The following is a 71,698-nucleotide window of genomic DNA, read 5'->3' as shown; positions in this document are numbered from 1 at the left end:
ACTGAGGGGATTTGGCCTCCCTCCAAGACTGATGGTGATGCACTCCTACAGCATCTAAATTGCTCTGGTGATTTGAAGGTGACAATCAGAGCGCACCTCCCACTTGGGACACTGTATTTTCAATATGAGAAGAGGGGATAGTAGCCAATTTCCAGTAGGTTGCACTCCCCCAATGAGACTGGAACTCCCACCATCTGATCAGCAGAACTAGTGCTGGAACCACTGAGTGGTGGAGCCATATGCTGCTGATGCACTAGTTTAACAAGCAGGAGAGGTGCTGACCTACAGTGCACATCCTGGAGGCTAAGTGATCCATTATTTTTTTTCCTGCAGGATAATTGTGATTCTCTGGAGGAAGAAGAACTCTCATTGGATGCCTTTGGGTGTCTGCCCTATCTCTGAGGAACAGAAATGTGTCCTTTGAATTTTAATATTGAAAGAAGAAGAGAGAGATGGGAACGGACAAAGTGAGAGAGAATGAAAGAGTGACATGAAACTATATCTGGAGTTTTTGAGGGAACATTTTTGGTTGTGAGTTTTGGCTTCCTCACCCACTGGCTCTAGACAAGGGAAGAAAAGTGGTAGGGGAAAGAAAAGAAACACTTGGAAGAATGTACCAAGGTATTCACATGACAGAGACATACACAGGAATCCATTCTGGAGACAGATAAGGCTCAGACTGACAGAAGCAAGAGCCAGAACCACACAAAACACAGCCACACCTGACAAAAGACACACACACAAGGAGGAAGAGGAGACATGCAAGAGGTACCAAGGAAGAGGCTCATACCCACAAAACTCAAACATAATAGGAGACACACAAGACTCACAAATGCAAGAGTTGGGGTTTTTCCCTTTTTGGCAATGAATGCTACTGGGAAGGTGCTTTTACTGGTATGGCTTGTTGCTGTCAAGAGTGAGTGTTAAGCCGCACTGGTGTGGACCATGATTCTGCTGGTATACCTGAATCCACACTAGGGGTTGTACTGGAAATTGGAACAAAAGCTGCTCTCTCTGTCCATCCATATTCATACACACCAGTTTCTCTCTTTGTCTTTCTCCATACACCTAACCCCAGACACACCCGTCCTTTTCTGTGTACTTCCATTTGTGCCCATCCCATTGTGGGAGTCTCTGAAAACTGGCAAATGCTACAGGAACTTGGAAGGTTGTTATTGTCATGAGCATTCTCGACAGGTATGATGGATGGAGCTGCCAAGCTGGGAATGAGGCCATCAGCTGTTATTACCATGCAAATTGGGAGTTTACAAGCTTCTGAACTAGCTAATGTCCTAGTTTTGTGTCACAGGGCATGTTGATCTCTCTTCTAATTCTTCAGTTTCATCATTTTAAATTTGTCAACTCAGCTTCTGGTTGGAAATTGGAAACCTGCGCAGTGATGCTGGGAGTCAGGACTCCTGGCTTATATTCCTGACTCTCATAGGGGAGGGGGTGTCATGTTTTGAGAAAGGAGAACTGGGAGTCAGCACTTCTGGGTTCTTTCTCTATTGCTACAGCTGCCTTGGCACTGAGGTCTAAGCTTGAAGGTTCCCTCCAGAGTACTGGTGTCCAGCACTAAGCACATGGGCTGGATCCAGCTGAGATCAGAGTGAAGGGGTGAAATTGTTGTGGAGCAGTTCAGTGGGTTCAATACAGGTTTGGTAATTGAGGTGTTGTGAGTTCAAATCATGCTAGGACTTTGAGTATTGCTTCCTTTCACACTGTCTTCAACTCAATGAACTGCAGTCAAATTGGAGACATCTGCCCATGGCTAGGTATGTTTTATTGCCCAAATGGGGTCAGATTCAGTTCTCAGGCACCATTGACATAGTCCTCTTGAGCCGAGCTCCCTTACTTGAAGTCCATGGGTGATTTGGAGGTGGAAGAAAGGTGATATTGGAGCAAAGTTCCTTGAAATCTGTCAGTCTCAGGGGGCTTGTAGATCCGCAAGAAACCCGACCAGCTACCAACTGCAGTCCAGTTGCAGAATGCTCCTGTCAAGGCTGATTCCCCACTCTGGCACTTGGAGTGCAGAAGGTGGGGCCCACAACGATTCTAAAAATTAATACTGGCCACTCCAGGCTGGGATTAAATTCTCAAGGTTACAGCTTTTCTCGGACCTTGGATGGGTAGATGCTGCCACCAGCCAAGTGCAAAAAACCCCTTGGGACCCAGGAAGACAGACTTGGGAATTCCTCCCTGTGGGGTATTCTCAAGCCCTTTCACCCCTCTACCCCCCACAGGGAAGAGCTGAGAAAGAAAACAAAGGAAATCAGCTGTTGCTACCAGCTAATTAAACAACATGTGCACAAATCTCTTAGGACAAAAAAACCAAATCCCGTTCTTAAAAAAGGTAAGTTTTATTAAAAACAAAAAGAAAGAAAATACATTTGGGACTTAGGCTATTGCTAGATTTAAAAAGAGCCAATATAATAATTAAGCATCAAGAATGGTTTTCTTGAGGTCCAGCTTAATGGTTACAAGCAAAACAGAAGCATTTGGGGTTAGCACAGAGAAATACACAAGCCAATATGAAATAAACAAAAATAAACCTAATTGCATCTTTCTAGACATTTCCTGATCTACTTACATATTTGGGGTGTCTAATTAAGTAGGTTATAATCTAATAATTTTTCATACCTGGTTTAAAGCTTCTTATAGCATTGCTGCTTTGTGTCTCCTCTCTCTGGAGAACAACTACAGACAGACAAAGGGAAAGGGGTTTTTTCCCCCCAATTTTAAAAAGTTCTAACCCTTCCATCGGCTCTTTTGGGCTTTTTTAACCCTTTACAGGTAAAACAAGTAGAGAACAACTACTAACAGGGATTTTGTAGCTAACTGGCTGGCTGGGTGTCCACAAAAGGGAGCTAACCCCCTCCCTTCATTTATCACAGCTCCCTATAGCCACACTGGGGCCAGCAGTGATTACGAGGTTAGACCACCTCTGAGCCCCTCCCTGCAGCACAGTACCCCTGTGTGTGGGACTGGGACCCTGGTGTCAGCAGTACCCACAATGGAGAATCCTGAGTGTGTCCTGGAGGTTTCTGATTTATTCGCTGGTGCTTAATGGCCATGAAAGAAGGAAGGAAATAAAGGAAGGAAGATCCTTCATTCATATGTTCCTAGAGTTTAAAGCCAGAAAGCACCATTAGATCATAGAAATGAGGGACTGGAAGGGCACTCGAGAGGTCATCAATAAATTAGAAACCTCTGATGAGGATTCTACAACCTCCCTTGGAAGGCTATTCCAGAGCTGAACTACTCTAACAACTAACCCAGGGGTAGGCAACCTATGGCATAGGTGCCGAAGGCGGCACACAAGCTGATTTTCAGTAGCACTCTCACTGCCTGGGTCCTGGCCACCAGTCCAGGGGCCCCTGCATTTTAGTTTAATTTTAAATTAAGCTTCTTAAGCATTTTAAAAACCTTATTTACTTTACATACAACAATAGTTTAGTTTTACAATATAGACTTATAGAAAGAGACCGTCTAAAAACATTAAAATGTATTACTGGCACATGAAACATTAAATTAGAATGAATAAATGAAGACTCGGCACACCACTTCTGAAAGGTTGCCGACCCCTGATCTAACCTAAATCTCCCTTGCTTCATATTTAGCCCATTACTTCTTGTCTTGCCTTCATTGCATGTGGATAAGTACTGAGCACTGTCCTCCTTATAACAGCTGAAGGCTGTTATCAGGTCCCTCTCACCATTGTCTTTTATTTCTCCAGACTAAACAAGTCCAGTTTTTTAAATCGTTCCTTATAGGTCAGACTTTCTACACCTTTTATCATTTGTGTTGCTTCCCTGTGGACACTTCCTCATTTGTCCACATCTTTCCTAAGGTGTGGCACCCGGAATGGACATAGGACTCCAGCTGAGGCTTCACCAGTGCTGAGTAGAGCAGGACAATTCCTTCCTGTGTTTTATATACAATGCTCCTGTTAATACATCCCTGATGATATTACCCTTTATCACAGCTGCACCATGTTGTTGACTCATAGTTAGAATAGGAAAGATTAGATTTTTATTGGTAAATGTCAATTTTACCATACACATACAAATCAATAATTTTTATTCAATCGATAATAATAAAAAGTACAGACAGAACATGTTGCTTGGGTACCCAGAGCTGAGAGCCGCTGTTACCCCTTTATCTCATCAAGATTCAGGTGTGCTGGAGACCAGAGTGCATGTCAGCTCCCTGCCCCACCAAGCTGTCTTCCTAATCAGCAAACCCCTCAAGGCTCTCCAACCCTGAAGCTTGGCCAGCAGGTAATAATTGGTAATAAATAGCTCCTCAGAGATATTTCACTGCAGTGCACAGCTCCTACCACTCTACATTGGGAGAAGACATTAGGTTCACTGTTCTTTTCCACAGTCAGTATGATACAGTTTATGAATTTAACTGGGATAAATACACTCTTCCTTTCAAACACTGCACTGAGTTGGTTTATAGGAAAAATAAAACATGTTTATTAACCAAAGGACATAGGTTAAGTACACCAAGTAAAAGGATTAAAGGTAGAAAGGGTTACAAACAAAGAAAAGTACCTATACACTTTCGAAGGGTGAAGACATAACTTAATAAACTAAAAGCCTCTTGTTCCAAGAAGTGTTTCTCTCCAAGTCTTTTTTTCAGCCGTGGTTGACCAGACTGTCTGGCCAGGGTCCTCGGCAGAAGCACAAAGTGCTTGTTTCAATCAGTGAAGGATAAATTAGGTGTTCTCTTCCTCTTACTGCATAGTTTAGTCACACTTTGAAAAGCATCCTTCCAAAAGTTCATTCACCCTGCCCCCAGAATCTGGAAAGTTTCCTGTGGGTGCACACTCCATCCCCCTTGGACACTGTCAAATTGTCTTTTTCCCCAGTTGCTCTTCCGGTAGCTTTGTATATTTTGCATGTCAATGTGATTTTATTTTTCTTTGGTCAAACCTTACTTAATTTACATTGGAGACACATTTAAGCAGGCTGAACCACATTCCAATGACCAGAACAGGTGTGGCTTTTGAGAAATAGATTTTAAGAACATATTTGCATCACATATGTAAAGTCCTTTGTGGGTTTACCATACATAAATCATGCAGGAATATTAATAACTGGTGAATTGTTAGTTTTCCAGTAATATCATACATGCTACTTTTGGGGTAAATATCATGACAACAGTGTGCAGGGTGCATTGAGTGTGTAATTCTTGACAAGAGTTGCTGACACAGCATAGAGAACCACCTGTTGACCTTTGTGTCACAAGAGAAAGGTAAAATCAGAAAATGCCACCTTTGAACATATTAGAGTGTGATTTAAGAAGGATGTTCACTTTGTACATTTGACATGTTATATTGACAATCTGCATTTAAATGGTTTTAAAGATTTAACTTTTAGAATCTCTATGCCTATTATCATTAATTATTGTCTGAAACCCCAAAAAATTTCCCACAACTGTGAAAATTTAAAATTTAAATTCCCACAACTGTGGATAAAAGTGGAAAACACATGAAGAACTCAGAATTGTACTGAAAAAACTTATTAATGAAAATAAATGTTAAAAATAAACTTCTTGATAAAACAAATAAAAATCAAATTCTGCCAAGTCTACTCATATTCAATTCACGATCCATTCCAGCAGTGCTACCACCCAGCCAGTTCTTCCCGCTTTCATACCTGTGCATTTGATTTTTCCTTCCTAAGTGCACTTGTCTCTATTGAATTTCATTTTGTTGATTTCAGACTAGTTGTCTAATTTGTCAAGGCTGTTTTGAATTCTAATCCTGCCCTCCAAAGAGCTTGCAACCCTCCCCAGTGTGGTGTCACCCATACATTTTCTAAGTGTATGGTCCTCTCCATAATCCAGGTCACTAATGAAAATATTTAATAGTACCAGACTTACAACTGACCCCTGTGGGACTCCACTACATAGATGGTTCACAGCGAACTAGACCAGAGGACATCACCCAGTGATTTTGCATTATGCAGATAGCTTCTGGCTAAGCCTGAACATAGCTTGTAGAAAGATTTTGAGTCTTTATCTAAAGACTTCAGGTGAATGAGAATCCACCAGGTCCCTGGGGAAGTTGTTAAAATGGCTAATTCCCTTCATAGAATCATAAAATATTAGGGCTGGAAGAGACCTCAGAAAGTCATCTAATCCAAACCCCTGCTCAAAGCAGGACCAACACAAACTAAATCATCCCAGCCAGGGCTTTATCAAGCCAGGTCTTAAAAACCTCTAAGGATGGAGATTCCACCACCTCCCTAGGTAACCCATTCCAGTGCTTCACCACCCTCCTAGTGAAATAGTGTTTCCTAATATCCAGCCTATACCTCCCCCACTGCAACTTGAGACCATTGCTTCTTGTTCTGTCATCTGCCACCACTGAGAACAGCCTAGCTCCATCCTCTTTGGACCGCCCCCCTTCAGGTAGTTGAAGGCTGCTATCAAATCCCCGCTCACTTTTCTCTTCTGCAGACTAAATAACCCCAGTTCCCTCAGTCTCTCCTCGTAAGTCATGTGCCCCAGCCCTCTAATCATTTCCGTTGCCCTCTGCTGGACTCTTTCCAATGTGTCCACATCCCTTTTGTAGTGGAGGGTCCAAAACTGGACACAATACTCCAGGTGTGGCCTCACCAATGCTGAATAGAGGGGAATGATCATTTCCCTCGATCTGCTGGCAATGCCCCTTCCCAGTTAAAAAAATGTTCCTTCTCTGTGTAGTAGAAAGAGAGTGCCTGCAACATGAAGCCTTGTATGAGAGGCCCGGTGTGAGGCCTGAGGCCTAAACTGAAGTAGTGGTCAAGCCTTGATAATATAAAGCAAAGTTAGCAAGAATCACACTGTGAGCAGAAGCCAGGCCCTGTCATAAAACAAAAATACACTCTGATGTTTTATACCTTGAGGGAACACCCTGTACCCCCATGCTCATACTTATAATATGATTGTGTGGTATCCAATGAAAAGTTTGTCATGTTGGGTGTCTTCAGAAGGCTCATGATGCAATGAGCATTATTGTTACAGTAATGTTATAGGTTATAATTTCATGTATATAGTTATGAAGCAGAAAATGTGTCCTCATGGCTTAAAAGAGGCCCAGGCAAAACTCTCCAAGAGCAGAGAGGCAGTTCACACCTCATCAGGATATGTATGGGACAAATCCAGCCCAGCCTCACAGGAACAAAGGACACTGGCCTAGGCAGCAACAAAGGATCTGTTGGACTCTTGACTGAGTCACCCTCCTTCCTTTGGTCAGTTTGGGACTGCAATGAGCTAATGCTCACCTGACTCTGAAGCGGGGGGAGGGGCAAAGCCAAGAGGGAAGAAAGGACATGATAAAAGGGAGAGACGTTTGCCATGTTCTTCCTCTCTCTCTTCCACCTCCATCTACAGACATCACCACCAAGCAACTGAAGTACTGATCAAAAGGGAGAGCATGGCTGAAGGGCAGCCAGCCAGCCTGTGGTGAGAAGCATCTACGTTTTTAAGGACACTGAAAGTGTTAAGATCAGCTTAGAGTGTGTTTTGCTTTTATTTCATTTGACCAAATCCAACTTCTTGTGCTCTGATTTATAATCACTTAAAATCTATCATTGTAGTTAATAAATTTGTTTGTTTATTCTACCTGAAGCAGTGCGTTTGGTTTGGAGTGTGTCAGAGATTCCCCAAGCCTGGTACATGTCAATTTCTTTGTTAAATTGACAAACTCATATAAGTTTGCAGCGTCCAGCGGGCATAACTGGACACTGCAAGACGGAGGTTCCTAGTGTTGTGTCTGGGACCAGAGATATTGGCTTGTGTCATTCGGTTGCACAATCCAAGGAGCAGCTGACATGCCAGAGGCTGTGCGTGAACAGCTCAGGAGTTGGGGTTCTCACAGCATAGCAGGGTAAGGCTGCTCCCAGAGTCGAGGATTGGCGTGACCTAGCAGATTACCAATCCAGATAAGACCAGGGGAATGTCACATAAACACATTGCTGAAAAATGCTAGGCACAGAACACTCACACAAACACATTCCCCAAAGATGATATAGGGACACATTGACCCCCTCTTAACAATAAGGTCCAGATTTCAGCGTGACAGATAGAGATGTTTTGATAGAACCAACATGTACAAGGTAAAGGGTGGTAACTAACCAAGTCAGAGGAGCAATATGTAATTTAATCATATTGGTGTTTAAAGAGGAATCTCAGAGGGAGTGTCTTTGGCTGGCCTAGGGGGGAACAGACAGTCCTGGCATTTGCTGACCTGGTCCATTGTAATGGGCATGCATGTGTTAGTGTAGCCTGTGAAGAGCTAAAAAGGATCTTTCAAAACAAGTTGACTGGACAACAAAATGGCAGATGAAATTCAATGTTGATAAATGCAAAGTAATGCACATTGGAAAACATAATCCCAACTATACATATAAAATGATGGGGTTTAAATTAGCTGTTACCACTCAACAAAGTGATCTTGGAGTGATTGTGGATAGTTCTCTGAAAACATCCACTCAATGTGCAGGAGCAGTCAAAAAATCAAACAGAATGTTGGGAATCATTAAGAAAGGGATAGATAATAAGACATAAAATATCATATTGCCTCTCTATAAATACATGGTACACCCACATCTTGAATAGTGCATCCATCTAAAAAAAGACATATTGGAATTGGAAAAGTTTCAGAAAAGGGCCACCAAAATTATTAGGGGTATGGAACGGCTTCCATATGAGGAACAATTAATAAGATTGGAACTTTTCATCTTGGACAAGAGATGACTAAGGGGGGATATGATAGAGGTCTACAAAATCATGACTGGTGAGGAGAAAGTAAATAAGGATGTTTTATTTACTCCTTCTCATAATATAGGAACTAGGAGGTCACCAAATGATATTAATAGGCAGCAGGTTTAAAACAAACAAAAGGAAGTATTTTTTCACACAACATAGAGTCAACCTGTGGAACTCCTTGACGGAGGATGTTGTGAAGGCCAAGACTATAACAAAGTTCAAAAAAGAATTAAATAAATTCATGGAGGATAGGTCCATCAATGGCTATTAGCCAGGATGGGAAGGGATGGTGTCCCTAGCCTCTGTTTTCCCAGAAGCTGGGAATAGACGCTAGGGGGTGGATTACCTGATGATTGCCTGTTCTGTTCATTCCCTCTGGGGCACCTGGCATTGTCCACTGTTGGAAGACAGGATACTGGGCTAGAAGGACCTTTGGTCTGACCCAGTATGGCCGTTCTTATGTTCTTATGTTTTGAAAACCTCCAATGAAGGAGCTTCCACAACCTCCCTACGCAGTCTGTTCCATTGTCCTACCGTTTTTACCATAAGGAAGTTTTCCCTGATATTTAATCTAAATCTGGTTTGCTGTAGTTTGAACCCACTGCCTCTTGTCCTGCCCACCATATCCACTTGTAGGTTGTTCCAGGGGTGAATACCATGCCTTTCCCTGTTAAATTCCAAGTAGAAAGAATGCACTTTTTTTTATCTAGCTTTGGTTCTCAGCCATTGGATCTCGCTTTGCCTTTGCCAGAGTAAAGAGCCCACTGCTATTAGAATCTCCTCCCCATGTAGGTATCTACAGACCCTGATCAAGTCCCTTCCCAACCCTCTTTTTGTTAAGACAAGTGAACAGAAGAAGCTGCACCTTAATCATGTAGCAGTAATGTGTACAAAGAAATCTAGGAGGAATTGCAGTTGGGGGGACCAATTACCGGAGGTCTCAGACTGCTACTAGCAAAATGTCCTTGGAGTTTCTCAAAATTATAGATGAGAATTTTCTAGAAGAAAAAGTATCACACATGATGCCAGATAATTCTATGTTAGACCTCACTGGGATGAATATCAATAAATTAGTCACCACATTGAAAAATAAGAGCTGCAGTATGGTGAAGGGAAGGAACATCGAGGTAATGAAGGGAACCACAGGAAAAATGGGTTTGTGTGTTTGTTCTATGCAAAACTTTGATTTTTCAGCAAGGAAGAGCAGTTCATAACACACAAAGGAAAAATTACTTGTCATGAAATGACCATGAAATGGTGGCACTAGCTTGCTTTTGCGCACTCGGAGCTGCTTTGATAAGGTGTGCTAGTCTCTTATTTAATGTTATTATGTCTTAATCCCAATAATGGCTAAATTCTAAAAAAAAATCTGATTCAGGAATCTGGGATTATACTTTGGTATGTAGCCTGAGGAGCTCCCCCAAATTAAAATCCAGCCAACAGCACTGAGAAGTTTTAACCACCCTAACTCAACTATCTGTCCCAAATTCTCTCTCTCTTCCTGCCTATCTGCAAAAGGCTCGCCCATCCCACAAACAGGCCACAGAGTCTGTATTATTGTATCTCTCCATCTGTACAGGTAGCTATATATAGTTCACATATTGTGATTGGCTAATGGTCAATGGAGATGAACTTAAGACTTGCCACATTGGAATCTATCTAGGCTGGTGTGGTGTTTAGATGCTGCTTGTGATTATTAGAACTGTGAGCACTGGCTGTTGGGAATCTGAAAGGATAGGAGACAGGAAGGAGGGGGGAGGAGTTGAGGAGGCTGAGTGAGAGTTACAGAGGATGCAGCAGCAGCTTGGTAAAGCGGTTTCCACTGTAAAAATAAAGTCCTGTTGAAGTTTGTTAGTACCTTGCTTGGTTGATACAACAGCTGGGAACATATCAGATCTGGTCAAGCTACCTTCTAAAGAAGGTAGAAGAACTCCTATAATGAGAGGTTTGGGGAGAAGCTGCCCATGGGCTAATTCATTCCTAAGTGCCATAATTTACCGGTGAAGCAAGGAGGAATTGGATCACTTTTGCATTGTTTATTGTATTTAGTGCCACTCAGGATGTTCTTATCATCCATGTGTCTGGCCTTACAGATTTTGAACTTGGGTCAGTCTCTAGGTACCTGGGGTGGGGCTGGGTGTCAGCACATGCCAATCCTTCACCCTGTAGCTCGCAGACAGAAGCAGGGACCAGGGTCCATGAATCTCAATAGGGGCAGAAGCCCTGTCCCTACAATCTGACTGGGAGAGATCTAAGTTTCCTGGTCCATCCAGATGCCATATGAACCTTCCTAGTAGAAACTGATGCCTCTAGTAAGACAATTTAGCCATACTCTCCCAAAGACACGGACCTTAGGAAATACTGCACCCATGTGCCCACTGTTCACAGGAGCTTACCCTGCCAAAGAGAATGACAAGATCCTGGACAAGGAACTACTAACCATTAAGGCGCCCTTTGAGAAGTGGCAGCATTATTTGGAAGGGGCTCACCATCCAGTCCATGTATACACTGATCACAAGATCCTGGAGTACCTGTGCAAAGGTGTTAAACCAATGGCAGCTAAGATGGGTTCTATTCTTTTAATGGTTCAACTTCACCATCAGATATCGCCTCAGAACGAGAAACGGCAAGGCTAATGCCTTGTCCCAGAGATTTGATAGTGAACCACGTGGACCTTTCCAAGACCTGGTCCTCATCCTCAAACCCCACAAGCTCATGAAAGTTGCTCCTTGCCAGGACCTGGGCGCACTGGTAGGCCTTGGAAATTCTGCCTGATTAGCTAGCTGCCATCAATGGGGAACCATGCAATACTTGGGAAGTGGTCACATTCATGAATAACTGCATTTACATCCCTCAGGGTCAGGTGAGTGTAATGGCCGTACAGCTATGCTAGAACTCCCTGCAGTGCGATATGTGGGTCACTTTGAAACTTGGCAGCTGACGTGCTGTCTTTTCTGGTAGCCCAAATGCACCCTGCAAAACAGGCCTTCATAGTGCCCTGTAACATGTGTGTTCCATCCAAAATGTCACCAACACTTGGACTTCTCCAATCTCTAAACCCTCCATCCCAACCATCAGGTATTGCATTAGATTTTATCGTGGAGCTACCAGAGTCCAATGGGTTCATGACAATCTTTACAGTGGTAGATCATTTCACCAAATAGCCCACTTTGTGTCCTGTGCCAGACTACCTTGTTCTGAAGAGACAGCCCAGCTGTGGGTTAGCCATGCAGTTAATCTCCATGGTCTACCACATCGCATCACCTCTGATCGAAGGTCATAATGCACAGCCTAATTCTGACACAAGGTTCTAGAACTCCTGGGGGTCCACCCACACATCTCCTCTCCTTGCACCCTCAGTCCATCAGCCAGACAGAAAGTGTCAATCAGATTTTAGCACAATACCTATGATGTTATGTTAAACATCATCAAGGTGATTGGTCCTCGCTATTACCCTTCTTGGAGTTTGTATACAATAACTACTGTGGTTCCAGGGGGAAAAGCCGGTTGTGGCTGCTCCCACCCGAATTCTACCTACACCTACCAATGAGCTCTCCCAACCCAGCCATCTCGGACTTGCTGCAGAGGATTCATCAAACCAAGGGAGAAGTGTGAGGTCACCTGGAGAAAAGCAAAAGCCAACTACAAGCAACATGAGGATCATATGTGGGGGGCACCTGCTCTAATACAAGCATTCCATGACACCCCCAGTACCCAAAGGATTCTCTTTGGGGAGCGGGGTGATGTCAGATCCCATGAATCTCAGAAACAGGTCCGAAGGAGATCTGCGAGTCATCACACTCAAATCCTCCACCCAGATTTTCACGGACAATAGCTGGGACCAGTGTCGGTGAAGCCCAACTGGGGTACAGGCCCCACCCCTACACTCTGACTGGGAGAGCTCCAAAGATCCTGATTGTGCCAGAGCCCCCTGTTTAAGCCAGAGGAGAAAATATGAATTTGTCTGTGCAACCGGGATGCATCCTGCTGTGGACAGCACATCTGGTGGTACCTGGTCCAGCCTTGTGATCCTGACCTTCAGGTATCCTGACTTGTCCTGGCTCTCTTGATTCAGCTCTCCTGATGTTCCAGTCCAGTCTGATTCATGGTTATTAGCTCCTGGACTATCAGCTTGTTCCTGACACTAACTCCTAAGACAGGCTGCCCACAATAATACCATGTACATGTGAAAACACTTCCCTAAACTGGGCTAAGTTCTCTCAGCTTCAGTAACACCCCAGGACATGGAGTTTCACTGGCTAGTCGTGAGGCCAGATACACTGTGATGCAAGCTACAGGGAGGAAGCAGATGGCAGTGAGCCAGGGATGCCTGACTGCATAGTGACCATCAGGGAGGAGAGAGAACACAGGGGTAGCACCAACTACTTGGTTCATTCATCTTGGAGTATGAAACTTGTTGCCAGTGTGTGAGACCCTGGGTTTATATCCCAGAGGGATGCATTTTTTTTAAAGTATAGTGCAAATAGTGCAAATTACATTTAAGAAGAGGCTAGAGAGAGAGGAGCAGAGGGCTGTGAGCAAAGGTGCCCAGGGTACGAGTGATTTAGAGAGTCTTCGGTGGGATGCTAGTTTGGGTGTTTCAATAGTATGGCAGAACGACAGTGAATTTGAGATGCCTAGAGGGAGTTCAGGAATGGGGTGTCAAGGGGCAACAGTTATAGGGGTGCATTAGAAAGTCCTGCTTTTTGAATGGCACCTTTCTCTCAAACTCTATGTTTATCTGTTGTCTTCTTTAAAGAATGGTCTGTGAGCGGCTAATAGGGCTGAGTGTTGATGGGATTGGAAGCCACGACTCCAAAGAAACTAGAGCCACCAGCATCCACCTTAAACTGCTCAGGTAGTCTGCTAGGACCCACCATCAGCCTCCTTTCCACCTCTTTCTTTATCCCTTGGTCTAAGGGTGGGTTTCTCGAATGTGGTTTATACAGTCAGTGGTTCAAACCCCAGGGGAGGCTAATTTTGATGATGACTCAGTTTAATTCTCTTCCTCCAGCAATGATTAGGGGTGGCACCGACCAGGGTCCCTCCAGATGAGTTTCTGACACTAGCCAGTCCCAGGAGAAAACCTTGTTCAGAGGCAAAGTTTCTTCCTCAATTAGTAACTGGCTCCTGCCCTGAAGCATAAAGGTTTATATCTCTTGGGTTGGTTCCAATGTTGGAAGAACAGGATATACAGGTTAAAGCAATGGAGGAGGGGAATCAGGACTCCTGGGTTCTAACTCTGACCATGGGAGGAGAAAGGGGTCCAGTGGCTTAGAAGAAGGTGGCCGAATCTTCAGGACTCCCTGGTTCTTTTCCCTGTTCTTGGAGAGGATTAGGGTGTAGTGGGTTAGAGCAAGACCAGAGATAGCAGTTAGGACTCCTGGTTTCTATTCCCATCACTAGTGAAAAGGTTGAGGCCAATATGAAAAACATGGAGAACCTCATTGGAAAACACCACCACATTTCCAGCATGCTTGTTGGGTGGCTCATAGTCTTCCTGTTGGGAAACTCACACAACAAGACAGCGATTGCTTTGCAAACATCAGGCTTTATAGACTTTATGGAGCACAGAGAATGGCTTACAAGGGGCAAATCTTCAAAACTGAAGAGAACAAGGAGAAATAACAGGCAATTGTGAGTAATATACGCTTATCCATTATCAGGCTGAAGGTACAAAAGCAGAAAGGTGATATTGATGGATATTTCTTCATTAAAGGGCAGGTTTTTAGATGGTCAGTAGGCAGCATAGAGTACAAGGTGGAGAAGGGGCGGCCATACTGTGTAATGGGCACTAGGGGCAGCAGAGGGTGGGGGTGGAGAAGGGGCCGCTATACTGTATAATGGGCACTAGGGGCAGAGGAGGGTGAGGGGTGAAAACACACCTGAACCATCTGACTAGTGTTCAGAGGTGGGTGAGGAGCCAGGTGCCATACCCGGTGTGGGAGAGGCAGAGATGGAGTAGATGAATCAGCAGGGTCCCCTCCCTTCCCGCCATGCCCAGGTTGGTTGCTACTTCTACTCCTTGTAGTACACAGGGAGCCTGTTCCAGCAGCCTATGACAATTTTCCTGGAAACATATGTCCCCCTATAGGAACGGATCCGCGGGTCATATCTGCAGGTGGTGACAGGGATGAGAACTCTGCTCTCATGTAGGCGGTCTCGGCGGGGTGTCCCAAATAAGCAGATGCTGTTGATGGATAGAGTGGGCGCGTGGATGAAGGTGTTCACTGGTGTGAAGTATAATCCCCGTCTCTTCATCATTGTGTTGCAATAGGAGGAGGGATTGGGGACTGTGGTCCGTGGATAGTCAACGTGATGCTTTTGGAATAATTTGTTCAGCTCGACCCATGGCTGCCCACTGGCCAGCACCAGGCAGGTGGCCAGCAGGACGAGCGGCAACAAAAGTGCAGGGCAGGGTCCCCTTGGAGCCATGGCTGTGTCTGTCCTTGGATCGACCTACAGTGGGGAAAGGGGGAAGATGGATGGAGACAGCACAGGGTGGGGATCTGCCTCCTCCATGGAACCTCCTGGGCCCAACCCCTTACCTTTCCCACCCCACTCTGCCTCCACCACCCTTCCCGTGATCCCATTGCACCCCACTCTGCCCCCAAAGCTGCACCTTTCCTGATATGCCTATCCACTCCACTCTGCTCAGAGTCCCTTCCATTTTCCTTGCCCCATTGTGATGGGTGCTTCACAAACCCTGATGCACTGAGAGCTCCACTGTGCCAGGCCCTCCACAGACCGCCTCAGAGATCAGACCCTCCATCTGCATCCTCCAGCCTATTATTCCCCACCCAGAGATGGACATTGAACTCGGGGTCCTGGCTCCCAGCCCGCTCCCGCTCCCACTCTCACAACTAGAGCATGCTGCCTCCCAGAAACAAACCCTACAGATGCAAACCCTTGTGACACTGTTCTCTCCTCTTCCCCGGCTGGTGGAATCTCCCTGCAACTCACCAAAGTCCTTTCTTTGCTGTCGCTGGAGCGATGGATCCCAGCCTCTGTGGAGCTGAACCTCACCCTGATCCTTTTTCCTGTCTTGGAGCAGGTTATATAGAGCCCAGCTGGACATGAAAGAGGAAGAACGGGAGGGGAAATCCAGAAAACTATTGGGTAAGAACAATTTCCCAAAATCTGACAATTAAAACCAATGACTTAGCAGGCAGGGCCTGGGTGCGGGAATGAATCAAACATGTCATATTAGAGACATGGGCTCCACACAAACATCTCAGGGTGTGTCTCCCCAGCAAGTGAAGATGTGATTGTTGTGTGGGTAGATCAGATGTACCCATTCCAGCTTTAATCTAGTTAGTATGAGTAACAAGAGAAGGTGGCACAGACATCACTGGGGGGTAGCTACCCCAGTGCCAGCCCACCAGGGACCCTGGGTACCTACTCTGGTTACCAGCCTGTGCTGCAGTCCAGGCCACCATATTTCCACTGCTGTTGTTTCCCATGCTAGCTAGATTTATGCTAGTATGTTGCATTAATGCCCACCAGTGCTGCAATCACACCTTCGTTTGCTGTGCAGATGCACCTTGAGTCCAGATCCACTGGCACCTTCCTAATCCAGTCCTAGCCTGGAAACTCACAGCTGTGCCAGCCAATCCTGACACACAGCCCCTGCTATCCAGCCCTGGGCTCTGTTGTAGAAATTTAGAAGGCATTCATGGGCTTAGAGAGTTGGTGGTGTTAACATGACCCTCTCACTGTCCAGGATTAAATAATGTTAAACAAGGTTCAGGCTTTGTTATCCAGAGCCCTCAGCCTGCTCAGTCCCATGGCAAACACACCATTAACAATCCTTTTAATTTTCATTCAAAAAGAAAAGAAAAGAAAAGAAAAGAAGGGGAAACTGCTCAAACATTGGTAATGTAAACTATGAAGGCTTTTATTTGAACTGTATCCCTTGTTCCCATTAGTTGGAGAGAGTTCTTTGACTGAAGCCCCCCTGTGTGACTGTCTCTTAGATGGTATTAAAGATGGTATGAAATGTTCTTTGGGAGAAAAGAGAAGAAGCTTGTTGCAATGGACTGGAGCTGTTGTCATTGTGGTTGTTACAGTCCAAACCTCTTCTAGAAGACAAGTATCAGAGGGGTAGCCGTGTTAGTCTGGTTCTGTAGAAGCAGCAAAGAATCCTGTGGCACCTTATAGACTAACAGACGTTTTGCAGCATGAGCTTTCGTGGGTGAATACCCACTTCTTCAGATGCAAATGGTGGAAATTTCCTGGGGCAGGTATATATAAGCAAGCAAGAAGCAAGCTAGAGATAACGAGGTTAGATCAATCAGGGTGGATGAGGCCCTGTTCTAGCAGTTGAGGTGGCAGAAGCCTGTAGAGGTGGCCATGTGAGTTGGGTTCCTCTTTCCACCCAGTCTTGTCTGGACATGTCTTGGGACTAGGATAAAGGTGGCCCCGTTGTGTCATGCTGGATCCTGTGCTCCCAGGAGATGGCTGGGGTGGTAGCCATGATGGTAAAGCTCACTCTTTTCCCTCCATTTTCGGTCAGTAATTGTTACAGGTCTTTCTTCTCCTTGATCAATTTTTCTCTCAACTGGTCTTTTTTAAGGTCCCCAAAAGGGAGGGGTGGGTGCAATGGCCCCTCCCCTCAGTGCTTTGGTCACCAGTTAGGGCTAATTCCCCACACACCAATTTTGGTACATTTATTTCCAGTCCCGCACTTCCGCTGTTTACCAGGCATGATCTTGACACAGGGAACTTAGCTTGGTATCTAAGTGATCCATTATTTTTTCCCTGCAGGATAAGAGTGATTCTCTGAAGAAAGAAGAACTCCCTCTGGGTGCTGTTGTCTGTGTGTCTTATTTCTGAGAAGAAGAAATGTGTCTTTAGAATTTTAATAATGAAAGAAGGAGAGGGATGGAGAAGAACAAGGTGAGAGAGAGCGAGAGAGCGAGAGCGAGAAGGGGATTGACAGATAAGTGGTTTAAATTATTTGAGACCGAAGCCAGGGCTGGAGTTTTTGAGGGAACATTTTGGTTTGGAGTTTTGGCTTCCACCCCCCTTGGCTCTAGGTATGAGAAGGAAGGCGGTATGGGGAAAAAGACACTTGGAGAAATGTACTAAGTTATTCACACAACACAAAAAACACCGGAAACAAAATCACAGAGAGATAAGGCTGAGACTGACAGAAATGGGAGACACAACCACACCCCACAAAAGATTCCAATGTCTGTGAAGTGGAAGGGGTGACATGCAAGAGGCTCATGCCCAGAAAACACAAATATACATGTAAGAAAGATAACATGAGACTTGCAAGACTCAGGTAAGCAAAGGAGTCTAACATACACAAGACAGACCCGCACACAAATCCAAACATGAGGTTGGAAAAGATGGGACTCATGAAAGCAAGTGTTTTGGGTTTTCCTATTTTTGGCAATGAATACCATTACAAAGGTGATGATACTAGCATGGCTTGTTGCTGTCCATAGTGAGGATTAAGCCACACTGGTGTGAACTCTGATTCTACTGGTACAGGTGAATCCAGACTAGGGGTTGCACTGGAAATTGGCACAAAAACTGTCCTCTCCATCTATCCCCAGACACACTCACCTACCTCCATCTCCATGTACCCTGATGGCCATCCAATTGTGAGAGTATCTGAAAACTGGCAGATGCTAAAGGAACAGGGTAGGTGGTTATTGCCATGAGCATTCCAAGATCTTGGAAGCTACAGGCTAGGATGAGGCCACCAGCTGTTATTACCATGCTAACTGGGAGTCTTAAAAGTAGCGAACATTCTAGTTTTGTGTCGGGGGTACATTGGTCCCTATTCTAATTTTTCAGTTTAATCAATTTTAAATTAATCAACTCAGTGTCTCACTTCTGGTTGGGTTTTGAGACCTGATCAATGGGGGCTGGGAGTCAGGACTCCTGGTTTCTTCTGGGTTCTTTCTCTAGTGCTACAGCTGTCTGGGCACTGAGGTCTTAGCTTGAAGGTTCCCTCCAGAGTACTGGTGTCCAGTACTAAGCTCATGGGCTGGATCTAGCTGAGATCAGAGTGAAGGGTGGAATTGTTGTGGAGCAGTTCAGTGGGTTCAATACAGGTTTGGTAATTGAGATGTTGTGAGTTCAAATTGCCCTAGGGCTCTGAGTGACACTTCCTTTCACACTGTCTTCAACCCAGTGAACTGCAGTAGGACTGGATGCATCTGCACGGGGTAGGTACATTTCATTGCCCACATGGGGTCAGATTCAGCTCTCGGACAGCATGCAGATATTTACAGACCATGGCTAAGTTCCCTTTCAACTTTCTCTCTGTTACATCAAGAGGACAGAACAAGCTGCTCCTTAAGCGTCTAGCTAGAATATGTCCATAGAAATTCACAAGGAATTGCAGTTGGGGGACCTGCAAAAGGTCTCAAGATGTCACTAGCAAACTGTCCTTGGAGAGTGTCAAAATTATAGATGACAATTTTCTAAAAAAGGAAAATATTATGCACTGTGCAGAAGAATTCAATCTTAGACCTCATTCCGATGAATATGATGTTGTCAGCAAACTTAAAAGCAAGCTCTCCAATTCGATGTAGAGAAGCTACATCTAGGTTATGCAGGGAGCTGCTGGAAAAATCTTTGTTCCATGCCAAATGTTGACTTTCAGAAAAAAAATCTCCACGCACACAAAAAAATCACTGGTTATGAAACAAACCTGAAAGAGTGGGACCAGCCAGCATTTTCATACTCAGAACCCTGTCAATTCACCACAAATCGCCCCCTGCTATCCAAGACCTGGGTTCCCCCTCCCCAGCTCCGCTGGTGTCCCTCAATCCTGACCTGCAGCTCCTGCTATAGGAGCTCTGGGTTTCCCCCACCCTCAGCTGTCCTGGGCCCCTCAATCCTGACCTGCAGCCATACCAGCCTCCATGCCACAAGCAGCTCTGCACCAGACTGTCGGACCACACCGCCTTTGGAGCCAGCTTGACAGATCCCAGTGTGGTGTGGTTCACTGTGCTAACACCGGCCATACCTGGGGCACCCAGGACAGCCTGTTCTGCATCTGTGGTGCTGTGGAGGATGCTGCATACGTGCTGGGTGGCTGCTCTTTTTTACACTGGCCTCTCTGGGGGTTTTCTCAAGCAGACTCAGAGGCAGCTTCAGACTATGTAGCTATTTTCCTAATCTAGTATTGATTGTTTTGTCCTGCCTCAATCAATACACATACAGCCTCACGAGGGAAAAGGCTTCTTCTCATCTCTCAGGCCATCCTATTACTGAAATTGCAGAAGGAAGAGAGAGGAAGAGAGAGAGAGACATGCATTCAGATGCAACCGAGGCTGAGATTTTGCATGGGGCCTAAAGAGTTTGGATGCCGTGAAAATTAGTGAGAAATGGGGCATCTAAATCCCTTTGACCATTTGAGGGTGGCAGTAACAGCACACATACACCTGGTGCTACCAGTGCAAAGGGAGAATGTAAGACCCAACAGGTCTTGAATGCTGGCCTGGGGAGCAGCAAAACTGCTAGCATCTGTAGGCTGCTACCCAACAGCAGCTGTAACCAGTTTCTGTTCCACTGCCCATCACCAGCTGTGGACGAGACCATGGGAAGTCCCACCTCAAGGGGTCTGACAGGCAGCAGCCTCATGGCTGCTGACTGGTTCCCTGCTCTATATAAACCCAAGGGGGATTCCAGGAAGTATCCAGAAAGCAATGTGGCTTTTCCACAGCTGCCATGACCCTTCCTGCTCCTGGCTTTGACTTCGGCTTCATTAGAACTTTGCCTCCTGACTCAGACTCCTATATTTGGTATCGACTTTGTCCTGGAACTGACTACAAAGTTTGCCCCTGGTTTAACACTTGGTCCTGACTGCTCATGGTCTCACAAAGAGGAGATTAGGCAGCTTCTAGTGGCTCAAACTGCCCCAGCACAAATTAACAATGGCCCCAGCAAGGCTGGAGCATATGACACCTGATCACTAAGACTAGTCCGCTGACCATGGAGCAAGGAAGCCACGTTCTTGTGTTACCAGTGGGATAGCTGGACAAGGGGGTGATGTGCTGACAAACATTGCACAGCCCAGCATCTAAGTGATGTGCGATTCTTTCCCTGCAGGGTCAGGGTGATTCTCTGAAGGAAGAAATCCTATTGGGTGTCTGCTCTATTTGTGATGGGCAGAAATGTGACCTTGGAATTTTAATAATGAAAAAAGGAAAGAGAGCGAGAGAAAGAGAGAGAGAGATGGGAAGGACACAATTAGAGAGAGAGAGAGAGAGAAATTATTATTATTATTATTATTATTATTATTGTAAATTATTTCCTTTGGGAACCAAAGTCTGGTGTGGAATTTTCGAAGGGAACAGGTTGGATTGGTTTGATTTGGGACTTGGATTAGAATTTTGGCTTCCTCCCACAACAGTTCCCTGTGGTAAGTGAAAAGAGACATTCGGGGGAATGCATGTAGGTAGACACAAAGACACCCAGGAAAGAACACCAGAGACAGGCCAGGCTCCTAGGTTCACAGGCAAGAGGACTAACTACACGAAACACAAATGCACGGACAAAAGCTGCCACCACTGGGAAAGTGGAAGGGGAAAAAATGGAAGATGCATGCAAGCCAGAGGCACATACCCACAAAACACAAACACACACAGAAGACATATTCATGAGACACACAAGACTCTCACAAGCAAAGGGTTCAAATACATGGAACACACACACAAAGGTAAAACATGAAAGACTGACTCACACCAACAGACACCAGTGCCCAAACATGATACATGGAAAGATGTGACTCATAAAAGCAAGAATTTTGGCTTTTCCTTTTTGTGCAGTGAATAGCTGTAGAAAGGTGCTTATACTGGTATAGCAGCTTGCTGTCAACAGAGGGGAATAAGCTATACTGGTATAAAGCATGGTTATAACAGCTAAATTGGTACAGAAATGACTCTCTCTGCCTATATTTCTGCTCAGCTCATTGTGGGGGTGTCTGAGGACTGGCAGATGCTCCAGGAACGTAGGAGGGGGGTTATTAATGCCAGGAGCATTCTCAGCAGGTGTGACGGATGGAGCCGGGAAGGCGTCCATCAGGTGTTATTACCATGCAAATTGACACTCTTCACTTGTTTCCTTGTATCGTTAAGAGCTTCTGAACTCGCTGATGTCCTGCCTTCATTTTGGCTGCCATGCTGGTGCCTGTTACAGCCCTTCACGTCCTCTGTTTCATCAGCTTTAAATTGGTCAACTCAGCTCCTTGCGTCTCGTAGGGATTTGGGAAAAGAGCAGCGGGGGCTGGAGCCAGGACTTCTGGGTTACACCCATGGCTCTCTGAGGGGACTTAGGTCTAGTGGGTTAGATCACAGCGGGCTAAGAGTCAGGACTCCGGGGATCTACACCTGGCTCTGGGAGGGGTGTTCAGTCTGGTGGGCTTGATTTGGGGGAGGCTATAATTTGGGAGTCACAGGTTCTATTTCTCACTGTCAGAGGGGAAGGGATGTAATGCTTGAAAGAAGGGGAACTGGGCACCAGGACTCCTGGGTTCTTTCTCTTGTGTTAGCGCTCTGCACACTGCAGTCTCAGCTGGAAGCTTTCTTCCATAATACTGGCGTCAAACACTAAACCTGTGAGCTAGGTCCAGCACAATTTCTGATTAGTTGAGTGGGTACCTCACTGGCCTTGCAGATGAGGTGTTGTGAAGTCAGATCCTGCTGGGGCCTTGTGTAGCCATATGCAGTTGGACTGGAGACATCTGTTCAGTGTCAGATTCATTTTATCACACTCTGGGAGCTGGCAATGCTGGATTTCTACCGGGCAGTCGGAATCATTTTGCAGTTGGAAAGTCCATTGTGGTGGGGGGTAGGTGCATTGTCATATACCTGGTAGGGACATTCATCATCCTTGGCTCTCAGCAATGTGGATGGATTTGCGGCTATGGTCCCGCACTGCAGTAGGGTAATAGATGCAACCCTCTTCTGTCACCAGCCCACGTTGCCATAGAGTATATCAGTAGAAAGGGCTCCTTTTTTAATGGTTGTGCATGTGTTGGTGAATCACTGGAGGGTGCTTCATTTATATCAGTGTTGGTTGGTCAGGGAAGGTGCATGACTCTCACATCTTTAAAAACACAGGAGTGTTTAAAAAGCTGGAAGGAGGGATAGCTCAGTGGTTTGAGCACGGTCTTCCTAAATCCAGGGTTGTGAGTTCAATCCTTGAGAGAACCATTTGGGGAGTGGCCCTGCTTGGAGCAGGTGGTTGGACTAGATGCTCTCCTAAGGTCCCTTCCAACCCTAATAATCTATGATTCTAAGCAGGGACATTCTTTCCTGGGTGTTGAAATGTGTCTACTGGCTCTGGGGGAGCCAGGCTACCTCTTGTTCTCCTGGCTTATGAGCCGTACACTGGCCACCTCGACAGCATCAAGGAAAGATTCAACTCCTGGCTCAGCAGGTGCAGAATGCCTGTTGGGTGTGCTGTTGTTCGATGGAAGGTACACTGCTGTTGTTTACTTACAAGATAGGATCTCAGTGAGGAAAATATTCCAATAAATGCCTGTGATGTCCTACATGATAGCTGTTGCCGAAAGGGTGGAGGTGGAGTGGTTGTCTCCTGAGTGTGAACTGAAAGACGCAAGAGCCATCACAACACCTCAGTGTGTTGCTATGTGGTTGTGATAGGATCTGAAAGAGCACTTTAATGGCCAGCCACAGTAGTGTGCTATGTGAGATTGTGCTCTGGCCCTGAAGATTTGGGGGCTGTTAGGAATTTGTGTAGTGCTTGGTGCACACATAAGTACCCCACTGTGTGTTTCACTGAAACTCTCAGTTATGCACTGCTTGCTGCATATGTACACATGTGCCTGGATAGGTTTATTTGGAATTGTGATAAATGAAGTGGGGGGTAGCTCCCTTTTATGGACCCAGCCATCCAGTTAGCTATAAAGTCCCTCTTGGTATCTGTTCTACTTGCTTTACCTGTAAAGGGTTAAAAACATCCAGGTAAAAGGAAGGGAGTGGGCACCTGACCAAATTAACAGACCCGAACTTTGAAAATTAGAAAGGCAGCACAAACTTCTGTCCATTTCAGTGCACAAATGCAGTCCATTTTGGCTACACATATACCAACCATTCCTCTCACAGGTCAGTGTATCTGAAGCTGTGGTTTTCCTTCCTGTGCCATGATGTGGAGTGGCTGGGGGAAGGCTGAGGGCCGTGATGCCTCGTGCTTTGTTGAAGATTGTAGGTGGCTACTACCACAGAGTTCTCCAAGAACTGCAAAGGGTGGTGAGTCTGTAATTGGTGGACCTGTAGATAACCAGTGTCCCCAGAACTTGGGTTTGACCCCTGAGAAGCCCCTTTAGGTTCTGGTGCATCTCCCTCTCTTTTTCCTGCTGGGATTATTCAGTCTTTCTCCCTTTTCTCCTGTCCTCTCTGTCCCTCTCCATGCTGTCTGCCATGTTGGCCCACCGGGCCCTTTGTTTGTGGTCTGATGCAGAATCTTGGTGAACATGTCCTCCCAAGTCCTCTTCTTTGTCCTCCTCCTCAGTGTCATGCATTCCACAGGTGTGGAGGGGAGACCCCTCAAGCCTCTAATGGCAGCAGCTACAGATAAAATGGTCAGATGTGTAATTGGATCTACAGCCACAATGGAAAAGTTGGTTGTGTGAAGCAATACAATTTTGGCATCTGTTTCAATTATGAGTATATGGCAATGACATAAAGCACTGGCTCTATTTTCAACAGGCAGTGGTGATTTTTTGGCTGATCTCTCGCTCACGAAGGCTACCCATGCCCATATGACTCTAGCCTGTTGACTGACATGGTGTTTGCCAAATTCATCACGGAGTGGCATGGGAAAGTATCTTACAGTGGAGGAAGAAATAAGGTCATCCCTAGAAATCTTCATGAGACAATGGTGGAGTGTTGCTGTGACACTCTACCTGGGGCCCCTCTGAAGCATCCCCCCTCCAGCCAGAGTAAGGCATGGGTCTGTGCTTGGGTCTGACCCTCATCTCCAATCCATTTCCATCCCGGATATGTTTCCAGTCAAACTCAGGCAAGCAGTATGTCTGTCTTCTCCTCCAGCTCCAACATGGACCCTCTTCGGTCTGGGTAGGCATCAATACCAATAGTTATTGCTTACAGAATAGACAACCTCATACCTAAGCCAATCTCTAACCATCCGAGACCTATATGTGGCAGCAGACTGTCCCACATCTGCTGCATCAGGATTCTTCCACCTTTTCACTGAAGCATCTGGTGCTGGCCACTGTCAGAGATGGGACATTGAACTAGATGGACCTGGGGTTTGTTCTAGTTTGGCAGTTCCTATGTTTCTGGTGTCCAGCCCCTTCGCTCCACTAACACTGCTCCTCCTTGAGTGTCTCTAGAGACTTATTCCCTGTCAGATCTCAAGGTCTCATCTCCATCCTCATCCTCTGACCTGTCAGCTGCTTTGGATGCTCTCAGTCACTTCAAGCTTGGCATCTCACCCATCCTGGGCGTCCACCACACAGGCGTCTCCTGGTGTAGACACGAGACGGCAATCATGTTCTGTGTAATATTTTCTAAAAGCTTGCACTCAGTTCCTTGGTGCAAGAAAAAAAAACAGGTGATTTAGTTTTTGGCCCAAGCCCTGTGAAATTTCTAAGAAATTTCTTGGATTATTGTTTTAAGGCCAGAAGGGATCATTGTGATTGTAATGCAAACAACACACATATATCGAATGGTTCTGCAGGCCTGCCTCCCTCCCTTATAACTGCTTCCTGCAGCTGTCAACAACAGACAAACCCAAACTAAACAGCCACACGCTTCCTTCTTTCACTGTGTGCCCACTCCCTGTAATGGCAGGTTTATTGTACAACACTTTCCCCCTTTTAAATATTAAAGCTAATGTTAAAAAATTATATAGTTCACAGGTTAAGAAAAAGGGTGTCTGTACATCTGGGTATAGTGCAGGGGTCGGCAACCTTTCAGCAGTGCTGTGCTGAGTCTTCGTGTATACACTCTAATTTAAGGCTTCGAGTGCCGGTAATACATTTTAATGTTTTTTAGAAGGTGTCTCTATAAGTCTATAATCTATAACCAAACTACTGTTATATGTAAAATAAACAAGGTTTTCAAAATGTTTCAGAAGCTTTATTTAAAATTAAATTAAAATGCAGATCTTATTAGTGTAGTGTGATCCTTGCCCTTGCTTTTCCTTGCTGAGCTTTCCAATATCTGGTGGCATGTGTTTAGATACGTTAAGCTGCACACAGGCTTCTGAGTTATAAGTTGATAACCGGCTGGCAGGCAGTCAGTGACTGGAACCCCAGATCGGCAGCTGAGGTGACTGGAGCTGGCGTCTGGAAGGGCTGAGCAGGGCTGGAAGCCTGGACTCTGTCTGGCAGAGGGCCTGCACTGGAACTCCAACTGGAAGCAAGGTGTGTGGGGCTGCAGGGACCCTGGCTGGCAAGGGGCCAGCAGCCAGAACCCCAGAGCAGTGGCAGGGGTTTCCACCATGGGTTCCTGCCAGCTGGGTATCAGCCTACTGCCAACCTGGGGTTCTATCCCCCAGGCCAGCAACTGGTGCTGAGTGGGACCAGCAGCAGGACCATGGCTGGCAGGAGCCGGCAGTGGAAACCCCAGAGTGGCGGTGGGCTGAGCAGCTCAGCCCATTCTGCTCTGATGTTTAGGCCACTGGCTCCTGCCAGCTGGGGTCTCAGCCCGCCACCAGCCTGGGGTTCCTTCCCCCAGGCCAGCAGTGGGTGCTGAGTGGACTGGCGGCGGGACCCCGGCTGGTAAGGTGCCAGCAGCGGGAACCCCAAAGTGGCAGCGGGCTTTGGCACACGTGCCGTCAGTTGCCAACCCCTGTTTTAAATGCTCTGTGGTACCTGTCACCGGTATCATTCAGAAATGCTGCCACATGTGGAATTCCCTGCATGAATCCCTCCAAGCTGCTTTGGAAAATAGCAGGGGCTGAGGACACACCAAAAAGCAACTGATTATATTTAAACAGATGTTTTAAAGTATTTACAGTGACATACTGCTTGGAATCTTCACTGGTAGGCCCGGCTAAGGTCGACATTTGTGAACAATTGCCCTCCTGCTAAATCGTCAAACAGATCCCCAGGTGTTTGGATGTGGTGCTGTTCTAATTTTGACCATTATACAGTATAGCTGCCCCTTCCCCACCCCCTCTGCTGCCCCTAGTGCCCATTATACAGAACAGCTGCCCCTTCCCAGCTCCCACCCTCTGCTGCCCCCTAGTGCCTACAGCTGACCCTTCCCTTCCCCATCCTCTGCTGCCCCCTAGTGCCCATTGTACAGTATAGCTGCCTCTTCCCCACCTCCACCCTCTGCTGCCCCCTAGTGCCCATTATACAGCATAGATACCCCTTTCTCTTCCCTCACTTATAATGTGCAAGTAGAACAAAGTTCAGACTAATGATGTACACACTCGGGGCTGTAATAGGCCCTATTTTACAAAGCTGAAAACAAGTGTAAATTGTGTCAGTTGTGTAGAAGAATTTCATCATAAAAATGTGAATGGTAATTGGGAATTATTTGAGAATATCTTGCTAGGTGCCCAAAAAGCCACAATCCCACAATCAAAGAGGAAGGCTGTGCTGGTTAAAAAACCTACCTTTTTAGACAGGAAGTGAAAGCAACTGTAAAGAATTTTTAAAATATTATATAGCAAATGGAAGAAAGGGGAATTTGATAGTAATGAATATAAATGAGAAGATAGGAATTGTAGAAAACTGATAATGGAAACAAAGGGACAACATGAAAAATCTCTGGCCAAATAGAGACAAGCATAATAAAAAGGAGTTTTAAAAAACTATTTTAGGAACCAAAATATTCCTGATAATTGTATTGATCCCTTGCAAGATGGTAATGGTGGAATTTTCAATAATGATGCGGAAAAGGCATAAATATTTCTGTTCTGTATTTGGGGGAAAAAACAGATGATGCCATCTCATTATATGGTGATATCATTCTTTTCATTCCACTAGTATCTCAGGAAGATGTTAAATCAGGGTTTCTCAAACAGGGGTCGCCACTTGTGCAGGGGAAGCCCCTGGTGGGCTGGGCTAGTGTGTTTACCTGCCCCGTCCACTGGTCCAGCTGATCGCAGTTCCCACTGGCCACGGACCTCTGCTCTGGGCCAATGGGAGCTGCTGGAAGCGGCGTGGGCTGAGGGACTTACTGGTTGCCGCTTCCAGCAGCTCCCATTGGCCCACAGCAGTGATCCGTGGCCAGTGGGAGCTGCGATTGGCCGGACCCGTGGACGGGGCAGGTAAACACACCGGCCTGGCCCACCAGGGGCTTTCCCTACACAAGCGACGACCCCTGTTTGAGAAACCCTTTGTTAAATGGAACTACTATACTTAGACAATTTTAAATCAGGAGGTCCAGATAATTTGCACCACAGAGTTTTAAAGGAGCTGGCTAATTCATCCATATCCATCACAGTGAGGTCTAATATATGATTATCCTGCAAAAAGTATAATAGTTTTTCTTTAAAAAAAATGGCATCTATATTTTGGAAGAATTCCTAGGAAATTTTATTGGTGGCAACCTGACACCTCTTGCATTAGTTCCTTGGAATGAAATGCCTCATAGATCTCTTTCTACATGTTACAGATTGATGATTAAGGAGCTGCTTGTGTTAGTCTGCCTGCTATAACTATGCTGGTACAGCCTCCTAGTGGAGAAACAGCCTATTCTGGCTAGAGGATTTCCGCTGGCATAGTGACCCCAACTCCCCCAATGACATTGGCTATGCCAACTAAAGCATTCTTCTGGTAGCACAGTTGTGTCCAAACCGGGGATTGCTGGCAGAGCTCTGTCAGCTAGGGGGTAGGATTTTTGTCATAAGTCTAGCCAACATGGCTATGACAGCAAATGTTTGTAGTAATAAAGAGATGGTTAAACGATGACTTAATCACAATCTATAAGTACAAATATGGGGAAGAGTCTTCTGATAATAAAGGACTCTTTAAATTAACAGAGCAAAGACTATGCAATGCTAGATAAATTCAAGGTCTATCAAATGCTAGATAATTTCAAAGGTGATGCAAATTTTTAACAGAGAAGAACAGGGAACAACTTGCCAAGGGATGTCATATATTCTCCATCAGTTGACATCATTAAAGGATATTTGCCTTAGTGTTTCCAATCCAACTACAGATGTTTCCAGTCCTGCTGAAAGCCATTGGGTTAGAAACTATGAAAGAAATTGTCAAACTGGCGCACGGAAGATTTGAACTCACCACACTTTAGTTATAAGACCACTGTACAATAAATCTAACCCCTTCACTTTCAAGTCATTTGGATCTAACACATGTGCTTAGTGCTTGAGACTAGCATTCTGGTGGGAACCTTCAAGTAGGGACTTCATTGCGCAGGCAGCTGTAGCAGTGGAGAAAGAACCCAAAAGTCCTAAATCCCCCTTCCCCTCGCTCAAAGGATTGCACCCACTGCCCCTGTGAAAGTCAGGAATAGAACCCAGGCCTCAGGAGCTATAGCCTCCCCCAAGACTAAGGCACTAGACCCCACTCTCAACTCATAGAAGATTAGGGTTAAGAGACCTCAGGAGGTCATCTACTCCTACCTCCTGCTCAAAGCAGGACCAACCCCAACTAAATCATCCCAGCCAGGGCTTTGTCAAGCAGGGCCTTAAAAACCTCTAAGGATGGAGATTCCACCTCTTCCCTAGGTAACCTATTCCAGTGCTTCACAATCCTCCTAGTGAAATAGTTTTTACTAAGATCCAACCTAGACCTCCCGCACCGCAGCTTGAGACCATTGCGTCTTGTTCTGTCATCTGCAACCATTGAGAACAGCCGCTCTCCATACTCTTTGGAACCCCCCCTTCAAGTAGTTGAAGGCTGCTATCAAATCCCTCCTTGCTCTTCTCTTCTTCAGACTCAATAAGCCCAGTTCCCTCAGCCTCTCCTCATAAGTCATATGCCCCAGCTCCCTAATCACTTCTGTTGCCCTGCACTGGACTCTCTCCAATTTGTTCACATCCTTTCTGTAGTGGCCACAATACTCCAGGTGTGGCCTCAACAGTGCCGAATAGAGAGGAATAATCACTCCCCTCGATCTGCTGGCAATGCTCCTACTAATGCAGCCCAATATGCTGTTAGCCTTCTTGGCAACAAGGGCACACTGTTGATTTATATCCAGTTTCTCATTCACTGTAATCCCCAGGTCCTTTTCTGCAGAACTGCCACTTAGCCAGTTGGTCCCCAGGCTGTAGCGGTGTATGTGATTCTTCTTGTCCTAAGTGCAGGACTCTGCACTTGTCCTTGTTGAACCTCATCAGATTTCCTCTGGCCCAATCCTCCAATTTGTCTAGGTAATTCCGGACCCTATCCCTACCCTCCAGCATATATACCTCTCCCCGCAGCTTAGTGTCAGCTGTGAACTTGCTGAGGGTGCAATTCATCCCATCATCCAGATCATTAATGAAGATGTTGAACAAAACCGGCCCCAGGACCAACCCCTCGGGCACTCCGCTTGATACCGGCTTCCAACTAGACATCAAGATGTTGATCGCTACCCATTGGGCCAACGATCTAGCCAGATTTCTATCCACCCCATAGTCCATTAATCTAACCCATACTTCTTTAACTTGCTGAAAAGTATACTGTGGGAGACTGTATAAAAGGCTTTGCTTAAGTCAAGGTATATCACATCCACCACTTTCCCCATATCCACAGAGCCAGTTATCTCATTATAGAAGGCAATCAGTTTGGTCAGGCATGGCATGCCCTTGGTGAATCCATGCTGACTGTTCCTGATAACCTTCTTCTCCTCTAAGTGCTTCAAAATGGGTTCCTTGAGGACCTGCTCCATGATTTTTCTGGAGACAGAGGTGAGGCTGACCAGTCTGTAGTTCCCCAGATTCTCTTTCTTCCCTTTTTTAAAGATGTGCACTATATTTGCCTTTTTTCAATCATCCAGGACCTCCCCCATTAGCATGAGTTTTCAAAGATAATGGCCAATGACTCTGCAATCACATCAGCCAACTCCCTCAGCACCCTCGGATGCAGTGCATCTGGCCCTATGGCCTTGTGTATGTCCAGCTTTTCTAAATAGTCCTTAGCCTGTTCTTTCAGCGCTGAGGGCTGCTCACCTCATCCCCATACTGTGCTGCCCAGTTCATCAGTCTGGGAGCTGACCTTGTCTGTGAAGACGGAGGCAAAAAAAATTGAGTACTTCAGTGTTTTCCACATCATCTTTCTCTAGGTGGCCTCCCCCATTCATTCAGGGTCCTACACTTTTGCTGACCTTCTTCTTGTTGTTAACATACCTGTAGAAACCCTTCTTGTTACCCTTGCTAGCTGAAACTCCAGTTGTGCTTTGACCTTCCTGATTACACCCCTGCATGCTCGAGAACTATTTTTATACTCCTCCCTAGTCATCGGTCCAAGTTTCCACTTCGAAGTAAGCTTCCTTTTGTGTTTAATCTCACAGAAGATTTCTCTGATAAGTCAAGCTGGTCGCCTACCATATTTGCTATTCTTTCTGCACATCGGGATGGTTTGTTCCTGCATCCTCAGTAAGGCGTCTTTAAAATACAGCCCGCTTTCCTGGACTCCTTTCCCCTTCATATTATCATCCCAGGGAATCCTGCTCATCAGTTCCCTGTGGGAGTCAAAGTCTGCTTTTCTGAAGTCCAGCATCCATATTCTGCTGCTCTCCTTTCTTCTTTTTGTCCGTAACATGAACTCAACCATCTCATGGTCACTGCTGCTCAGGTTAACACTAACTTCTACTTCTCCTACCAATTCTTCCCTGTTTGTGAGCAGCAAGTTAAGAGGAGCATGGCCCCTAATTGGTTCCTCCAGCATTTGCACCAAGAAGTTGTCCCCGGCATTCTCCAAAAACTGCCCACTTTAAAGCTGATGGAACTGAAGAAGTCGAAGACTGTAAGAGGGATGAGAATGGCCTCCTAAGTGAAACTAGGAGATTAGCTAGTTCAGAAGACTTTAAGGAAGCAAGGGCCCTAGATTCCCAATTTGCATGGTAATTACATCAGGTATCCTCATCCCTAGCTTGGGGGCTCCATCAATTATACCTGACGGGAATGCTGATGGCAATAACAACCTCCCACAGCCCTGCAGCAACTCCCACAATGGGATGAGCACCAATGTAAATAGAAAGATATAAGGGTGTGTCTTGGGACAGATGGAGGGATAGTAAGGGAGAGAGAGACAGAGATGAATGTATCTGAGGGTGGGTGGACTGAGAGAAGTTTTTTGTACTGCTTCAACTATTACTCCAGTGCAACTCCTTGTTTTTTTAAGTCACATCTTTCTGTGTCTTTCTGGGGGTGTGCTTGCGAGAGTCATTCTTGTGTGTTTCATGCACTGCCTTGTGTCTATATTCTGTTTATTTGAACCTCTTGCTTGTCTGAGTGCTGCATGTGTGTGTGTGTGTGTGTGTCCTCTTCCACCTTGTGTCTGTGTTTATATCTTTTGTCAGTGCATTTGTGTTTTGTGTGGTTATTCCTATGGCTTGTGTCAGAGCTTTGTCTGTCTCCAGTGTTGTTTCCTGTGTGTGTTTTTGTCTTGAGTGTGTCCATGACTGCATTCCTCTGAGTGTCTATTTCCACATACCACCTTCCTTCCCTTGCCTAAAGTTGAGGAGGGAAAAAGCCAAAACTTCAACCCATCCCAGGCTGAACCCTTCAAAAACCTTTGGACCTGGCTTAGATCCCAACAGGAAATACTTTATACCTCATCCCTCAATATCTCTCTCACCTGCTTTGGATCTTTCCCCATCTCTCTCTCCTTTTTTCATTATTAAAATTCCAAGGGTACATTTCTGCCCCTCAAAAATAGTTGTCTGCAGTGTTGTTGTAGCCATCTCAGCCCCAGGATATGAGAGAGACAAGGTGGATGAGGTGATATCTTTTATTGGACCAATTGCTGTTGGTGAGAAAGACGTTGGTCCAATAAAAGGCATTACCTCACCTACCTTGTCCTTGAAAATAGGGCAGACACCCAATGGTAGTTCATCTTACTTCAAACAATCACTGTTATCCTGTAGGGAAAGAATACGGTAAGACTTAGATGCCAGAAAGTGAAATATTTGTCAGCATGTCACCCCTTGTCATGCTGTTCCAGTGGTAACTCCTATGTGGGGCTCCATTAACGACTCTGCAGTTAACGCATGAGTCTTTGCAAGCAGCTGTTGTGAGTTCAAGTCTTGCTGGGGCCACTTTAATTTGTTCTGGGTTGGGGTTGATCTACCAGAAGCCAATTAGTCTCCTTTCTTCCCCTGCTGACAGCCCTGCAGCCCATATACCTGTGCTGTGACTGCCACCTTCAAATCACCAAAGGGATTTAGACACTGAGTTTCCCACCAGTTTATAAGGCATCCAAATTCTGTAGGGGCCTAGCAAAATCTGAGCCCTCAGTGTGTTTAGTTGTGCATCTCTCTCTCCCCCTTTCTTTTTGCTCTGCTTTTAAAAACATGAATTCCTGATACTCACATGAGAAAAAGCCATTTTCATTGTCCATATCTACATGTAGCAATTGTGTGTGGGTAAGACAAGCCAGGCTAGATTTAGAAAACAGCTACATAGTCTTGAGCCAGGCCTCTGAGCTCAGTGTTCAGCCAGAGAAGACCTGAAAGGAACCCGCCACGAAAACAGCAACTCTCCAGTATGTGCACGGCATCCTCTGCAGCGTCATAGATGGACAACAAGCTGTCTTGGATGCCTCAGACATGGCTGGACTTGGCACTGTGAACCACTCCACACTTGAACCTGTTCAGCTGTCTCCCAAGGTGGCCTGGTCGATCGGAAAGCTGCAGACTTACCTTTGGGGGGTGGGGTGGACAACAAGTCACAACTGAGGGGCACTGGCAGAGCTGTGAGCGGGGGAGGCAAGGGCTGGGATATTGCGAGGTGTGTGTGTGTAAACTGGAGGGAATTGACAGAGCTCCAAGTGCACAAAAACAGATCAGTCCCACCATTTCATGGTCATTTCATGACAAGTAATTTTCCAGAGTGACATGAAATGCTCTTTTTTCTTTTTGTTAAAAAGTCTAAATTTTGCATTGAAACAAACAAACATTTTCCAAGCAACTCTCTTCATAGCCTAGATATAGCTTCTCTAGTTTGATGGCCAATTTATTTATGTTTGTCAGAATGAGGTTTAATATAGAATTATCCTGCATAGACTGTGATACATTTTCTTTTAGAAATTTATCATCTAAAATTTTGAGAAATTCCAAGGACATTTTTCTAGTGGCAGCCTAAGACCTCTGGCATTTGTTTCCCAGACTGCAATTCCTCCTAGATTTTGTTGTACACGTTATAGCTAGATGATTAAGGAGTGGCATGTTCTGGTCTCTTGGCAAGAAAAAGGAAAGGTTAAAAGATGAGTTAAGCATGGTCTGTAAATATTTACATGGGGAGGAAATTATTGCGTGTACAGGGCTCTTTAAATAAGGTATACATGTATAACAGTGAGAGTAATGAACCACTAGAACAATTTATTACTGGCAATTCTTAAATCAAGCTTGGATGTTTTTTCAAAAGGATCTGCTCTAGGAACTATTTTGCAGATGTTGTGGCCTGTGCAATACAGGAGGTCAGATTAGATGATCACTCTGGCCTTGGAATCTATGAAGCTATAAGCTAAAGCAAGCTGGTTCTCTCAGGTTGTTTGCAGGACGGGGGTGGTTCGAACAAGGGAAAATCTCCAGCACAAAAGAAGGAACAAAGACAGAAGTGTTGGGAGCTGCTGTTAAGAAGGGGTTTGCTCTCTGAGCAGCAGAACATCTGGACCACCAGCCCTGAAAAGCTCAGGAGAGAGAAAGAGAGAGACCCTGAGCAGAAGCTGAAGGCTGATTAGGAGGAGAGGGGTGCAGGAAGGATCAGGGACCCCTGTAAGGACTGTCCAAACAAAGGTGTCTCGGAGGGGTGAGGACACTGGAGGGAGGGGTTTGCCCGCAGGTTTTGTTGTTTCTCTGTTGATCTGTATCTCTCTTGTGTTTCTCCTATGAATAAAATGTGCATGTGTTGGAAATTCCCTTGCAGAGTCTGCGTGTTACTTGCTTACACTGTCCATGAAGAACGAGACAACAAATCAGAGGGTCCTGCAGCTTGGGTGGGACTCTGGGGTCGTGGGGAGTCTCAGGAGAACCAGCACTGGTTTCAGGGCTTGGACAACTGGACTCTGGGGCCCCACTGCCAAGACAGAGTGTGCACCTGGAGCAGGTACCGGGAGACTCAGAACTAGAGAGACCCTTTCTCAGCTCTGCCCATCCCTGCAAGGCAAGAGCACGTCAGACCTAAGATTTGGGTCTGGTGCATCAGCCTAGTGAGTATCCAGCAGGGTGAGCCCATCCAGGGTTATAAAGCCCAATGGGGGGATTCGTCAACCTTCTTCTGATGCATCTGGTGCTGGGCTATGTCAGACAGAGGATAGTGATGGGCCTGTCTGCCTGATACACTGTGACAGTTAATTATTAATTCTTTATATTATGGTAACACCTTAGAGCCCCAGTCCTGCACCAGGGCCCTGTTGTGCCAGGTGCTGTGGAAACACAGCACAGCAAGCTGGTCCTGTGCCAAAGAGTTTGCAGTCCAAGTGTGAGGCAATAGGCGAACATGAATGACAAACCTAGGCTGCCATTTGATACAGGTCGAGTGTTAACATATTTCTCTCTTTACTCCTATTGCTCTAATCAGGCATTGCAGCATTGGTTCCCTGTCTGGTGTCACCAAAAGTTTCAGCAGTTTATACGCTCTCCCATTTCTTTACGCCTAGATGAGAAGAGGTCATCCAGAAATTTTTGGAATTAGGATGACAAAATAGCTTGTCTGTTGTAATGGCCCAGCACAGAAAAGTTAAAGAATATCAGAGTTGGAAGGGACCTCAGGCGGTCAGCTAGTCTAACCCCCTGCTCAAAACAGGATCAACCCCCAGACAGATTTTTCCCCAATCCCTAAATGGGCCCCTCAAGGATTGAACTCACAACCCTGGGTTTAGCAAACCACTGAGCTATCCCTTCCCCCTCCAAGCTCCAGTTTTGGAACTGCTGTTTTAGAACAAGCCTTTGGTGATGATACAGCCTTAGTGAGACTGACATTGGACTACTGTGGTGGGTCTGGTGTCCCCGTTTTTGAAAGGATGTTGAAAAATTGGAGACGGTACAGCAAAGAGCCATAAAAATATTTCCAGGGCTGGAGAAAATGCCGGAGAGTTAGGCCTGGTCTACACTGGGGGAGGGGGATCAATCTAAGTTATGCAACTTGAGCTACGTGAATAATGTAACTGAAGTCAATTTACTTAGATCTACTTACCGCGGTGTCTTAACTGCAGTAAGTCAATGGCTGATGCTCTCCCGTCAACTTTGCCTGCACCTCTTTCCCTGGTGGAGTACCAGAGTCAATGGGAGAGTGTTCAGTGGTTGATTTATCATGTCTAGACCAGATATGATAAATCGACCCCCACTGGATCTATTGCTGCCCGTCGATCCAGCGGGTAATGTAGACAAGTCCTGAGATACTTAAAAGGCTTGACCTGTAGATTTTATCAAACAGAAGATCAAGAGAGGACCTGAATACAGCGTATGAGAACCTTTATGAGCATAGATTTCCTGATCCCAAAGTGCTCTTTAATGTAGCAGTGTAAGGCAGAACAAAAATGAATGGCTGGAAGCTGAAGCCAGACAAATTCAAGTTAGAAATAGCTCACACATTTTTAATAGTGAGCATAATTAAACATTGCAACAATTTCCCAAGGCATATTATGGATTCTCCATCTTTGGGTGTCTTCCAATCCAGTCAAGATGCCTTTCTGAAAGAGATGCTTTAGCCAAACACAAATTAACAACATCAAGACAGAGGGAGCTGGGGGTAAATTAATAACCTGTGACATGTCAGATAATCTAATGGCCCTTTCTGACTTTCAACTCCATTAATCTATGAGTGAGTGATCTTCCTTCCCTTCTTTCCTTTATTTATTGCCTTCTTCCACAGCCACTAATCACCTGTAAATAAATCAACCCCCTCCAGGATCTTCTTGGGATTCTCTGTTGTGCAGAGCGCTGACCCCAGTGGAGCCAACAGAGATGCTGTGCTGCAAGGAGGGGCTCAGTAAGGGATGCTGACCCCAGGGCTTTGTTAGGGAGTTCTGTGCTGCAGGTTTCAGGGCCGAGGGTTTGGAAGGAGGGTGCTCTCCCATCGCGATTTGTGCAAGCCCCATTGCAGCATTAAGGGTTGCTCTGTGCAATTGTATCAGAGGGGTAGCCGAGTTAGTCTGGATCTGTAAAAGCAGCAAAGAGTCCTGTGGCACCTTATAGACTAACAGACGTATTGGAGCATGAGCTTTCGTGGGTGAATACCCACTTCGTTGGATGCATGTGTGCAACTGGACTGCGGTCAGCACTTGGTCTGGTTTGTTGAGCACCAACAACTCCCATGAGGTTGGCAGAATCTGAGGAGCTTTGCTGCAATCCCTCCTTTCTTCTACCTCCCATGGACATCAAGGAAGGGAGCTCACCTCAAGCGGAGTATGTCCAGGAAGCCTGGAAGCTGAAGCTGACCAATAAAATGTACCTGCTACAGCGAAGACAGCTTCTGTCCAACTACAAGCCACTGGGTTGAAGACAGCATGAAACAAATAACTACTGAAGGCCCAAAGGGAGATTTGAACTCATAACATCTTAGTTACCAGCTCAGTAGTGTGCCCCAAAACCTTTATACAACACTCCAGCCCTGATTCAGTCTGGAGTCAGCTGGATCAGGACTATGGCTAAGTGCCTGATGTCAATATTCTGGAGGGAACTTTCAAGTGGAGACTGCATTGCCTGGACAGCTGTAGCAAGAACCCAGGAGTCCTGGATCTCACTTCCCCTTGGTCTAGGCATCATACTCACTCCCCTCTGAAAGTCAGGAACCCACAGATCCTATTCCCCACAACCCCCTACTCTAACCTATGTGATCTCACTTCCCTCCCATAGCTGGGGGTAGAACCTAGGAGTCCTGATTCCCAGCCCCATTGCACAGGTCCCAAATCCCCACTTGAAGCAAGAAGATGAACTGATAAATTAAAAGCTGGTGGAACAAAGGAAGTAAAGGTGTGAAATAGGGACCAAAGTGATTTCCTGAGCAAAATTACTACGTTAGCTAGTTCAGAAGCTTTTAAGGAAACAAGGGCCTTAGACTCTTAATTAGCATGGTAATTATACCTGGGCTCCACCCCAGCTTGGCAGCTCCAGCCATCTGATCTGACAGGAATGCTCATGGCAATAACCACCACCCACGGCCCAGTAGCATCTGCCAGTCTTCAGAGACGCCTGCAATGGGATGGGCACAAATGTAAGTGTTATATCCTTGGGGCAGCCGGTGTAGGAAGCAATCACTTGAGGCCAGAGAGCAGGCAGCTAACCAAAACCTCCATTTTATTTACAGATATACAGAGAGCTCACTCAGCCGGTTGAAACCGGCTGAGCTAACCCATAATAATCTAACTCAGTTGCCATAGCAACAAAAACCATGACAACCAAATACACAACATATTCCTCCCCCCCTAATAAGAACATCCCCTAAATAAAACACACACTAGACTAGAGAAGGAGGGTAGACTGCCTCCATTCCCGGCTAAACCCTGGGGATTATTTTGCCCCATAACCGTGGGTTCGCCCTAGCTAAAGATCCAGCCGATGAGGAGGCCTTCTGTCTCTAGGTGGATTACGGCGAACTTGTGGTGTTATTGCACCCGAAAGCACTAGGGGCTCAGGGTCCGCAGCACGAACAGGTGAGGAGGTGGTATCAGCTCGTGCTGGGCAAAGGGGTATCTCAGCCGCCGGCAGTAATGGAGGAGAACAGTCAGAAACAGGTGACTCGTGATTCGGTCCCTCACCAGAAGAGGTGAAGTCAGACCCCTCAACTGCAGATGGGTCCTGAGGACTGGCATGACCTGGCAACAGCTGATCTACATGTCGCCGCCAGGTAAGATTCTCTGCAGTCCGGACTGTGTAGGAAACAGGTCCTGTTTGAGTGATGACTGTGGCCGGAACCCATTTAGCTCTGGAAGTATAATTCCGAGCCAAAACTGGCTGTCCCAGGCTAAAGGTTCGGTCTTTTGCTCTGGGTGCCCGTCTGATGACTTGATATTGCTGCTGATGTTGCACAATTTGTCGGGGTTCAGAAGGTTTCAGCAGATCAAAGCAAGTGCGCAGCTGTCGTCCCATCATTAGAAAGGCCGGAGATGCGTGGGTCGTAGCATGAGGTGTGTTTCTGTAGGAAAGTAAAAAGGTATCCAGACGCTTTTGAATGGAGTGTTGTCCCCTTGCTGATTTCAAAGCGTTTTTCATTGTCTGCACAAATCTTTCAGCTAATCCGTTGGTGGACGGATGATATGGTGCTGACGTGATGTGGTGTATCCCATTTGCCTTCATAAAATTTTGAAACTCCTGAGAAACGAACTGCGGTCCGTTGTCGCTCACAAGTTGTTCTGGCAGACCAAAACGACTAAAGAGTCCTCGTAGTTTTTGGATAGTACTCTCTGCAGAAGTGGACTGCATTATAGAGACTTCTGGCCATTTAGAATGGGCATCTATTGCCACCAAGAACATGCTTCCTTCAAGGGGGCCAGCAAAGTCAACGTGAATACGTTGCCACGGGTTTTCAGGCCAGTCCCATGGGTGTAGGGGTGCCCACTGGGGTGCATTCCTCACACCCTGACATGACATACAAGCTTTTGCCTTCTCTTCAATAGCGCTGTCCAGTCCAGGCCACCAAAAATAGCTTCATGCAATTTCCTTCATGCGCACTATTCCACAGTGACCGGAATGTAGCTGTTCTAACATCTGTGATCTCAGTGGTGGTGGAATAATGACACGTCTCCCCCACAACAAACAACCAGATTGGACCGATAACTCCGTCCGCTTGGACATGTAGGGAACAAGGTCGGATGAGACCGGAGAGGTTTGTCGAGATTTTCCATGCATCACCAGGTCCATAACGTGGGACAATACTGGGTCAACGCGAGTTGCCTTCTTTATCTGAGTAGCAGTGATGGGTGTATTCTCTACCTGTTCAAAGTAGAAGATTTCCTTTTGGGCACTATCTTGGTGTTTGACCGGCAAAGGCAAACTTGAGAGGCCATCTGCATTGCCGTGCATAGTGGATTTCTGATATTTGATTTCATATGTGTGTGCTGAAAGTAACAATGCCCAACGTTGCATACGACTAGCAGCTAATGGGGGAATGCCTGTGTAGGGTCCAAAAATTGATGTCAGAGGTCGATGGTCTGTGAGAAGAGTAAATTTTCGCCCAAACAGGTACTGATGAAACTTCCGAATTCCAAAAACAATTCCTAATGCCTCACGTTCGATTTGGGCGTAGTTAGTTTCTGCTTTGCTTAGAGTGCGTGAAGCAAAAGCAATAGGTCTCTCTTCTCCTGAAGGCATAATATGTGACACGACTGCTCCCACTCCATAAGGGGAGGCATCGCAGGCCAATTGCAGTGGTAAGGATGGATCAAAGTGCGTTAGAACTTCAGAATTTAGCAATGCATCCTTAGCTTTGTTAAACGCAACATCACAGGCTTCAGTCCACTTCCAGGCCTTGTTCTGCCCAAGGAGCTCATGAAGTGGTTTTAGCAGTGTGACTAACTGTGAGATGAACTTTCCATAATAGTTCAGGAGTCCTAGAAACGAGCGCAGTTGGCTTACATTTCGAGGTGGGGGCGCCTCCACAATAGCTTTAACTTTTGCAGGGGCCTTATGAAGACCTGCAGAATCAATGATGTGTCCCAAATATTCAACAGAGGGCTTGAAGAATTCACACTTGTCCTTGCGAACTCGTAGGCCATACTCTTCCAGTCTTTGTAGGGTAGCCTCTAAATTCTTTAAGTGATCCTCTTCATTTCTTCCAGTGACCAGGATATCATCCAGATAGCACTGAACTCCTGACAAGCCACACAAGATCTGGTCCATAGCCCTCTGGAACAGGGCGGGAGCAGATGTTATTCCGAAGGGTAGGCGACAGTATCGATAAAGCCCCTTATGAGTCACAATAGTCAACAACTCTTGGGACTTTTCATCGACGTGCATCTGTAAATATGCTTGACTCAGATCAATCTTACTGAACTTTTGTCCCCCAGCCAGGCCTGCGAAGAGGTCATCGATGCGGGGAAGCGGGTATTGCTCTGCACACAACACTGGGTTGACAGTGACTTTAAAATCACCGCAAATCCAGAGAGAGCCATCTTTCTTCACGATTGGAACGATAGGAGTGGCCCATGAGCTATGGGTAACTGGTATTAGGACTCCATTGGTGACCAGGCGCTCCAGGTCTGCTTCAACTTTTGGCCTGATGGCATATGGCACAGTTCGGGCTTTCGGATATTTTGGTGGACTGTCAGGTTTAATGTTCAATGTCACAGTGATTCCCTTCATACTTCCCAAATCATCTCCAAAAACAGCAGCATGTTTCCTTAGAATAGAGGTTAGACTGGTTTCTTCTTTAGTCATCCGGTGCACTTCTGCCCAGTTCAGTTGAATCTTCCCAAGCCAAGACCTACCCATTAAGGCTGGGTAGTTACCTCTCACCACAAACAGTGGCAATTTAGCCGCCTGTCCATTGAGCTCCACCTTAACATCAATAGTGCCCAACATGGGCACAGCTTCACCTGTATACGTCTTCAGAATAGTTTTTGTTGCCTTAAGCGGAAGATGCTGTAGCTTTTCCTTATACACAGTCTCAGGAACCAGCGAGACAGCTGCACCGGTGTCTAGTTCCATGCGTATAGGTTTGCCCTCCAATAAAGGGGTTACCCAGTATTCATGTGAGCCCGCTGCCAAAGACAAAACATGCAGTGGCACTTCCTCTTGTGAGGAGGTGTCACCTTGATCATCCTGGGTCTGCTCTAGGGTATGCAAGGTTCCTCTTTTTGTCGGCCAGACCACAGGCCTCTTTTTCTTTTGTTTACAGGCATACTCAATGTGTCCCTTTTTGCTACAGTGTTGACACACCAGGTCCTTACACCAGCATTCTGATGCCTGGTGACCCAGCTTACCACAGCAGTAACATTCTTGACTCTGCACCGTTTTGTGGGTCAGTTCTTGTGACACTTTTTGCACCCTAGGGGATGCACCGATGTATTGTGCCTCCCTTGTAGCCAGTTCCATGGAGACAGCAATATCAACAGCCTTCTGTAATGTAAGCTGAGCCTCTGTCAGTAGGCGCTTCCGTATAGCTTCACTGCAGAGGCCACACACTAACCTGTCACGCAGGTCATCATTTAACATCTCTTTAAATTCACAGTGTTCTGCTAGCTTTTTTAAAATGGCTACAAATTGTACAACTGTTTCATCTTCCTTTTGGTCTCTTTTGTGGAACCTATATCTTTCAGCAATTACCAGTGGTTTTGGGGAGATATGAGACCCCAGGATTTCCACAATGTCACTGTAAGATTTAGTCTCAGGCTTAACAGGGTGCAGTAAGCTGTGTAGCAGAGAGTAGGTTTTAGCCCCTACAACAGTTAAGAATATTGGCACCTTCTTCGCTTCTGTAATGTCATTTGCAATACCAAAAAGCTCAAAACGCTCAGTATACACATGCCACTGCTCTGTATTCTCATCAAAAGGCTCCAGGGGCCTGGTCAGAGTAGCCATGATTTTTAGTTTCACTTTCACAGTCAGTGCAAACAAGCAGCTTTTTTTGTTTGTTTGTTCTTTACCTTAACTTCTACTTCCTTCTGTTACTGGAGCAGCACCGAGTCTCACCCTCGTCGCCAGTGTTATATCCTTGGGGCAGCCGGTGTAGGAAGCAATCACTTGAGGCCAGAGAGCAGGCAGCTAACCAAAACCTCCATTTTATTTACAGATATACAGAGAGCTCACTCAGCCCGTTGAAACCGGCTGAGCTAACCCATAATAATCTAACTCAGTTGCCATAGCAACAAAAACCATGACAACCAAATACACAACAGTAAGTAGACACAGAGACAGATGGGTGTGTCTGGGGATAGGTGGATGGAGAGAGGGAGAGAGAGAGAGAGAGAGAAAGATGAGTATGTCTGGGGTGCATGGATGGATAGGTAGCAGTTTACGTACCAATTTAGCTAGTATACCAGTAGAACCCTTAGTGTGGATGCAAGTATACCAGTAGAACCAGGCTTTATACCAGTATGGCTTAGTCCCCTCTATTGTTGGCAATAAACTCTACCAGCATAAGCATGTTCCTACTGGTATTCCCTGCCCAAGAAGGAAAACACCAAACTCTTCCTTTCCATGTCTCACGGTTGGGTTGTGTGTGTTTGTGGGAGTCCGTCTTGTCTGTTTCGTGTTTTGCCTTGTGTGACAAAGTGGGAGTTTTGGTAACACTTTTATGAAGTATGCCTAGGTATCCCTCTGTGATTTTCATTCCTACTGTAAAGAGTTAATCAGCTGCTCTGGGGGCAGAGCAGGGGACATGTGGCATGTATGTCAGGAAATTGTCTGGGGAAGGATGAATGGGTCACTGCAGGACTGGCTGAAACTGATCCATGTCAGTGGTGGATTGTGAAAGAAAATGGGAACCCCAATGCCCGGGGTGTTCAAACCAAGCAGGAGGAAGAAGATTCCCCCATCCCCACAGCTCAAAAGGGAAGCAGAGCAAAGGCCCCAGCTGGGGGACAAAGGGAACAGGTGTCAGGTCGCTGGGTTAAGAGACACTTATTGGGGATGAAGGTTGTAGGGATGGGGAAAGAGTCGAGGTGGCTTTGACAGCAGCATGGCTTTAAGGGGGCCCTGGCCTGGCATTGGCCAGGCTCAGTTCTGTCTAATCCTCTGCCTCTCTGTGCAAAGCTACAGACTTTCAGATGCAGTAGTCAGGTATGTAACAGTTTGCTATCTTGTCTGGAAAGGCTGCCTGGTGCCAATGCAAATGCTCACCAAGAACATTGTGCTCTGCAGGGCTAAAGAACAAGACTCTTTCAGGAATCTCGATCAGCTGGTTTTGCTGCTGGCTGGGAGCTAAGGAGAGAGACATGGGTCGTTGGAGCTCTAAGCCCAGTTTTGGAGTCATGGGGGTGGGGGGGCTTGGTCCACAATAGGGGTCGCTCCCAAGTGACTGATCACAGGCTGAGGTATAGACCAGACCCTGGAGATCTGGGACAGCTGGTGGCAGATAGCAGACTCTGGAGGTCCAGGACAGCTGGTGGCAGATAGCTGGATCCTGAACGCGAGAGGAATGTGTTGTAATAAGTGACTCACAGCAGCAAAAACTAGATTAGTCAAAGGAAACAGCAAGAAAAGAACCACCTTTCTAAGAACATCGGAGAACTGTGCAGAGGGAGAGGGTTAAGTGCTGGAAAGTTAAACAAGGCGCAGTTGATTGCATGGCTGGAGCAGGAGGATCAGGCCAGGATCTGAGGTCCAGACCAGGCAAGAATCTGAGGACAACTCAATCAGTAGCCACAGCAGCCGCTACAGTGGCAGGTGTCCACACGGCCCAGTTCCACATCTCCAGAGCTGGAGCAGCAGAGGCTAGAGCTAAGTGCAAACAGGCTCTGTGTGGAGGAACAGAGCAGGGAGATAGAGGCCTGGTGACTAGCGAAAAGGAACAAGAGGATCACAGAAAGCATCAAAAGCAAGAGGCAGAGTGGGCAGGGAGAGACTCCCAGATGCCCACACTGCCGGGGACATAGGTGCTAAATTGTTGGCCTCCTTCATAGAATATCAGGGTTGGAAGGGACCTCAGGAGATCATCTAATCCAACCCCCTGCTCTAAGCAGGACCAATTCCCAGATTTTTACCCCAGTTCCCTAAATGGTCCCCTCAAGGATTGAGTTTATAATGCTAGGTTTAGCAGGCTAATGCTCAAACAACTGAGCTATCCCTCCCCCCAAGAAGCGGGAGGTCTAGATGCCAACCCCAGTGACCTTGAGAAGGGCTGTAGGTCCTACCAGATTCCTCCTGCAGACTGGCTGTGTCATCTGACTGCCTTTCTGGGTCCCTGAATCACTCAGGTTTATAGCCAACTGGATGAGACTGAGAGGGGGAACTATGAACCCTCCAAAAGAATCTCATTGCTTAAGTTTGCATTGACACCTGAGGCTTCCAGGATAAGGTTTTGAGGTGTGCACAAGAACAAGGGGATGGCATGTGTAGAGGTTGGCACACATTTAAATGAGTAACCCCGTGGCCGGGGTCAAGGGGCAGGGGTCACTACCCTAGAATCGTCATGTGACCCGAAAGGTTTAGAGCAAGTCTGTGACATATGGGCCCCTGAGCTTAGCACAGATAGTGGATCAAGCGCCTAAGGGTTCACATAAGGTGGGGCGATTGTTGGATCAATTTGTGCACAGTAGGTCCAGCTACAAAAAGGGACCCAACAGGGACTGGCTTAGCAGTGGGGTCTCTGTAAAGCTGAAGTGTGTGGGGAGGGCAGCCAACCCCAGTGGACCCCCACTGAGGAGCTCCAAAGACTTGTGGTGCAACATCTATAGGATGACCTGTCGTAAGTGGTTGTACTGTCCAAGGTTTGAGGAGCAGGGGGCTCTCGCACCCTCTGTCCAGCCAAGGCAGCCTGTGGCTCGAGTGAAGAGTGGGACTGAATTTTCAGAGGAAGTCTCCTCTGGGGCATAGGGTGCGCCAGTGGCCAAGCTCCCACGCCAGGCACCGATGCACGTGTCCACTTGTACTCTCATGGGCTCAGACTTTTCTGCCCCCGAGTGGGAGGAGATGGTGGTGGTCAGTGAGGAGAAACTCCTGGAGTGAAAAGAGCCCTTCTCTAACCCTGTGTGGTGCAAGCCCCTCAAATACTGACCTGGGTTAAGGGCCAAATGTGAAGCCATTTCCTCAACCTATGGCTCAGATCCCCATGCAGGTATTGGCATGCTCTTCGGACCTTCTGTACCACATCCTCTTTGGGAACGGCTGTGTCACTTTCCCATAAAACCCAGTCCTTCTCCTGGTCAAAGCTAAGCGGTTGGACCAAGCACTGACAGGGAGCCAGGGGGCTGAGACTGGATGTGTTAGCCTCTCTGCAAATGGGGTAAGTGGTGGGGAGGGTGAAGGGGGGTGTTTCCCCCTCTCTGCCACCCGAGGGAAAAGCTGCTCATCTCAGGACATCCGTGCACCTGCTGTGAGCCAACACTGGTTCTGAGAGGGTGAAGAAAGGGCCTCCGCCCGTCCCCACGCAGGCCGGGTGAGTCATACTGGCTCAGGTGTAAACACCCAGACTCCCTCCTGGAGGTGAGGAAAATGGGTTGGCCCCAAATAGGTCCCTGGCATCCAAACTGCACCGGGGAGGACACCCAGCTCCAGAGGGGCCTGCCAGTGCTGGGGGGTAGGCTGTACACCTGCCTCACCAACCTCTGAGAAACCAGAGACCCTCCCTAGCCCAACCGAGGGGGGAGGACACCCCAGGCTGACCCTTGGAGAAAGGTGGCTTCACTGCCCTTCTCATGCCCTGGCAGATGAAGGGGGGGAGGACCCCATCCCAGTTTCAAACCTAAAGTTTTGAGAGGGAGCAAAAGCACTCTACCATGTGCACTCTACCAGTGTCATCTGACAGACAAGACCTAAGGGAAGATGTGAAACTGCTGTGTCCTGCGCTATGCCAGCTGTATGGCTGGTTGGTTCAGATCTGTGCTGTAAGAATCTTGAAAGTGCCTCACAGGCCAGCTACCAAGGGGATGGGAAATTGGTCGGGGCATATGTAGATAACATGTGTGGGTTTGAGCTCTCCCTGCTCACTGCTTAAAGCAACCCTGCTCAGTTATGTCTCGAAGGGGGAAGAGATGTGATGAAGTGGGAGTTCTGGAAATATTTTTATGATTCCATTGCGTGCCTCAGTTTCTCTCTCTGCTGCTCTTGGCGGCACAGCAGGGGACATGAGGCATATGTGTCTGGGGCAGGAGGAAAGGGTCAGTAAAGTACTGGCTGAAACCAACCCATATCCATGAAGCATTCAAAGAGAAAACGAGGCCCCCAATGGTTGGGGTGTTCGCACCAAGCAACCAATAACTCAGGAGGAAGGAGATTCCCCCGCCCCACTCCTCAGCAGGGAAGCAGAGCAGAGGGCCCAGCTGGAGGACAAAGGGGACAGGTGTCAGGTGGCTGGGTTAAGAGCTGCCCATTGGAAAGATGCTCACCCAGGACGAAGGGGACAGACAGGGAGAGAGCCAAGGTGGCTTACACAGCAGGATGGCTCAAGGCAGCCCTGGCCTGACATTGGCCAGGCTGGACTCTTTTTAAACCAGGGGTCGGCAACCTTTCAGAAGTGCTGTGCCGAGTCTTCATTTATTCACTCTAATTTAAGGTTCCGCGTGCCAGTCATACATTTTAACATTTTTAGAAGGCCTCTTTCCCTAAGTCTATAATATATAACTAAACTATTGTTGTATGTAAAGTAAATAAGGTTTTTAAAATGTTTAAGAAGCTTCATTTAAAATTAAATTAAAATGCAGAGCCCTCGCACCGGTGGCCAGGACCCAGGCAGTGTGAGTGCCACTGAAAATCAGCTTGTGTGCCGCCTTCGGCACCCGTGCCATAGGTTACCTACCCCGGTTCTAAACCATTGCATCTCTGTGCTAACCTAAGGATTTTCAAATGCTGTGTGTGAGGTGTTGCTTTGTTTGGAAAGGCATCCTGGTGTCACTGCAGATGCTCATGGAGAGCCGGGTGCCCAAAGGAGTAAAGAAAAAGCCTTCCCCAGGAGTTCGGCTGGGCTGGATTCGTGTCAGGGAGCCACGGAGGGGCCGGGATCGCTAGTGCCGAAGGCTCAGGCTCAGAATCTTGGAGGCCCTGGCATGCTAATGCCTCTCTCCCCAGGGGCTAGGGCATAGCCCAAACCCTGCTGACCTTTTGTGTGTGTTTTGTGTAGTAGAATCCTTTGCATGTCTCATGTGATATTTCCGTGTGATTGTTTGTGTTGTGTGGGTTGTACTGGTGCATTCTGCATAGTCTCCTCTTTCATCTCTGGTGTGCATTTGTATCTTTTGTCAGTGCATTTGTGTTTTGTGTGGCAGTGCCTCTTATTTGTGTCAGTTGGAGCCTTGTCTGGCTCTGGTGTTGTTTCCTCTGTGTGTTTATGTCTTGTGTGTGTACATGAGTGCATTCCTCCAAGTGTCTCTTTCCGCAAACCGCCTTTCTTCCCTTGCCTCGAGCTGATGGGCGAGCAAGCCAAAACTCCAACCCAGCTCCCAATCCAACCTGTTCCCGGTGAAAACTCCAGATCTGGCTTTGGTCCCAAGAGCAAATAATTTGCACCACTCCTCTCTCTCTCTCTTTCTCTCTCTCTTTCATTATTAAAATTCCAAGGATACATTTCTGCCTCTCAAAAATATCCAGAGGCATCCAATGGGAAAACACCCAAAGGCATCCAATTCGAAGATACCCAACGGCATCCAATGGGGGTTCTTCTTCCTTCAGAGAATCACACTTATCCTGCAGGGGAAGAATAATATGTTGCTTAGATACCAGGATAAGCTGTTTATCATCACATCAGCACTTGCTGCTGCTCCAGTGGGAACAAGCACATCATTCCCATGCTCTGTCATCAGGGGACTAGTTTTGGCAATCAGGGATTGTGAGTTCAAGTCTTGTGGGGCCACTTTTAATATGTTCAGCGGTAGGGCTGATCTACTGAAAGCCGGTTAATCTCCTCCCTTCCTGTGCTGACACCACTGCAGCCCAAGGGATACCTGTGCTGTGACTGCCATCTTCAAATCACCAAAGGGATTTAGACACTCAATTTCCCACTAATTTATATGGCATTCAAATCCTTTAGGGGCCTAGCAAAATCTGAGCTTTCGGTATGTTTGGTTGTGCATCTCTCTCTCCCCCTCTCTTTCTGCCGTGCTTTCAAAATCATGACGGCCCAACACCCATATGAGAAGAAGCAGAGTTCATTGTCCACATCTATATATACTGATTGCATGTGAGCAAGGCAAGCCAGATTGGATTTAGAAAACAGCTACATAGTCCTGAACTATTCAATGACTTCTGAGTCTGTGGGGCTCTGTAGGAGAAGACCTGTGGAGAGCACAGCATGCTCCCCAGCAGCATAGATGGACAATGGGCTGTCCTGGACAACCGACGCATGGCTAGTCTTGGCACAGTGAACCCACGGTGGCATGATCCATCATTGAGATGCAGTATTACATGGGGAGGAGTGGATGGTGGGGTTTCAGGTTGGGACTAAGGGGCACCTGCAGTGCTGGGGGGTGAGAACCCAGGTCTGGGAGAGCAGGGGACTGTAGGTCAGGACTGAGGGGAATTGACAAAATGCTAAGTGCACAAAAACAGGCCGGTGTCCCCGTTTAATAGTCATTTCATCACAAGGGTTTGTTTGTTCATGTGCTGTGACAAGCTCTTTCTTGCTTTTTTGGCTGAATAATCAAAATTTTGCATGGGACCAACAAACAAACATTTTCCCAGCTGCTCACTTCATAACCAAGATATTGCTTCCCTTAGTCAAACTGCTGCTCTTAGTTTTTAGTTTGGTGATCAATTAATTTATAGTTTCACAATCAGGGCTAATATAGAATTATCCTGCAGAAAATGCAGTACTTTTTTTTTTTTAGAAAATTCTCATCTATAATTTTGAGAAAGTCCAAGGACATTTTGCTAGGGGCAGCCGGAGACCTCCAGCATTTGTTCCCCCGCAACTTCAATTCCTCCTATATTTTTTGTACACATTATAGCTAGATGATTAGGGAGAGGCTTGTTTTGGTCTCATGGCTTAACAAAGAAAAGGCTCAGAGGGGATTTGATCAATGTCTCTAAGCACCTACATGGGGAAGAGATATCTGAGAGCAGAGGGATCTTCAGCCTTGCAAAGGCAGAGCAAGATCCAATGGCTCAGAGCTGTAGCTAGATAAATTCCAAGTAGAAAGAAAGACACAAATGTTTAACACCAAAGGGAATTAGTCCCTGGAACAATTTGCCAGGGAACATGGTGGTTTCTCCATCACAGCATCTTTAGAGCAAGACTCAGGTTCTTTCTGAAAAGCTATTCTTAGGCTTGGCCAGATGGCTGGTAATCAGACACTAGATGGGGAGGGCTCTGAGTTACTACAGAGATTCTATCCCAGGAGTCTGGCTGGTGAGACTTGCCCACATGCTCGGGGTAAAACTGATCCCCATATTTGGGGTTGGGAAGGAATTTTCCACCGGGTCAGATTGGCAGAGAACCTGGTGGGTTTTCACCTTCCTCTGCAGCATGGGGCACGGGTCACTTGCAGGTTTGAACTAGAGTAAATGGTGGTAACTCACCCAGCAGTTAGCGGTCTGTTACGGGAGAGAGTGGGTGAGGTTCTGTGGCCTGCAATGTGCAAGAGGTCAGACTAGATGATCACAATGGTCCCTTCTGACCTTAACATCTATGTGTCTATGCGCTTGATGGGAAATCACTGGGTGAAGTTCTCTGATCTTTGTGATGCAGGAGAAAAGAATACAGTATTATTATGGTCCCTTGAAGCCTTAAAATATATTTATTAATCTAACACCCAGCCTCTACCCTGTTTGAATGGATAAGACAATCTCTAACTCACAGAAACTTCCCCCCAAGGGAAAAGTTCTTCCATACTGGCCCAGCTGACATTTCTGGAATCTGTCCATGTAAACCACATGAATTCTGAGTGATTCTGTGAATTGAATCATAGTGATTCATTGTGTATTGAATCAGCCATTTGCTAGCAAGGAAAGGTCACCTATCTCCCAAACCCACTGTAGAAGCAGGACTACTGGAAGTAATTAACATTCAATTATTCTGCCCTGGTACAACAATGGGTGTGCTAAGGAGTGTGGGTTGTGGTGAATAATCAGCTAAACATGATCTCCCAGCCAAATAGGACAAATGGGATTCTTGGATCATAAACAGGTGACTCTCAAATAGGAGCAAAGAGGTTATTTTACCTATGTATTTGGCACTGGTGCAACTCCTGCTGGAATCAGGGCTGGCTCTAGGCACCAGGAAACCAAGCACGTGCTTGGGGCGGCACATTTTCAGGGGCGACATTCCGGCTATCCTTTTGTTTTTTTGCTTCGGGTGGAGCTAGCCCTGGCAGCAGCGGTGTGTCATGCGCGGGGGGTGCCCTGGAGCCACTGCGGTTTGCGCCACGGGGAAGCAGCGCCCGCACCTTGTGGCTGGACTGGGCAGGCTTGGAACAGGGGACACTCGGGCTGGGGGCCGCCCTGCGGGCACACGGAGCCGCTTGCAGGTGCCGCAGGGAGGCCGTCCCCCAGTTCCACTGCCGGGGCTGAGCATAGCGGCCCGAGCTGCCCAGGGACTGTGGCAGGGCAGCCAGAAACAGCAGCAGCAGTGGGGCCTTAGAGGGTGGGGCACTGCCGTGTGGGACTCCGCTCCCTCTGGGGCTACCCTGCCCTGGCTCCTCAGCCTCCTGCCGGGGCCAGTGATGTTCTGTTATTTTCCTCGTTGGGTCTGTCCTGTAGTAGGTGATTTCTGGGTACCCGTCTTGCTCTGTCAATCTGTTTCTTCATTTCCCCAGGTGGGTATTGTAGTTTTAAGAACGCTTGATAAAGATCTTGTAGGTGTTTGTTTCTGTCTGAAGGATTGGAGCAAATTCGGTTCTATCTTAAGGCTTGGCCATAGACAATGGAGCGTGTGATGTGTCCTGGATGGAACCTGGAGACATGTAGGTAAATATAGTGGTCAGCAGGTTTCCGGTATAGGGTGGTGTTCATGTGACCATCACTTATTTGCTCTGTAGTGTCCAGGAAGTGGATCTCTTGTGTGGACTGGTCTGGTTGATGTTGGATTGGAAAATTTTGAAATCCAGGTGGAACTCTTCAAGGGCCTCCTTTCCGTGGGTCCATATGATGAAGATGTCATCAGTGTAGCACAAGAAGAGGAGGGGCGCTAGGGGATGAAAGCTGAGGAAGCTTTGTTCTAAGTCATTATATAATGCCTGCATCTGTAATTTTCACTTCATGCATCTGAAGAAGTGAGGTTTTTTACCCATGAAAGCTTATGGGAACTAAGATGATCTCCTAAGTGAAAGTAGGACATTATCTAGTTCAGAAGATATTAAGAATTCAAGGAGATATGAGCCCTAAACTCCTGATCTACAAGGTAATTTTGCCTGGTGGCCTCATCCCCAGCCTGAGGGTTCCTTTAATTATATCTGACGGGAATGCTCATGGCAATAACAACCTCCCACAGTCCTGTGGTAACTGCTAGTCTTCAGAGACTCCTACAGTGGGATGGGCATACATGTAAGTAGATAGAGAGATGGGTGTGTATAGGGATGGACTGATGGAGGGGGAGAGAGAGAGATGAGTATTGTGAGGATGGATGGAGCACACTTTTTGTACTGATACAGTTATTATTCCAATATAAGCCGTCGTGTGATTGAGATAGTCCATTATAAAAATGCTTTATACCAGTATAGCTAATTCCTCTCTGTTGATGGCAATAAGTCATGGCAATATAAGCTGCTTTCCACTGGTATTCACTGCCCTAACAGGAAAACACCAAACTCTTGCTTTTATATGTCACATCTTTCTGTGTCTTTTGTTTGTGTTGTGTGTGTCTGTGTGAGTCAGTCTTGTGCATTTTTCTTGTGTTTGGTTTTGTGTATTCAAATCCATTGCTTGTGTGAGTGTTGCGATGTCTCACATTTATTCTTGTGTTGTTCTTTGTGGTTATGTGCCTTTTGCATGAATGCATCTTGCATGTTTCCTCTTCTGCCTTGCATGTAAATGTATCTTTTGTTGGTGTGTTTGTGTGTGTAGTTAGGTCTCTTGCTTGTGTCAGTCGGAGCGTTGTCTGTCTCCGGTGTTGTTTCCGGTGTGCTTTTGTGTCTTGTATGTCTGCATGCATTCCTCCAAGTGTCTCTTCCAACATAACACCTTCCTTCCCTTGCCTAGAGCCAATGGGAGATCAAACCAAAACTCCAACCCAACCCAATCTATTCATGTTGAAAGCTCCATTCTTTGTTTTGGTCCCAAGAGGAAATAATTTACTTCACTCATCTCTCAGTCTCAGGGGTCCCACTCTTCCTTCAGGATAGGTCACCTGGCCTCAATGCTTCCAAGACCGATCCTCTGGTTCCAGCTCTCCTGTTTCACAGCATGCTTAGTGTATCCAGATGAGATAGATGCCCTGTTCTGAGATTTTTTGCCCTCTTCAGGGATCAGTGCGCCCCTGCAAGTGTTTGCGGTGACACCCTGCAGCTTTTTGAAAACAGAGTAAGGTTTATTAGTCCAGTGGCACACACAGTCTGAAAGTCCATCGCTTAGCGGAGAAGAGCAAAGGTTAAGACATGCTCCCTGGAGCCTCTCTCTGTCCCATGTGTCCTCAAAGGCTGGCTCTTATCCTACCCCGCTTTCAGTTCTCTGAGGTAGAGACTTTCGTCTTTCCCACCTGACTGGGGCTTTTGCAGGCTTCACAGTTCCTTGCCTACACTGTGATATCACCAGCAAACCAGCCTGCCTAAACAAAGAACAATTTAGTTTTTCCTTTATACAACACATGCCTTTGATATTGGCCTCACATAACAGGCCTCACTGCTCAGGGTGTAGCTACTAACGGCTCATTTTTTTTTTCTAAACGGAGGTGGGGAAGTTGCATTCACCTTTCCTAGAAATCCCCCAGAAAAATCATTTAAGACTTGTTCCAAAAATACATTCTTGTCTGGCACATTGGTCAATGTAATCCTTGGAACCCCCAGGTCTCACATCTTCCCCTAGAGCAGTTTCGTACAATCCCATCCCATCGTAACACACAAACCATTCATTGAATAGAATGGACACCAAAGATACTTAAACTTAACTCAATCAGGTCTGCTAAGGATATGGCAGGAAATTGCCGGATCTTGAAGACCTCCTTTTGCAGACCATCACTGAGTTCACAATGTTCTGCCTCCTGGAGGAGTCCATAAATAGGTATCAATTGTCTGGTCTCTAGGGCCCCTGTTATCTTTCTAGATATGGGTCAGCTTTGGCCAGTGCTTTAGCAACCCATTCATTCCACACTAGTTGGTTGTGTGATACTCACACCTCATTTCTCCTGCTCTCCTCATGAGTAGCGTCTAACCCTTTGGCATCCTCTGTGTAGCAATGCCTAGTCAGGTACGTCACTGCCATGCGTATTATTCATCAAAAGATTACAGAAAATTCCCAATTTGTCACGTCTTTTCCCCCTTCCAGACAGAGCTGAGCAGGGTCACCCACAGATGTTATCCACACATGCCCAAACCGATTTCCCATCCCCTTGATAGCTGGCCTGCCAGGCTCTTTCAAGATCCTGACAGCTCAGTTTTCTTAGCATGGTACAGAGCAGTTTCACATCCTCCCTTAGGTCTGGTCTGAGAGCTGTCACATGGGGTGTACGTGGGGGCTATTCATGCAGCCCCAAGCTCTATTGCCACCCCATAGACCTTTGGGTTTGAAACAGGGATGGGACCCTGCCACTCCTTTCTCACTTTGTTAGCCAGGGAGCAATGAATTCACATTCCTGCATGTGCCATCCATCTTGGCTGCAGCATGTGGCCCTTACACCTCAGTTGGGGGAGGAAGTGACCCCTTGAGCAGCTGGGGCGATCCAGGTAGGTGTGTGCCTCCGCAAAGCTGGTCCTAACCCAGAAATATCTCTAGGCTCTTGTGTCCCAGGGTCTGGTGAGGCCTGGTGCTATGAGGCAACATGACGCTGATCTCCTGCCCTGCATGGAGATGGTGAGGGCCGTTCCTCTACCCCCTCAGATTCAGGTATCTTCTGATAGACGAGAAGGTGCCCTGAGTTTATCAGCCTTTCCCTTGTGCAAGAGGGCAAGGGGAAAAGCCCCTCTTTCTCCCTGCCAGGAACTGTCCACAAACTTATCTGCCAAGCTGCTTTCACTTCACAGATCCTTCAGCTTCCTGTCCACTAACCACGTGTCAAGCTCATGGGGACGGATATCACAGAATTGCTTTAACCTGAGCAGCTCCTATAAACCTTCCAGTGTAGTGATGTCTGCACCTTGACCACATTTGTGGTCCACAGGCCATCAGGATGGGAGCATCCACATATGTCACATCCCTGGTCTTTCATGCACCCGGAAGTCTTTTTCTGTATGCCTTAGAAGTCAGTTCAAACTGAAGCAGTAAAGCCTTTTTGAACTGTCCAGATTCCCCAGTATCCACACCGTTCATCTGGCTGTACACCTCTATTGCTTTGGGACCAAGAAAGGGGTGAGACAGCGGAGCCGGTTCCCAGGATCATCCTGTTTCAAACTGCAAGCCATCTAAAAGGCAGTGAGGTACGCCTCTGTATTCCCCCTCTTAAACTGGAGCAACAATTTGGTAACCAGGATTGCTGCAGAACTGGCTTCCTATGGTCTCTCCCCACCTATGCATCTGTGGGACCTCTTCTTCTTCTGCTTCTCTGTGCCCAGTGCTGGCTGTCATTGCTTTTCCTGCTGTTCAACCTGCTGCTTTCACTGCTCTCCTTCATGCATTCGCTGTTTCTCTCAATAGCTCACGCCCTTTCATTGTCTTCTCATCTCTTTTCCTCCAGCTCAACCTTCCTTTTTTCCAGCTCCAATTTTCACTGTTCCAACTCTGGCGATAGGGATCTGGGCCATGAGGATGCCCTGCTGGTGCTGTGGCCTCTGTCTATTGCTCTCAGACTCTTTCGGGACCCCACCTTGGTCTGAAGCCTGGTTCTTGGACTGATCATCCTTCTCCAGCTGGGCAATCAGCCGCTCCTTATTTAACCTCCCAGTGATTAACCCTTGCTCCTTGGACAGTTCTATGATGCTCTTCTTAAGTGGCTGGCTTCATGCCATTTTCTTGCTGCTTCCTTTGACATGCCTTGTTTTGACCGTGGTGAGTCACTTATACTGCTGGTGCATTCAGAGTCCGCCTGCTCGCTACAAACCCTCACAGATTCACAGTGTCAGTGCTACGCCCCAGCTTTGGAACAGTCCCTTGGACGACCCTGACCCTCAAGGGGTCCCACACTTCCTTCCGGGCAGGCCACATGGTCTCATGGCATGGGGTGTGTGATGGGTTCCCGCTGGGGTGTCACCTGGGACCGAGGTACCACTGAGCCCTCTGACCCACCAGCCTGAGCTCCCTCTCATACTGTGCTGTTGTGACAAGGTGAAAAACCCTCCAAGCCTGCACTTGCACCAGCATTCACACAGGTAGCAATAAACCCAGCTGCAGTCACATGCAGGATCTCTAACCACCAGCTTCCCTGTCTAGGACCTCAGAGCAGGACCGTCCTGTCCTGGTCAAATCTGGCCAGTATATGGGTTTAATACCTGGTCCTCCTCTCCCTCAGTGTGAAGAGGACTTGTCGTAACCAAGCTGAGATTTCCCCCAGACACCTTAGTCAAGCGCACATTGGTTTGGATTAAAACATAAGATAAGTTTATTAACTACAAAAAGATGGATTTTAAGTGATTGTAAGTAATAGCAAACAGATCAAAGCTGATTACCTAGTAAATAAACAAAAACACAAACTGAGCTTAACATGCCAGATGGGTAGGATATGAATTAGCAAATTCTCATCCTGACTGTTAAACTGGCTGGCAGAGTCTTAAGGCACAAGCTGCCTTTGCTTTGCAGCGTGGGTTTCCCAGGTTTTGATACACAGGCTAGAAATCCCTTTAGCCTGGGACCGGCACTTCCCCCCCTCCCCCGTTCAATCTTTGTTCCTCAGGTGTTTCCAGGTGTGTTATTATAGGGAAAGTGAGGTACCATCATGATGTCATATCCCCCTTTTACATCTTCTTCTCACTTGCTGGAAAGCTCTTTTGCTGTGACCTGGCTCAAACAGTTCCCACTGTGCAGTGCTCTCTCAGAGAGGATTCTGTTGTAAACAGTATCTGGGGTAGTCCTTGTGCTTGTTTGCATTTCCTCAATAAGCCAGTAACATTGTTTGGCCTTTTTTCTGTTGTACGTGAAAGGCTGCTTGTGGGTGTTTTCAACCTCACAACATGTTTCAGTAACACATGCAGACCTAAACTTGATAATTTCACATATGATGACAGCACCAGGGCCAGCTGGTGATTGGGGTGGCATTCAGCAAGGGGCGGCAGTCCCTGTGTTTTCGCCGCCCCAAGCAATGCACCGAATTGCCGCCGCGGTGGCGGGGGCAGTCCGTGCACCATTAGGGCAGCAGGCACGTTTCCGCGGTGGTGGCAATTCAGCGGCAGCTTCTATGTTTAGCTGTCCGCGGCGGCTTCAGCTAAACATAGAAGTGGCCATCGAATTGCCGCCACTGCGGAAACGCGCCTGCCGCCCTAAGGGCACACGGACTGCCCCCGCCGTCTGGTGGCAATTCGGCGCACTGCTTGGGGTGGCGAAAACTGTAGAGCCGGCCCTGGATAGCACATACAATGCAATGAGATATTACTGTCTAGCAGATCCAGACTTTCAGAATGATACCTCGCAAGGCATACTTTGTGCAAAACATATCCTAATTAAATGACAATGATGAATATTGGGGTGCCAGGGTGTCACAGGGTAGGAAACAGAGAACTTACCAGGGTCCCTGGCAGGCTGGTACTGGGGCAACTACTCCATGGTGAAATCTGTGCCGCCAGCTATTGTTATATACACTAGCTGGATTAAAGCTGGCTTGGCTGTACCCACCTGTCATAAACAGATAGTTAAGGGCTAATGTCTCTTTTACCTGTAAAGGGTTAAGAAGCTCAGTAAACCTGGCTGACACCTGGCCAGAGGACCAATAAGGGGACAAGATACTTTCAAATCTTGGTGGAGGGAAGTCTTTGTTTTGTGCTCTTTGTTTTGGGGGTTGTTTGCTCTTGGGCCTAAGAGGGATCAGACGTCAATCCAGGCTCTCCAAATCTCTCTGAATCAGTCTCTCATGTTTCAAACTTGTAAGTAGCACAAGCAAGGTGTGTTAGTCTTATTTTTGTTTTCTCAACTTGTAAATGTTTCTTTTTGCTGAGAGGATTTTACCTCTGTTTGCTGTAACTTTGAACCTAAGGCTAGAGGGGTTTTCTCTGGCCTATATAAATCTAAGTACCCTGTAAAGTATTTTCCATCCTGATTTTACAGAGATGATTTTTACCTTTCTTCTTTAATTAAAAGGGTTTTTTTTAGAACCTGATTGATTGTCCTTGTTTTAAGATCCAAGGGGATTGGATCTAGACTCACCAGGAATTGGTGGGTTGAAAGGTGGGGGAATGGTTAATTTCTCCTTGTTTTAAGATCCAAGGAGTTTGGATCTGTGTCACCAGAAAATTGGTGAAGTCCCTCAAGGCAGCCCAGGGAGGGGAAGGTTTTGGGGGGACAGGGAGTGCGCCAGACACTGAATTTCTGGCTGATGGCAGCGTTACCAGATCTAAGCTAGGAATTAAGCTTAGAAGGGTCCATGCAGGTCCCCACATCTGTACTCTAGAGTTCAGAGTGAGGGAGGAAACCTTGACACCACCCATCCTAAAATCACACTTTTGCTTGCTGGGTAGACACACCCTGAGATATTTATGTGGATCCCAGGTGTCTAGCAGGACACATGCTGCTTGCGCCGCACCCAAGCTCTGCCTGCTGGGCCACTGCTTTTAATTGCCAGATATTGGGAAGTCCTGCTGACTGAATTGTTTACTGGATTTTCACTCCCACACCTCCCACACTATATCTGGCTGGGCTCTATATAACCCACGCACAGATGGGCAGGTGGATATGGGTGAGGTTCAGCTCAGCAGATGCCAAAATCCATCACCCTCACAGCTAAAAAACAAGGACTTGGGTAAATAGCAGGAGATTCCACAAGCTGGGACAGAGGAGAGAAAAATGTCACATGGGGCTGCACCTGCAGGGTTTGTTTTCAGGAGGCAGCATGATTTAGCGGCTAGAGCGGGGCAGGTGGTGGGGGCTGGAGTAAAAACTCCTGGGTTCTAGCTCTTCTATGGAAAGAGAATGGGGAACAGTGGGACAGAGGAGGGTGCTGCCCTCATGTCAATCGGGATCTCTGTGGCACCTGGCACAGTGGGGTCCCTGATCTCAGTTGTGGGCTTTGCAGTGCTTGGGACCATGATCTTGGTCAGGGTCTGTGCAGCGCTCAGCACTGGGGATGGTCAGTCGTGAGGTGGGCTGTGGGGCAGGTTTGGGATTTGATGAGTGGTAGAAGGAAGTAAAGGTTTAGGGGTCTCCTGGGTGCATGTGTGGAGGGGCTGTAAGAGGGGAAAAAGTGGTTAAATTTCACAGGTGTGGAGTTCGGCCAGGCTGAGTGTCTGAGCCCAGGACAGGTGCAGTGACAAGGCAGCGTGGGAGTGTGTGTGTATTGGGCATGGCAGGGCTTTGCCCAGTCTTGCCTGGGTGTTTTCCTTATTATCAGCATGAACTTTATTTTGTTTGTGCGTTATAAATGTGATCAAGCCATGATCACTTGTATCTAAGCTACCATCAACTTTTTGTCCTGTTGTGAGTTCCTGTGTATCTGTTGGGACAAGGTCTAACGCAGCCTTCCCCCATGGGGACTGCAACACTTTCTGAGTTAGGAAATCATCAGCTCTAATGCTTAGAAAATCCATGGGATGTTTTCATTCTGAGAGCACGAGGCCTCCAACATATGTCACTACCATTTAAGTCCCCCAAGATCACAGTGTTTTCCCCCCACAGCAGTGATACTCAGACTGCGGCTCGCGAGTTGCAAGCGGATCTTTAATATTTCTCCAGCGGCTCTTTGCAGCACATGCTATTAGAATACTCTGTGATTTAATTATTAACCAGTCTCAGTTATTAACCAAGCAGGACGCTGTCACTATGTTATTAACCAGTTAAGTTATCAACTTGTACTAAGTTATTCACTTATTTGCTGTGAGAATAATATAGCTGTATAAAAAACCTAAATATTTCCCTCTCATACTGTTTAAATATGATTAGTACTATAATAAATTAAACAATGAATTCACACTTTTGTGGCTCTTTTGGGATCTCTAATTTGGCTTCTAAACCACTGAGGTCTAAGAGTCACTGCCCTACATGTCACAGTTAGACAGCTAAAGAGGCAAACCTCCCTTTCCCTTGTGTTTTTTGGTGTCTGTAGCTGACACCAACTAATGCCCATCCCATCTTGTGCTTTATCTGCCAGGACATTGATCCATTAACCTTCAAGGTCATTTCCTTCTGAGTTATCAGAGACTTGGAAAAAGGCAATATCTTTTTTGACAAAGAGTGCCTCTCTCCCTCCCTTTTGGCATGCTTGATCCTTCCTAAATAGGTTATAACTGTGGAGTTATTAACAGGGCCGGTGTGAGAAATCTCATCCCTGGCCCACATCTAGGCTTGGCACAATTCAGTTCCTATAACTTCGACCGATAATATCAATATTTATTTTTATCTTTTTTTTCTGTTAATATCTATTTCAATATTCACAGCTGTGCAAAATTATGGGGTTTAAAGTGTTTTTTAACATTTTTAATGATTTACGTTTTCACAGCAATGGGAAATTCTGGGGGCTTTAGACAGTTATCTAAAGACATGACATGGAAGTTAAAGCTTGATAATTGTTGAGTCACAAATTGCCAACATTCCATGTCAAAATATACAAAGTAAATATTCTTAAATCAGCAAATCATGCCTATTTTTACTATTCATTCACTTAATCATAGAATCATAGAATATCAGGGTTGGAAGGGACCTCAGGAGGTCATCTAGTCCAATCCCCTGCTAAAAACAGGACCAATTCCCAACTAAATCACCCCAGCCAGGGCGTTGTCAAGCCTGACCTTAAAAACCTCTAAGGAAGGAGATTCCACCACCTCCCTAGGTAACCCATTCCAGTGCTTCACCACCCTCCTAGTGAAAAACTTTTTCCTAATATCCAATTGTTATCCATTTGTTACAAACCTATTTCAAAAATAAATCACTGGATTTCTTCCTCTAATTAAGTTGTCAAGCAGCATTTCTCTTACTTTGCCTATTGGTACATTTTGATTATTCTTAATGTGAATACTTGTTTGCCAGTTAGCGTGTGGGTGGTGAAATTGACATTTGCCAACACTGACCAATAAAAATCCTCCATGAACTTATCACAGAAGGGGATAATTCAGGGGTGACAGGCCCCCTCTCCTAAATCCTCAAATTCCTCTGCTACCCCTCATATTCTCCTTCCCATCTTCTCCCCTCCCCCTTATCTGAGCCGCCAACCTCTCTAATCTCCCCTACCACCCATGCCCATTTACCCTTCCCAAATACACTCATGGCAGATCTAAACCTCTCTTCCCCTGTTACAGCCCATTCTTGTACCCATCCCCTCTCAACGTGTATTTGCACGTCATTTATTTTCTTCTCAGAAATAGTTTCATCACCTTCTGAATACTCTGCTGTGCTCAGATTACACTTCCCACAAGTAAGAAATGCCTCAGACATGGGGAGAGTGGAGCCACACATCCTGGCTTTTTTATTTTAGTTTTGGGCCCTGGGTTGGTCTTTACCTCAACAATAGCAGAATTCTCGCTCTTCTGTAATGACTCTGCTATTTCGAGGCATGTGGGCCTGAGCAGGGTGGGAGGGGGAATGGGAGGTAGTGGGCTCTGAGAGCAGAGTGGGGTGGGAGGAGTTAATGGGATGTGGGGAAGGGTTTGGGCCCAGGAGGTTCCAGGGAGGAGGCAGATCCTCACCCTGTGCTGAATCCATCCATCTACCACCCTCTCCCTACTGCAGGTCGATCCAGATACGGCCATGGCTCTGAAAAGATCCTACCCCTCGCTCCTGCTGTCCCTTGTCCTGCTGGGGGCTTGGCTGGCTCTGGCCAATGGGCAGTCCGGGCGCCTGACTAACGACCGATTCCTGAGACGGCACTGGGGCAACCCGAAGACCAAAGTCACCAACAACACCTCTTACTGTAACCTGCTAACAAGTGCCCGGGGATTAGCCAAGAAGAACAACATCTTCATCCACGCGCGCATTGCAGTCATCAACAGGGTCTGCACTACGGGCGGGAGACCCACTGCCGGCAACCAACGTCAGAGCATCCGTCCCTTCCGTCTCACTACCTGCAAACTTAAAGCAGACGGAAGCACTTATACCGAGAAACAGTTAACCCGCCGAATTGTTGTCTCCTGTAGGAATAGGCTCCCTGTACGCCTTGTGCGGATCATTAGGTACCGACCCTCGGTGTAGAGAGCAGATGGGGAAGGGAGGCCCTACAGCATCCTCTAATCCCACCCCGTCCCTTCCACACTGGCCACCACACCCAAATCTGAACACTGGTCTGATTGCTGAGGTGTCTCCACCCCTAGTGCCCATTATACACTATAACCACCCCTTCCCCATCTTGCACTCCCTTCTGCCACAAACAACCATCTAAAAACATGTCCTTTAGAAATAGCCTTCACTGTCAGCCTTCTGCTACTGTGTGCTCATTCTGATCATGGCTAATCCTCATATTATCACAATTTACTGTTATGTGTCATTATCCTCCACATTATTTTGGAACATTTTCCCTCTGTCTGCAATTTTCTTTGCTTCCTAAACTCAATAAACTGATACCTGCAAAGCAATCACCAGTGTGTGCATGAAATGTGTTGTTCTTTTCCAGGGAGGGTCTCTGTGCTTTCAACAACCTCTACCTCACTTTTGGGAATAGAACCTGGGAGCCTTGATATCTTCTTCTTCTGTTCCTGCGCTAATCTGCTAGGAGTTAACATGATATAGTGCAGTGGTCGCCAACCTTTTCGTCTGGCGGGTGCCAGACAAAGGACCATGGCGGCAGTCGAGCATCTGCCGAAATGCCACCGAATTTCAGCGGCGATGCCTCTCAATGACGCCGCTTGTCAGCGACAAGCAGCGTCATTGAGAGGCATCGCTGCCGAAATGCTGCCGAAATTCGGCGGCATTTCGGCGGATGCTTGACAGCTGGCCAGGACCCGGGCGCATTTAGATGCCCCCACAGGCGCCATGGCGCCCGTGGGCACCGCGTTGGGGACCGCTGATATAGTGAGTTGGACAAGGGGGGGCTGGGCACCAGGACTTCTGGGTTCTGTCCCAGTTCTGGGAGGGGACTGTGGCTTAGAGAAGGGAGGACCCTTGCTATCAGGATCTCTGCATCCCTCAACAAAATAGGACCCTGATCTCATCTGGAATCTATGCAGCTCCTGGCACAAAGGGGTCCCTGCTCTTGACTTGCCATGTGATACAAATAATACATGGTGCATTGACTTGCCATGTGATACAAATAATAATCTCTGCTGCTTTGAGACCATTGTGTGTGGGACGGGATAATGGGAATGGGTGGGAGCAGTGGGAAGAGGGGGCTAATTGGAGGGGGAGTTGCTCTGGCAGCAGCGTGAAATGGGAAGAGATAACACAAGGGGAAGGGTTTGGGGCCCACCTGTGTCCCACCCACTGCTTGCCTCAGAGATACAGTGGCAGTGACTGCATCCCTCACCCTCTGCTGACCAGCAGTGCCCCTTAGTCAGTATTTGAACCGTTACCTGCACACACCCATGGTGAGAATCCCCCCGTTAGACCAAGAGGGCGAAAAGCGGTGGAGACTCCAGCTGGCGGGGAGGCTGAGCGATTAAGATGGACACGGTAGGTTTTAGTCTGTTTGGGGACATGGGTTCCAATCTCATCTCTGTAAACCTCATCTCTTTGTTATTCACTAAACATTGAGTGAAAGGGTCCAGGGATAAAGGTACAGACTGCGAGGAAGGTGTCACCCAAAAAGCAAAAGTCCCTAATGGACCCTAAGTCCCGTTGGCTTTTGACACCCCTATCCTGACCCCTCCGGGTCTCCGCAGCTCACTCCAGCTCTGCCACCCCATTGACACCACAAGCTGGCATTCCTCCCAGGACTTTCCAAATCCCTCTGAACCTGGGTGCCTTTGCCTGCCACCCTCTGATCCTTGCTCTGTCCCCAGCCTCTTCCTGCATGCAATTTGCCTTGTAAAAAAATTATGTTCACTGGGGGTTTAAACCCAAGACCTCACGCACCAGAAGTGAGACCTGTACTCCTAGAGAGACTAATGAATTTCACAAGAAGGGCTTCCCCATGATCTCTCTCCTCCCAGATGAGTCAAGCCGCAGTCCTGTACCCCTGGCTCATTATCACCACCCTGCTCCTTGCAGACTGCTTCGTGTATGGACACACTGACTAGCGCTTACTTCGGTATAACTTACACCGATCTAAGCACCGGTGTGGACTGTGCTAAGTCAGCGAGACGGATCTCCTGACCTCAGGGCTTCCGAGACCAAGCCTCCGGGTCCAGCTCCCCTGTTTCACAGCATGAGATCTGCCCAGTGCATCCAGATGAGACAGACACACTGTTCTGACGTTTTTGCCTTCTTAGGGATCAGTGCACCCGTTCAGGTTTGCAGTGACACCCTTCAGCTTTTTCAAACCAGAGTAAGGTTTATTAGTTGAGTGGCACATACAATGTGAAAATCCTTCCCTTAGCATAGAGGAGCAAAGGTTAAGACATGCGGGCCAAGCCAGGGCTCCCTGGAGCCATGCTGTGAAGAACTGTCTTGGTTTCCTCTCTCTGTCCCATGTGTCCCCAGGGGCCAGCTTTTATCCTATCCCTTGTCAGCCCTCTTAGGTAGGAATTGTGTCTCTCCCTCCTCACTGGGGCTTTTTCAGGCTACACAGTTTCCTCCCTACACTGTGATATCCCCAGCAAGCCAGACTGCCTAAAAGCAGCATCTGCACTTTGCTTTCTCTCCAGAGACTATGACCAGTGTCATGGCCCACAGTTATACGTTACCACACAGCTTTTGGTAAGCAAGCTCATTTATTCTTCGGATGAAAGCATTACAGAGAAAACATTAAAAACAATAAAAGAACGGACACGTGTGCTCAAAAGTGTAGCAGAGGCTACCCTTAGCTCCATCCCTGGGCTCTGGTAGGCGTCAGTCCCTCAAAACCCACAGTTGAGTTTTCCATGTGGTTATAAATTCGAGACTGTCTCCAATTAGTAACAAAGAATCATTTACTTTTTCCTTTATACAGCACAGGTCTTTGATCTTGGCCTCACATAACAGGCAATCAGCAGATAATAGCCCACCGCTCAGGGTGTAGCTACCAACAGCTCGTTTTTTCCCTAACCAAATATGGTGAAGTTGTATTCACCCTTCCCAGAAATCCACCAGGAAAACCACGTAACAATTGTTGTTCCAAAAGTCCATTCTGTCTGGAACATTAAGAACCAAAGAACATAAGAACATAAGAACGGCCATATTGGGTCTGACTGGGTCTGGTCCATCTAGCCCAGTGTCCTGTCTACTGACACTGGCTAATGCCAAGCACCCCAGAGGCAATGAACAGGACAGGTGATCATCAAGTGATCCATCCCCTGTAGCCCATTCCCAGCTTCTGGCAAACAGAGGCTATGGACACCATCCAGTGTCGGGTTTACAATGGTGCCAGTGGCGCCATGGAGCCGGGCCCATGCTCAGAAGGGGCCCTGGCCTGCTCTGCTTGCACCCCACCAGCCCGCTACCTACCCCCGACACTGCCCACCACTTGCTCCTGTTTTCCTGCCCGCTGGCCAGCCCAGGGCTCCTCTCCACCCCCTGGCTTCACCCGCCGGCTTATGTCTGCCCCCTGGCTGGACCCCAGTGCACCTCTGGCTCCAGGCAGTTTCTGCTTCCCACCACCTGTGGGGCCCCACCTGTCTCCCTGGAGCCGAGCCGCCTGGGACTGATGCAGTAGCCTGGACAGTCTCGGCCAGTTGCAGGGAGGATCAGTGGCTGGGCCGTAGCTGGGCCCTTTCAGGCAAGTAGGTCCTGAGAGAGACCAGGTGGGGCAGGCCCTGACCTGGCTGATTGCACCACTCCCGAGGGGCCGGAGTGATTCCCCACCCCAGGACGCTGGTGGCTAAGCCCATCAGACACAGTCGCCTCCCAGCAGGCCAGTGAGTGGGCCCAGGAGGCAGGGCATGGGGGAGTGGGTCTCTAGAGGGCCGGGGTAGGGGTGCTGGGCTGTTAGGGGGTGGAGAAGATCTCTGTGTCTTGGGGCACTAGGGAGTGGGGGTTCTGTGGAGGGTGCTGTGCAGGGCACTGTGCATTTGTGACAGGGTCTGGGGGAGGTGCTGGGCCTAGTGGGTCTGGAGGGGCTTTGGCCATAGGGAATTGGGGGGGGGTGTTCCGATGTTGGGCATGGGGGCTATGTGACATGACATGGGCCCAGCCCCGATGGGAAGGGGCAGGCTGGCAGCACAGGGCCAGGCAGGCCATTGTGCTTCTGGCAACTGCCAGTTTGTAAATAGTGCCCTTGCACTGGGCTGGGTGGAGTGGCGCTGCCCCTGCCATGCCCCATTGCCCCTGGCTGGCCCCTTGCTCTGAGGACTGAACCCCCTGCGCCATGCTCCATTGCTCCCATGGGGGGCCACAAATATGTTTGGCACTGGGCCCACAAAAGGTTAATCCGGCCCTGACCAAACTGCCCGTCCTGACTAATAGCCATTTATGGACCTATCCTCCATGAATTTATCTAGGTTTTTTTTTTAACCTTGTTATAGTCTTGGCCTTCACAATATCCTCTGGCAAGGAGTTCCACAGGTTGACTGTGCGTTGTGTGAAAAAATACTTCCTTTTATTTGTTTTAAACCTTCTGCCTATTAATTTCATTTGGTGGCCCCCAGTTCTTGTGTTATGAGAAGGAGTAAATAATACTTCCTTATTTACTTTCTCCACACCAGTCATAATTTTATAGACCCCTATCATATCCCCTCTTAGTTGTACCTTTCCTAAGCTGAAAAATCCCAGTTTTATTAATCTCTCCTCATATGGCAGCCATTCCAAACCCAGTAATAATCTTCGTTGCCATTTTCTGAACCTTTTCTAATTCCAATATATCTTTTATGAGATTGAATGACCATATCTGCACATAGTATTCAACATGTGGGCATAACATGGATTTATATCGAGGCAATATGATATTTAGGGGTCTTATTACACTGCTCTACAGCCAAAATGCTTCTGAAATAAATGTCGTCAAACTTTACTAATTCTGGGTCACTGAGAATTAAAATGATGCTTAAAATTGTTGATTGGCTCTAGTTTTTCTGTTTAGCCAAAGTGAGCAGAGATGCCTCGTACTTGTGTGAACAGTGCAGATAACTTCTGCTATGTTTGTGGTGAAGTGACTTTTGCATCACAAAAGCGCAGTATAACCACTATGGTTAAGAAAGCCTGTCACCTTTATTTTGGCTGCAAAATTGGAGATCAGGACAAGAGGTGGGCCCCACACATATGCCGCAACACTTGTGTAACAAATCTTCGCCAGTGGTTGAACAGGAAAAGGAAATCTATGCCTTTTGCAGTGCCAATGATTTGGAGAGAACCAACAGATCATACCTGCAATTGTTACTTCTGCATGGTGCCTCCAGTTGGGAAAGGTGTGTCTAAGAAGAAAAAGTGGACTGTGCATTATCCAAACATTCCATCAGCTATACGCCCGGTACCCCACGGAGAAGGACTGCCGGTTCCTGATGCACCAGAATCATTATCACTTGAGTCAGATGAGGAAGAGGAAGAGGATGAAACTTCTGGTCCTGAACCATCAATGTCACAGGACCCACATTTTCTCCCATCCTCCTCCTCTGAACCACACCTCATAACACAAGGTGAACTGAATGACCTTGTCAGGGATTTGGAACTACCCAAGAGTAAGGCAGAGCTGTTGGGCTCCAGACTACAGCAGTGGAATCTCCTGGCAGGTGATGTTAGGGTTTCCATGTTCCGTGACCATCAAAAGGATCTTGTCCCATTCTTCCTCATGGAAGGTGATCTTGTAGCCTGCAACAACATCGATGGTGTGATGGCAACCCTCAACATCGTTCACAATCCAGATGAGTGGAGACTGTTCATTGATTCATCGAAGACGAGTCTTAAAGCTGTTTTACTGCATAATGGCAATGTTTTGCCATCAATTCCAGTTGGTCATGCAGTCCATATGAAGGAAACCTATGACAACATGAAACAACTTTTGAGGTGCATAAACTATGACCAACATCAGTGGCAGCTTTGTGGCAATTTGAAGGTTGTTGCTCTCTTGCTTGGTCTGCAGACTGGATACACAAAGTACTGCTGTTTTTTTCTGCGAATGGGATAGTCGTGCAAGAGATTCCCACTACATCAAGAAAGATTGGCCACTCCGACAGTCACTGGAGCCTGGGAGGAAAAGTGTTCAGCATCCACCACTTGTTGAATCAAGGAAGATTTTGTTACCACCCTTACACATCAAGCTGGGTCTGATGAAGAACTTTGTCAAGGCCATTGACAAAACACAAGCAGCTTTCAAGTACCTCCGTGGAAAATTTCCAAGGTTAAGTGAAGCTAAGATAAAGGAAGGTGTCTTTGTTGGTCCTCAGATTCGTGAACTTCTTCGAGATGATGCATTTGACCATGCACTGCGTGGCAAGGAAAAGACGGCATGGAAAGCCTTCCAGTTAGTGGCAATAATTTTTCTCGGAAACAACAAGGCAGACAACTACAGGTTGTTGGTGGAAAACCTCCTCAAGGCATACAAAAGCCTTGGTTGCAACATGTCACTAAAGATACATTTTTTGCACTCTCATCTAGATTTTTTTCCACCAAACTGCGGAGCAGTGAGCGACGAGCACGGCGAGCGATTTCACCAGGACATTGCAACAATGGAGAAACGCTATCAGGGCAAATGGAGCCCATCAATGCTTGCAGACTATTGCTGGACAGTGACAAGAGATGCTCCATTTAATGAATACAAGAGACAAGCCAAGAAGCGCCGAGTAGACACTGAATAGGACTAAACTATGTACATAATAGTTTTTTGCCTTTTGTTTCATAATAAATTTTATTTATATAACCCTTTTGCTGATTTTTAAAGTGTTACATAAACAGGACAGGTGAAATATTATCATGTAAAGCAACCATAAACACATGAAAAGACCTAGGTTTACAATTTATGATTAAAACTCTACTATCTACACAATATACATAGACATAAAATGTAAAAACTTAAATATCTTAGAAACAGTAGCCAATCAGTTGTTTTAATTGTCATATTTGAATTCAGCACATCAAAATACATAATAAATACCACATTTTATCTCTGAAGCAGACGACTTCTCAAAAATTGTAGACCAGTGTTATCTATCCCTTTCTTAATGATTCCCAACATTCTGTTCGCTTTTTTGACTGCCGCTGCACATCGAGCGGATGTTTTCAGAGAACTTTCCACAATGACTCCCAGATCTCTTTCTTGAGTTGTAACAGCTAATTTAGACTCCCATCATTCTATATGTATAGCTGGGATTATGTTTTCCAATTTGCATTATGTTGCACTTATCAGCATTGAATTTCATCTGTCATTTTGTTGCCCAGTCACCCAGTTTTGTGAGATCCTTTTGTAGTTCTTCGCAGTCTACCTTGGACTTAACTATCTTTAGTAGTTTTGTATCATCTGCAAATTTTGCCACCTCACTGTTTAGCCCTTTTTCCAGATCATTTATAAATATGTTAAATAGGACTGGGCCCAGTACAGACCCCTGGGGGACACCACTAGTTATCTCTCTCCATTCTGAAAACTGACCATTTATTCCCACCCTTTGTTTCTTATCTTGTAACCAGTTAACAATCCATGGGAGAACCTTCCATCCGACAAAGTGGGTATTCACCCCCGAAAGCTCATGCTCCAAAACGTCTGTTAGTCTATAAGGTGCCACAAGGCTCTTTGCTCCTCTTACCCCATGACTGCTTACTTTGCTTAAGAGCCTTTGGTGAGGGACCTTGTCAAAGACTTTCTGAAAATCTAATTACACTAGAACCACTGGATCCCCCTTGTCCACATGCTTGTTGACTCCCTCAAAGAATTCTAGTAGATGGGAAATGTTGCCTCACCAATTACAAAAATCATGTTGACTATTCCCCAAAAAATTATGTTCATCTGTGTGTCTGACAATTTTATTTGCCCAGTACTGAATTCAGGCTTACTGGCGTGTAATGCCGAGGTCACACCTATGGAGCCCTTTTTAAAAATTGGCATCACATCAGCTTCTGTACAAAATGACTGGAGGACAGCTAATTAAATAATAAGTTACAGACTACAATTAGTAGTCCTGCAATTTCACATTTGAGTTCCTTCAGAACTTTTGGGTGAATACCAGCTGGTCCTGGTGACTTATTACTGTTTAGTTTATCGATTTTTTCCAAAACCTCCTCTAATGACACTTCAATCTTGGACAGTTCCTCAGATTTGTCACCTAATAAGAGTGGCTCAGGTTTGGGAATCTCCCTCAACTGTGAAGACCGATGCAAATAATTCATTTAGATTCTCCGCAATGGCCTCATCATCCTTGTGTGCTCCTTTAGCATCTCGATCGTCCAGTGTGTTTAGAAAGTTTCCATGCAGCTAGCAAGGATCTGAATTTTGGTGCTGTACCTTTTAATTTCTTTTTAACTAATTTCCTCATTTTGTTTTCAGAGTTGTAGCCATTTTAGTCTGTATCAGCAAAAACAACGAGGAGTACTTGTGGCACCTTAGAGACTAACAAATTTATTTGGGCATAAGCTTTCGTGGGCTACAACCCACTTCATCAGATGCATGGAGTGGAAAATACAGTAGGAAGATATATATACATAGTGTGAAAGTTACTAGTGGCCCCCCCTTAATAGCTTACAAGCGGCCAGTAGGGGGAAGCAGAAGCCTCACGTATACGGTAACCTGAACTTTTGAACTAGCCTTTCTCTTCTGCCTCAAAGCAGAGAAATCTTGCTCCAAGCCAGTTTGCACTGACCAGATAACGGTTTCACGGGGCCTGGCAACCACCAATGAAGTGTTAACACGGCATGGTCTTTGTCTGAAAGTGTATAAAAAGCTTGTGAAACTTGTATGCAGCAGAGTTTTTGTATCTTGATACAGAACTCTCCTTTCTTCTGCAGAATAAAGCATTTTTTCCTTATCCCTGTCAGGCTGTTATTGGCTCTCAGCTAGGCAGACCCAATATTTCGGTAACAATAGTACATGAAGAGATGGGATCTGCCTTACCAATTCTAATGAGACAATTCAATTAAAGTGGGCTAGTATCAACAGGAGGAAAAATCACTTTTGTAGTGGTAATCAGGGTGGCCCATTTCAATCAGTTGACAAGAAGGTGTGAGTAACAGTAGGGGTGAAATTAGCATGGTAGGGGGAAATTAGTTTTTAGTTCTTGTAGTGACTCATCCACTCCCAGTCTTAATTCAGGCCGAATTTGATGGTGTCCAGTTTGCAAATTAATTCCAGTTCTGCAGTTTCTCATTGGAGTCTGTTTTTGAAGGTTTTTTGTTGAAGAATTGCCACTTTTAATTCTGTTATTGAGTGTCCAGGGAGGTTGAAGTGCTCTCCAACTGGTTTTTGAATGTTATAATTCTTGACGTCTGACGTGTGTCCATTTATTCTTTTGCGTCGAGACTGTCCAGTTTGGCCAATATACATAGCAGAGGGGCATTGCTGGCACATGATGGCATATATCACATTGGTAGATGCCATTATATCAATCGCCTCATTTAATATGAGGCACTCTAGTTCACCCATTTTATTATTTAGACTTCTAGAATTGGTATATAAGTACTTTAAAAATTTGTCACTTTTTAGCTGTCTCCTGCTTTATGATGTAATTGAATGGGAGTCTTTTCATTTGACTGTTTCTCATCAGATCCTACCTGTATTTTATCATCTTCCATCCTCTCCTCCTTATTAGGACATAGAGAATCTCCATTAGTAGATCCTCCCCTAAGGGATGTCTCAGTACGAACCACTTGCTCCTCTGCACCTGTTGACTTTCCCCCAGGCCTTAGTTTAAAAACTATTCTATGACCTTTTTAATTTTAAGTGCCAGCAATTTGGTTCCATCCTTCCTGCATAGGCTCCCCTTTTCTCCAAAATTTCTCCAGTTCCTAATAAATCTAAACCCCTCCTCCCTGCACCATCGTCTCATCCATGCATTTTGACCCTGCAGTTCTGCCTTTCTGACTGGCACTGTGTGTGGGACTGGAAGCTTTCCAGAGAATGCTACCATGAAGATCCTGGACTTCAATCTTTTACCTAGCAGCCTAAATTTGGCCTCCAAGACTTCTCACCT

The 71,698-nt window shown here is 46.7% G+C and overlaps 2 protein-coding genes across 2 annotated transcripts; one reads left to right on the top strand and one right to left on the bottom strand.

Moving 5' to 3' along the window:
* Positions 1-14,781: 14,781 nt before the first annotated feature.
* LOC123348350 (ribonuclease-like) lies at positions 14,782-19,781 on the bottom strand. Its single transcript, XM_044985867.1, has 3 exons — positions 19,630-19,781; positions 15,727-15,833; positions 14,782-15,222 (listed from the first exon to the last, which is right to left on the bottom strand). Exons 1-3 carry the CDS (start codon positions 19,649-19,651, stop codon positions 14,782-14,784), a joined length of 570 nt encoding a protein of 189 aa, XP_044841802.1. The 5' UTR covers positions 19,652-19,781.
* A 19,860-nt stretch (positions 19,782-39,641) lies between these two features.
* On the top strand, positions 39,642-61,942 carry LOC123347293 (ribonuclease-like). Its single transcript, XM_044984711.1, has 2 exons — positions 39,642-39,666; positions 61,317-61,942. Exon 2 carries the CDS (start codon positions 61,335-61,337, stop codon positions 61,773-61,775), a length of 441 nt encoding a protein of 146 aa, XP_044840646.1. The 5' UTR covers positions 39,642-39,666; positions 61,317-61,334; the 3' UTR covers positions 61,776-61,942.
* Positions 61,943-71,698: the final 9,756 nt, after the last annotated feature.

The sequence above is a fragment of the Mauremys mutica genome, chromosome 13 (assembly GCF_020497125.1).
Source record: "Mauremys mutica isolate MM-2020 ecotype Southern chromosome 13, ASM2049712v1, whole genome shotgun sequence".
NCBI classification, from domain to species: Eukaryota; Metazoa; Chordata; order Testudines; family Geoemydidae; genus Mauremys; species Mauremys mutica.
Note: the sequence above shows the minus strand (reverse complement) of the source record. Positions and strands in the feature narration are given on the sequence as shown.

Coding starts and splice junctions, on each gene's coding strand:
- LOC123348350 (XM_044985867.1), bottom strand. CDS start 19,651: ATGGAGGCTGGTATGGCTGCAG. Junction 15,834..19,629: donor GGAGGCTGGTATGGCTGCAG/GTCAGGATTGAG, acceptor TTTCATGTCCAG/CTGGGCTCTATATAACCTGC. Junction 15,223..15,726: donor ACAGCAAAGAAAGGACTTTG/GTGAGTTGCAGG, acceptor TCCCCACTGTAG/GTCGATCCAAGGACAGACAC.
- LOC123347293 (XM_044984711.1), top strand. CDS start 61,335: ATGGCTCTGAAAAGATCCTACCCCTCGCTCCTGCTGTCCCTTGTCCTG.